This window comes from Hydractinia symbiolongicarpus, chromosome 3 (assembly GCF_029227915.1).
Source record: "Hydractinia symbiolongicarpus strain clone_291-10 chromosome 3, HSymV2.1, whole genome shotgun sequence".
Lineage (NCBI taxonomy): Eukaryota > Metazoa > Cnidaria > Hydrozoa > Anthoathecata > Hydractiniidae > Hydractinia > Hydractinia symbiolongicarpus.
This window is the reverse complement of record NC_079877.1, coordinates 24,744,643-24,812,061: the sequence shown is the minus strand read 5'-3', so window position 1 is coordinate 24,812,061 and position 67,419 is coordinate 24,744,643. Positions and strand designations below refer to the sequence as shown.

The 67,419-nt window shown below is 33.8% G+C and overlaps 8 protein-coding genes across 8 annotated transcripts; 6 read left to right on the top strand and 2 right to left on the bottom strand.

Moving 5' to 3' along the window:
• Positions 1 to 8,498: 8,498 nt before the first annotated feature.
• LOC130636982 (neogenin-like) lies at positions 8,499 to 10,793 on the top strand. Its single transcript, XM_057446836.1, has 6 exons — positions 8,499 to 8,502; positions 8,682 to 8,981; positions 9,210 to 9,527; positions 9,622 to 10,206; positions 10,304 to 10,609; positions 10,741 to 10,793. Exons 1-6 carry the CDS (start codon positions 8,499 to 8,501, stop codon positions 10,791 to 10,793), a joined length of 1,566 nt encoding a protein of 521 aa, XP_057302819.1.
• Positions 10,525 to 12,481, top strand: LOC130636981 (hemolin-like). Its single transcript, XM_057446835.1, has 3 exons — positions 10,525 to 11,117; positions 11,530 to 11,814; positions 12,441 to 12,481. Exons 1-3 carry the CDS (start codon positions 11,036 to 11,038, stop codon positions 12,479 to 12,481), a joined length of 408 nt encoding a protein of 135 aa, XP_057302818.1. The 5' UTR covers positions 10,525 to 11,035.
• LOC130636414 (uncharacterized) lies at positions 11,891 to 14,065 on the top strand. Its single transcript, XM_057446129.1, has 2 exons — positions 11,891 to 12,900; positions 13,516 to 14,065. The coding sequence occupies exons 1-2, from the start codon at positions 12,552 to 12,554 to the stop codon at positions 13,944 to 13,946; spliced, it is 780 nt and encodes a 259-aa protein (XP_057302112.1). The 5' UTR covers positions 11,891 to 12,551; the 3' UTR covers positions 13,947 to 14,065.
• On the top strand, positions 14,014 to 15,914 carry LOC130636413 (neural cell adhesion molecule L1-like). The gene is made up of 3 exons (XM_057446128.1): positions 14,014 to 14,498; positions 14,838 to 15,149; positions 15,495 to 15,914. The coding sequence occupies exons 1-3, from the start codon at positions 14,126 to 14,128 to the stop codon at positions 15,785 to 15,787; spliced, it is 978 nt and encodes a 325-aa protein (XP_057302111.1). The 5' UTR covers positions 14,014 to 14,125; the 3' UTR covers positions 15,788 to 15,914.
• On the top strand, positions 15,844 to 18,988 carry LOC130636412 (uncharacterized). The gene is made up of 5 exons (XM_057446127.1): positions 15,844 to 16,239; positions 16,553 to 16,828; positions 17,007 to 17,309; positions 17,708 to 18,004; positions 18,260 to 18,988. The coding sequence occupies exons 1-5, from the start codon at positions 15,921 to 15,923 to the stop codon at positions 18,613 to 18,615; spliced, it is 1,551 nt and encodes a 516-aa protein (XP_057302110.1). The 5' UTR covers positions 15,844 to 15,920; the 3' UTR covers positions 18,616 to 18,988.
• Positions 18,989 to 20,693: 1,705 nt separating this feature from the next.
• LOC130636411 (uncharacterized) lies at positions 20,694 to 31,135 on the top strand. Its single transcript, XM_057446126.1, has 17 exons — positions 20,694 to 21,123; positions 21,396 to 21,713; positions 21,914 to 22,498; positions 22,582 to 22,887; positions 23,362 to 23,703; positions 25,623 to 25,943; positions 26,075 to 26,197; positions 26,445 to 26,744; positions 26,895 to 27,215; positions 27,347 to 27,469; positions 27,717 to 28,016; positions 28,167 to 28,487; positions 28,609 to 28,731; positions 28,979 to 29,278; positions 29,474 to 29,779; positions 30,050 to 30,352; positions 30,719 to 31,135. Exons 2-17 carry the CDS (start codon positions 21,683 to 21,685, stop codon positions 30,859 to 30,861), a joined length of 4,248 nt encoding a protein of 1,415 aa, XP_057302109.1. The 5' UTR covers positions 20,694 to 21,123; positions 21,396 to 21,682; the 3' UTR covers positions 30,862 to 31,135.
• Positions 31,136 to 36,257: 5,122 nt separating this feature from the next.
• LOC130636410 (uncharacterized) lies at positions 36,258 to 45,577 on the bottom strand. Its single transcript, XM_057446125.1, has 15 exons — positions 44,614 to 45,577; positions 44,024 to 44,332; positions 43,791 to 43,910; positions 43,202 to 43,504; positions 42,046 to 42,354; positions 41,670 to 41,795; positions 41,101 to 41,403; positions 40,677 to 40,994; positions 39,859 to 39,981; positions 39,461 to 39,751; positions 39,078 to 39,383; positions 38,330 to 38,452; positions 37,524 to 37,826; positions 37,107 to 37,391; positions 36,258 to 36,760 (listed from the first exon to the last, which is right to left on the bottom strand). Exons 1-15 carry the CDS (start codon positions 44,675 to 44,677, stop codon positions 36,531 to 36,533), a joined length of 3,513 nt encoding a protein of 1,170 aa, XP_057302108.1. The 5' UTR covers positions 44,678 to 45,577; the 3' UTR covers positions 36,258 to 36,530.
• A 4,696-nt stretch (positions 45,578 to 50,273) lies between these two features.
• LOC130636409 (hemicentin-1-like) lies at positions 50,274 to 66,511 on the bottom strand. The gene is made up of 22 exons (XM_057446124.1): positions 65,889 to 66,511; positions 65,240 to 65,545; positions 64,643 to 64,984; positions 63,909 to 64,193; positions 63,165 to 63,494; positions 62,653 to 62,922; positions 62,226 to 62,525; positions 61,768 to 62,082; positions 60,845 to 61,114; positions 60,076 to 60,378; positions 59,458 to 59,766; positions 58,918 to 59,187; positions 57,644 to 57,940; positions 57,050 to 57,358; positions 56,386 to 56,664; positions 56,008 to 56,286; positions 55,188 to 55,466; positions 53,293 to 53,595; positions 52,571 to 52,846; positions 51,770 to 52,072; positions 51,182 to 51,490; positions 50,274 to 50,668 (listed from the first exon to the last, which is right to left on the bottom strand). Exons 1-22 carry the CDS (start codon positions 66,448 to 66,450, stop codon positions 50,328 to 50,330), a joined length of 6,837 nt encoding a protein of 2,278 aa, XP_057302107.1. The 5' UTR covers positions 66,451 to 66,511; the 3' UTR covers positions 50,274 to 50,327.
• Positions 66,512 to 67,419: the final 908 nt, after the last annotated feature.

Here is a 67,419-nt window from a genome sequence, read left to right as displayed (position 1 = left end):
AGTAAATAAATATGGCATGGGGAATTTTAATGGTTTTAAGTTTATATAAAAGTTTAACTGCTGTTTCGCCATTAGTAATTAAAGCACGCCACGGTCGTTTGTTTCGGCAAGTTATGTAACAAAGTCATACTGTTGTGGATTTCAATGAGCAAACAAATCGAGTTCATGGCGTAAAATGAATCGTATAACTTATTAAAAGTGACGTCATCGTGTAAAAAATCTATGGTTGGAATATTACACAGCGTACCTTCATACGATTGATGTCGTAAGTAATATTTAAAGAGTTCCAATTTTGACTAGCTTGTCTTAAAATCCGCTCCTTCTTTACCATGCTGAGAAAAAAGTTAATTATAGTTTAGAAAAGGGTAACATCTATAGAAAATAAGAAGTCAAAAGTTTATTATAGTTTAAAAAGCGTAAAATCTATGGAGAATCAAAGGTGACGTTATCATATAATTTTAAACTTGAAAAGGGACTAAAACGGTGGATCATAAACTTTGGAAAAAAAAGTCATTCATTAAGAATAGTAATCCCGCGACAGAATGATATCGCAAAAACCAAATCCACCGCACAATCATTTTAGGAATTCTGACTGTGATTTCTCTTGATATTAAACAGTCTTTGCGACGTTACTGACTGTGATTTCTCCTGATATTAAACAGTCTTTGCGACGTTTATGACTGTGATTTCTCCTGATATTAAACAGTCTTTGCGACGTTTCTGACTGTGATTTCTCCTGATATTAAACAGTCTTTGCGACGTTTCTGACTGTGATTTCTCCTGATATTAAACAGTCTTTGCGACGTTTCTGACTGTGATTTCTCCTGATATTAAACAGTCTTTGCGACGTTTCTGACTGTGATTTCTCCTGATATTAAACAGTCTTTGCGACGTTACTGACTCTGATTTCTCCTGATATTAAACAGTCTTTGCGACGTTACTGACTCTGATTTCTCCTGATATTAAACAGTCTTTGCGATGTATTGACTGTCTTATATAAGTTGGCACAAGTGCGAAACTTCGTGTCATGAGTTTATAGCTAATAATTGCATTACGAAGAAACTTCTAGCGTTTTTTACTTATTTCTCAAGACTTACCAAAGAAAGCATTGAAGTCCTTAGTCGAACATAAAAAACTCTTAGTCTTATGAAAAGTTTTTTATTCGTAAGATGGTACTTCCAAATTTAGTGATTTGTAGTTAGAAGTTTTTTTTTTTTGATTTTATTGATCTGTGAGTTGAGTATCTGTACCAAAATAAATCTGTACCAAATGGGTTTTACAAATTACAAAATGAAGGTTCTGTTTTTTAATGAGTTGTCAAAAACTGCTGAGGGCTGCAAAAATGTATCATACCTACATAGCAATGCACAATATATCTTAAGACTCAAAAGCTTAACGTCTTTGAAAAGAAGCAAGTTACTCACAAAAGATGCAACTTGCTCAGAAGAGGAAAATAAAACAATTATATCTTCAGCGTCTATAATATAAAGGTTTGAAGTCCGTGAGGCAATTATTAAGCCACTTATTTTCAAAATAGCATATAGACACATGTAGGAGCAAGAGGACTTCGCACTACATGATCAGATTAAGGATATAAACTGTAAAAAAAGTTTAACTTGTCAAGAACAAACGTCAACAAACGCACTCCAGTAGGAGTTAACTTTCATTCTATAAATTCTGGCTTTTAACCACCCTGGAATAAATTATAGAAGACATACTGATATGCAGTAAAGACCAGTATTTGCATAACCATATGTTAGAATAAACGGACACTTCCCACATGATTTCAATATCAGACTATCCACCGAAGTCATAAGTGATCAAGAATAGCCATGTAGTGTTTCCTTCACCAGGGGAGATTACCGGGATCTTACCATAATGTAGAAACCAAGAAATTGCAAAACGGTTTGATGAATAAAAACTTTAAATCAAATAAGTAAAAACCTAAGATACATGTAGTGCTTTTAGAGGCTGTGTTCTTACTTCACCACGTGGATGTTTTTAAAAAAGACAGATATTGTAGGAACTTCAGTAAAAATGTAATAACGTTAGAGAGAAAGACAGAGGCATTGGCTATAAGCTGAACTGAAAATTCAGTTATTTAATAAAAGCAAAACAAGTAAAGAATCAAACTATTTGTTCAATATAGGGTAATTCTAGACTTTACTGCAGTTCATTAAATTCAGACTACAATACACCTTTATTTGGCATAATCGTAACGCAATTGGTAGATTGACATGAGTAGATTGGCAAAGAATTTCTATAATTATTTGGAATTCTGTAGATATTCTATATACAGATAAGGTAACTCAGGAGATTTAAGCTCGTGTGAATAGGGAAAGAATAGGTTGTGAATGTATGTCATTCCCAGTGATACATTTAAATTAAGGATGGCATTATCTCAAGAAATCGTTAAATTAAAAAAAAAGGATTTACTCAAACCTGTTGCTAAAAAAACTTGTTACGCCTAAATATTACGATGACTGGTTCTGTCGAACTACGCTTATGGTTTTGGTGTGTCTGTTGGATAAGAAAAAGTCTTGCCATCCTCCCTAAGAGAGGAAATTTGCAGCGACTTTCCATTTTGATACACCAGTTTCCCTACCTCTGAAGTGTTAAGAGACTAACAATAGCTCTATGCTAACTAAAGAGTTCATCATAGTTTATCAACTGATTTTACTATGGGAGAAACCACTCTTAATTGCTGCTATAAACCTACAGTTGTTAATCAAGTACACATAAATATACAAGATATAGATTACTCTAGGTGGCCCTGTAGTAGCAGATGCAACTCTAAATGCAAGCAAGTCCCGTTTTTTCTAAGTTAGTTATTATTCTACGTTTCCACTGCTATTAATGTATAGATCTTTCTTTGTGTCAATACTTCTAGATGGTAGTATATTAACAAGAAAAGCTGTATTCGCACTATTTCCGAAGAAAGTCTCGTGTTTTCACCGGTAATGTAGCAATAGTTACTAGTATGTGATACGATGATACCTAACGATATATTTTTGATCATTTCCATTAATAAGTCGGTTAACGTTTTATTCTTGATATTTACATTTTTCATGGTAAACACATGTGCATTTGTAGAAACACTAAGGTAATGTCTGCAAACCTTATAACAGATATTTTTATGCAACCCTAATCGCTTTATTCATCGCTTTATTTTTTGAATTCAAAGTTTCACAGATTTATCGTCTGTTGAAATACGTCAATAAAGTCGACACATACGACGTTTGGTGTATGGTAACGATGAGGGGAGGGTTGGAGGGAGATGGTTATAAGGTATATGTGCTATATCAATTCTCCCTATAGGTGCTGGTCCAGAGTATGGTCATTTACTTTAAATGTACAGTGTTACGAATGGAAGGATTTGATGTATTGTATTTTTATGCGTATTCATTAGTTGTATCGTGACGTTTTACCGTATTTTTTTACTAGCCAATAAAATGAGAAGAACATCACACTAAGCTGTATCACTTTGTAATAATAATTAGAAATGCTAACCTATCCAGTTAGGCACAATTTTTGTATTTACTTCAGCCAATGATGAATTAAATAAAACATTATACATTAGTAGTCAAAAATCATCTTTTACGTTTTAATTTCAAAAATTAATTGCTGTGGATAAAATTTTTTTGACGCGAGAAAAGTTTGTTATGACGTCATTATTGTTCTGTGAACACTTGTATTTACCAGTGACGTTTAATAAAAAGGTTGTAAGATACCCCTCCCCCATCCCCCAACTTACAATTAGGGTTAACCCACATGGTAACCTGAAGGTAATCTTTATATCGCATTTGATGCACTTATTATGAGTATTCTACTGTAAGTCATCATCATAACCTTTCGCCAGAATAAAAGGTCAAAAATGTTGAAAAAGGCAATTATAAATTCTAAACAACAAAATACAACTTATACATTTTACAACATTTTGCGCTCCTTTGTGTTGACCTGCACTTTTTGGAATCACTTTTAACAATATTAACGTTATTTCCTAATGTCGTCTTTAATAGGTTTTATGGCAAACATATCGAGAAGTGAATAAAAATTCAGTATGGTTATTTTAATAAATTTTAATAAATTGTTGATGCGAAAAAATAACGTTACAAAGTTCAGTGATTTGGGGAGAAAATAGCTACCAGCAGCCAAAGAATACGGTGGCCTAGGTTTTTTTTATCTTTAAGCCAAATAAGTTCATATGTTACTTGAGATATGCCTCCAGTCAAACAATAGATGCATCACAGCGTTACAGTCTTAATAGCTCGTTCGTTGTTCTAATAACGACTTGTAATGATTATTTTAGGGAAAATCCGATCTTAATAAACTCCTAAGGGCATTCGATACAGTTTTTTTTGGCGTAGGTAAATGATTATCGTCGGAAGACATAAATTGTATTTGAGTTCAAGAGGCATATAATTAATGGATTTTTTTCTGCAGTCTCATGAAATCATAGGTTGATTAGGATAACCTGGAAGTTATTAAAATACTCGATGACTTCCGCTAAATCTAGCATAATTGTTATATTTCTTCCCTTTGGATTATTACTAATGATTACTGTCTAATAATTGAAGTTCTGGCAGTGGTTTATATTCAAGAAATGTGCTAAAAATGAATGCTAAGCTATCAATATTATTGCAGGCTATAGTAAATATTTTATGTTGTTGGCACTGGAGTTTTTTAAAGTTAGGTGGTGTGTAGTCAAGTGATTGAAAAGTCCGCTTCGTGATCATAGAAACTGTGGGATTCATGGACAGCACAGAAAAGTTTAGCAAGTGCCGTTACATCAGTTAGGAGTCAAACCAGGCCATTTCAGGGAATCTTCTAGGCAATGACGATGTGTATCTAATCATCATGGAGGTACCTAATTCTATGATATAATTTAGGCGGAGATGGTATAGTTGCAGCGCATTCGGTTTCAGGTTCGAGTCCGCGCACTTTAAATGTAGTGTTGGCAGCCCATTTGGTGCTATACACTGACTGCTAACCGGCCTGTGTGGTAGCCAAGCAAATTAGAGCATTGCTAGACATATCTCCGGTGGTAATGTAACAGAGTTACCGTTGGAGGGGAGAAAGAGCCAGCCATTAGGATGGAATCCATTAAAACGTGTCGTTACCTACTCACTAATTTATACATAGAGCTCATATAGATTTCCTATATGGAATGAATATTTAAAAATAATAATTCATTTTCAAAACATACACAGGAAGAGAATTTGAATATATTATTAAAATGTTAAAGAACATTGGGAGGTATAAGTCAGTAATAAGACTCAGGAAATTTGCCAGTAACGTAGATGTCAATTAAGGCCAGTGGTGGTCTGAATTTTGACACGTCATATAACTTTTTAACGCAAAGCTCTTTAAAAAATTACTTGCTTATTTATTCATTTATTATTATTTTATTTATTCATTTCTCTTTCAAAAAAACCGACAAAAACAAGGCGATTAAACGTAGTTGCTACCGACTTCTATTGCTTCTGGATATCCTGTTGGATAAAATTAGTGACATGAAGATGATCATTATTATAATGGATTTAATTTCACGTCAACAGTTTAATTAAAAAAATTAAAACCCAAACTCATTATTAACTCTTAAATTTTCCTCCGTGACATTATTTAAGCCTTCGTTGTTTGTTTTTTTTTAAGTGTTTTGGCGTCTTAAGTTAAGGAATTTTCTTTCGAGAATACTTCGAAAAAAATAAGGTAATTGGGAAAAAGGGGAATATGTTGTAATATTAATGGAGAAACAAATTCTTAGAATACAATTTTGCTTTTCTGATGTAGCATACTATCCAGAATATTAAGAAATTCTTTTACATCGTTTCTTGTACAAGATATAGCTTTCCCTTTGTGTGTATACATGACTTAACACTTTTCATCAGCCAATCGGAATTATTTAAGGTGTTTTCTCTTAAATTAATATATGGACTAATGAGTTGATTTGGTTTGCTAATAATAAGAAAATTTTGTGAAAATTATTTTCTTACATATGTTGTTGTAAACAACTAAGTGCTTTCTATTTTACGCTTACTTTATATAAGAATATACTCACAAGAATATTCAAGATAAAAGATTAGACAAAAAAATATCTTAATATTTAATTCATCTTGAGCTGTTGTTTTTTATTCTTTGTATCGTATGTTATAGTATATGGTATGTATCGTATAATTGATGTCAAATGTCTTTTTTCAGGTTCTTTTTAATTTTTTTTTACCCTCACAAAATCTGGTTGTTTGTCGGTTGAATTAGACTTCTTAGACAAGAATACCTTGGGCGTGATTTTTTTACCACTTTGCATTCTCAGATAAAAGTTAAGAATATCCTAAGAATAAACTCATCTTGAAATTTGGCTTACATCCTTTTATTGATGAAAATGCATTGCTTCAGATTTTATTTGAAGTTGTTTTACCACAAAATAAGTTGTCATTCTTGTAAGTTTAATTATGCTTCTGAAACAAAAGCACCTTAGAGGTGCTTTTTACACCGGTTTGTATTTTGATTAAAAGGTCTAAAATTTTAGGATTTTTAATCTAAATGTGCTAAGAATATGCTTAAAATATATCAAACGAAAGAAAATAATTGTAATAACAAAGGCGTATTATCGGCTAACAAACATACAACATTAACTATAAAATTAATGTTGGTAATCAACATAACGTAATAATAGATTCGATTTGGACTTTTTTTACCACCTCCCATGAACCACCCTACCAGATCTTCATGCTCGTCAGAGAAATTATCCCGTCCATTAAAGGGTGACACTTGATATCAATACGTTTTTAAGGACACGCTAACTTTTCATCATAATATGCTGACTGTTATCACTGTTATCATGCAGAAAATCATAGCAACAATGTAACAATGTCACTATCGCCCGCAAAAAGGCGAACCTGATTGGCTTAAAAAAAGTAATTAAGCATCGTCATAACTATTGTGTAAGTGCGTCAATTAAAAATATAATTTGTGAGGTTGTACATGACTAATGTAATAAAAAGCAATTGTTCTGTATAATAGAGTTATGTAACATGTTTCATTCTATGTTTTAAGTAATGACATAAGTCGTTGAGAGAGCTGTTTACCTCTGGAAGATAAATATTAAAAAAAAAAAAAAAAACGAAGACGTTGCTGTCAAATAACGATATTATTTTTTAATCTAATTTAGTGAATATATTACATGGTATAGTAAAGAGAAATATACAGAAAGATAGTGAATGAAATTGGAGTTATTTGCAACAGTAACAACAAGGTAGAAAATATTAATTTGTAAACTTTTAGTACGCATTGATGTCTAGTTTGCCATATTTCTTTCATTTATTTTTTATTTTCTTAAATTGAAAAGTAAATTGACCATATGCTTAAGAAGAAGCAGAATTGTACGTTGTATAGCTCGTAAGTCAAACACAAAAGATCACTGATGTTTGCTATGAAAACTAAAAAAATAATGTGCAAATTGGCAGTTTCATTTGTTTGTTTGTGTGTTTGTTTGTTTGTTTGTTTGTTTGTTTGTTTTTTCTTATTTCTTTTGTTCGTTTCCTTGTTTGTTTCCTTGTTTGTTCGTATGCTTTTTTTTACTTATCTTAAATCTCTTTATCAAATTCTAAATCTAACTTTTTGCGCGAAAGGAAAAAACATTAAATCGCTACCCTTGATTATGTAATTGCTTCAACCATGCCAAATTATATAAGACCTGGTTCTTATCACCTTGTTAATGCCATGTTGTTAATCATTCCATTTGTGCAAAGGTGTGGGTAATTAAACTGTGGTTTCTTTGATAACTGGTCAACTTCCGATAGAAACAATCTTCGCCATTGCGAAAATAAAAAAGATTTGTCGCGCATGGTTCCTCGTTGTAACTTAATTAATCCACGTTCGATACAAAGTTCAGAAGAATATTTTCTCGCTAACTGCAAAATTAAAACGCGAAGTAAAAGTTTTATTTATTTCCTTATCGGATAAAAGTGACGATTTTTTTTTGAAGTGATGAAAAATCATTGCCAATTGTAAATTAACCCATTTCTATGGAGAAGAAGATGGTACTTTACTATCTAAAAATAGGTTACAACCGAGATATTTTAAATGTGGCAATGAATTAGAAAAAGGTTTAAATAATAATCAAAATGGTTCACTATATTGTCCTAAATAAAATAAAAAAAAGAATGATACACTTTCAGGCACAGAAAGGAAACCTTTTCTCTACTGCCAGCTTGCATCGTTTTTTTGACTGAAATAGCCCATTACGGAACATTTTCACCTTACGGAACCAAAATATTTTGGCATGACCTCAAGCAGCCAAAAATCTCCACCTCCCGAAACAATTTTGCTCCGCTAACTTTTATTTCATTATTCTTTAATTTAGTTTTTAGAAGGTTTATATGTTGTTATAGCCTATCACGGACCTTTTTCTAAAAGTTATCGATTATTATTTTAGACGAAATAAAATGTTGGTGCTATCAGCATGGTTGCTATTGGTTTTCGTGGACTTGACAAATACTATGGGTGAGTGCATGAAGAAATAATTGATAATTAATAACCTCCATGTTAATAAAATCTATTTTTTTAAAAGATCTTTTTGTGATTCAATTGCCATGGCATGAAAAGATTGACTTACTTTACTTTAACTTTACTTTTAAAGTGTAACCGCCGTTACTGTATATACCACATTAATGTATGTTTAGAAATTGCACCGATCATTACAAAGTACGGACCAGCTAGTCTGTTTTTGAAGAAAGGAAGTACAGGTTATCTAAATTGTACTCTATCACCTTTGACATCCACTGCTACAGTAAAATGGACAAAAGATCAGGTGGAAATAAATATAGCTAACGATCCTCGCTTTGCAACAAATAAATTCAATGATTTGATCATACTCAACGCTCAATCAGGTGCTCAAAGTTCGGAAGGAAATTATAGATGCTCAGCCACTAATTCTGTCAACACCACTACAAATGAATATGACTTGGTTGTAAAAGTGACAGGTAAGTCTTTCCTTTTAAATAATATGTTGTGCATGTTGCCATCCGTTTTTGCGTTAGACGGTTATTGCACGACGCGGATCGATGCCTTAGTTTTTTTGTGTGCTGCTTTGTAAGTCAGCCTGTGTTGTTGACTCTTGCCACATCTCATGTTTACTTAAATAAACAACTTTCAATGATAACAATTATTAAATTCACTAACTTAATAAGGTTTATTTCAAATTGTTTTAGTGCTGGAAAGGGAATTTCTATACGCGCCCAGAGATACATTCTTCTATGATATTGATGGAAAAAGATTGGCCTGGACAAACTGTCAACCACCAATCGCAGTTCCACTAGCAAAAGTAACTTTCATTAATGGATCGAGTGGCTTAGCTGTTACCAGTCAAACTGATGCAAGAGTTGAAATTAGAGAGATTTCCCGAGAAGGATCACCTTTTTACCAGTTGCTGATACAAGACGCTACAAAGTATGATGTGGGTACATGGCAATGTAGAGCAAAAAATAGGATTGGTACAAGGAGTGCAAACTTTAAAGTTACATTTTATGGTAAAAATTTGATCGATCTTTCCTTCGTTGTTTGTTTTAAAATGATTATTTGTATCGCTTTTATGCTTAACACGAACACAATATAATACCTTAGGACCTCCTGAGGGAGCAAAGGGCATGCGTGTCAAGGAACACAGATTGAATGGATTCATCATGACATGGGACTTCTTAAGAGTTGATATTGATTACTACGATATCACTATCACTAAAATAGCAACAAATAAAGTACAGACGTTCAAACTTGACGATGCCGAAAATTTTGATCGACAGATCTTAGAATATCAGTTTTACAACTTAGAACGAGGTACGGAATATGATGTTCAAATGAGAGCCACAAGCAAAGAAAAACAAGTTGGTGAATGGAGCGAAAAATTGAGAGTAAAAACAGTTACTGAAATTGCTCCTGTGGTAACAGAACAGCCTGGTGACGCTAATGTAGGTGAAGGACAGACATACAATATGAGCTGTGTTGTAGATGCAAGTCCTGCAGCTACTTTTAGATGGTTTAAAAACGGGATTGTTATTTCACCCACAGATAGCAGATACACGATAATTGATAATAAACTTATTATCTTAAATGCACTCCATGGCGCAGAAAATAGCGAAGCTAAATATAAATGCGAAGCTTCCAACAACCTTGGAAAAGCTACTAGTGAAGAAGCACAACTCACCGTACAATGTATATATGACTTTTTTTAAATTTTTTTATCTATGTCTTTACCGTCCTATCTTTATATTATTTACAGAATTATTCATTTGTAATATTTCTTCTTTAGGGATGGAGCAGAATTTTCAAATAGCTCCACGGAACAGATTATTCTATCGAGGAACGTCCTTTATAAGGATTTCTGCTAGAGCTCCTATTGGTTCATCTCTACACGTGACATGGAGACAAAATGGCGTCCCTATCAGACCTGAAACACATCCAAATTTTGCAGTTACTCAATACAGGGGCCCTGCAAATAACCTTCATTATGCATTAGATATAAGGAACCTGGATGAACGTGTTGATGGCAAATACACAGTTTCAGCTAGCAATCTTGGTGGCATTCGTTCTGTGGAATTTCATATGATTTTAGCCGGTAAGAAGAGTTTATTTAATTATTTATGTCAAAAAGTATGTTTGTACCAGATCAGGACATCTATTTGGTTGTGCTTGGGTATTTATTTTCGCCAATGTAGCCTTAAGCTATTACTTGCTTACTCTTTTTAGTTGCTTATAACTTATTTCGCGAGCAATTTTTTCAGGAAACCCGCCAGCAATAAATTCTCTGGAATTAAGAGGTCAAACTCATGGTCAAATAGTGCTACAATGGACACCTCCGATCTCTAGTGAAAAATTGCGAGCTTTTGGTGATGACTATAAATACCGAAAAGATGCAAAATCATTTGCAATATCCTACAAAGATACCACAACAAACGAAGAAAAAATAATTTCAACTATTGGAACATTTGTTGATACAGTTTTTCTTGTACGTAAAAATGAAATCAACGGTATTAAAACGGGAATGCTGTATGAATATAAAATCCGAATGATTGATTTTGGAGATCAAGTTGGTGAATGGTCAACTCCATTTGAACACACTATTCGTGAGTTTTTTTTATATCAAGTAGATAACCATTGCGTGTTTTATGCTTCTGTCTTTCTGTGTTTTGGGAATTGTTCTGTCATAAAAATTTCACACAGAATACAACAAAAGATAAAAAGTAAATTATGCACACGAGTTAAGTTATTGTTCTATCCAATATATTGCAAATGAGATGTGTCAAGTGAAGTACAAGTGAGAGGTTCTATCTTTGCTTTGAAATCAAGATAGTACATGGTATACACGCGTTAATTACTCATATACAAACAACAGTAATACATTCGTTGCAATTTTTTTTTAATTCTTAAGGACACAAGTTTTTTGGATTTTTTTCATCAAGACAGGGTATCAAAAACAAAAATATTATTTTCATTATTACATCGGTATTCTAACATGATACATATATTCATTTCCAGCCTCAACCTTACCTCCATTTGTATCGAAAGGACCACAGACAACCTACATCGTAAAGGAAAATAAAACGTTGTCAATACCATGTGAGGTTTCATCAACACCTGCTGCAACAATTGCTTGGTATAAAGACTCGGTTGCTATTTCAAATACTGACGCTCGATTTAAAATATCTACAAATAAAATTGAACTTGTGAACATTCAGTCTCACCATGATGGTGAATATTACTGCAAAGCTTCAAATACTTTTGGTGTTACCGAAAGTGACAAAGGCAAGGTTTTCGTACAATGTAAGTTAAGCTTAATGAGTTTTAATTAAAAAATGTCTTACAAAATATGTCAACAGTTTCATCTATACAACTTCAGTTGTATACGCATTGAATTCTTTCTGACCACAGAGAGTAAACTTGCCATTTTAAAACCGACAACATTTTTAAAGAGCAATACAAATTCCGAAAATTCTACTATTTTAATAAAAATTGAGCATATTAAGGGTCGACGTAAAAACGCTGCAAGCTGGGCACATAATGTTTCAACGGATATGTATACTAAGTATATATTAAGACTATTGGCAATCAATTCATGACTTCTAGCCCCCGTATTGAGAAAGAGAACATCGTCAGGACAAAAACGACAGAGCAGTGAAAATGAATTCTCTCTTAAGTGAACTCGAAAGCCATCTGTTAAAAAATGCCAGCCGTAAGAATGCTTTGTTTTCAGAAAGCTTGTAAAGTGAACAAAAGACCTATACTGGATATGACGTTATGTTAAATTTTTGTATAACAGAACTTGCTTTTTTGGTAATTGGTACTATATTTGCCAAAATTGGTGCTTAAAAAAACATAGAATTATAGATACAAATTCGCCAATGGAACAAATATAGAAGAAAATTTCTGAACAAAATTGCTACATTTAGCGGAAAATGCAGAATATTATTTATACTGTATCAGCAATTAAAATACTTATTTACTTAATTGCAGGTGTCATAATATTGTCCTGAAGATTTATTATCCTTCAGTAAAATATAATGCATGCTTTGTTCATGTTTACAGTTCTTGCCAATGATTTTATCCACTATGATCCAATAACACCCGTATACGACATTGATGGTAAACGTAATGTCCGAATACTATGCCGGCCACCAATGAGTGTCCCTCCAGCAAAAGTGCTCTGGTCAAATTCATCTGACAGCTTTTTAGAAGGAAACAGATTTATTCGTGATGATAACGTTATGCTGGATGGTGTCAAATATTTCGCACTGACAATTACGAGAGCAACAGATTTTATTGGTGACGAAATTGGATGTGCAGCATATAATGAGGCTTTTGGTTTCAATGATCATCACAAATTAGCACTGACCACGCTAACATTGTTTGGTAAGAGCTTTTTTATTTGTCATTTTTTTTTTATCGTAAAACGTAAGCATGCATTTCACAGTTTAGTTTATTTTTATGCTATATATGTATTTTATCTATATATGTGTTTTTTAAAAGACACTAAGCAGTTATTTTTTTAATAAAAATCCTGGATGAATTTTCTACTTTTGCGCAAAAAAATCGTAAGCAAATATACTTTTTTTTCACGAAAGAAAAGAAAAACGCATTTATATTTTTCGCAAATAATGGAAAAATCTATTAGGAAATTTTAGCTAATTGCGCAAAAAATTAAAACGATTATAAGGCGTTAATATTGCCTTTGCGCGGAAATTAATGCGCTGGGAATAAAATTTTAAAAAATCATTACGAATATGACATTAAACCTTTAGTGTGACATCACCTTTTAGTGTTTTTATTGAGACTTCCTTTTGTATTTAAACATATTGATAAAATCATAGCATGTGCAATATAAATTTGCTTAAGAAAATGTTAATGTCAAAATAAATGAAAAGTTGATAAAATCTGTGGAAGGTTAGATTTTGATGGTGTTCTTTCAGATGTCGTTTTCATTAAGAGATTGACGAACTAACTCCATTCATTTTATTAACTTAACAGGAAAGCCAACATGGACAAAACCAATAGAGTACAAATGGAATCCTGGACCAATTCTTTCTTTGAGTTGGATAAAGGAACGAGCTGACATTGTATCATTTATTGCTACTATCAAACACAATACATCTCCTTTTGGTATTGTTAAAGTGATTCCAACATCAAATACGTCTATTGAGATATCGAGTCTAGAAGATAAACCATATCGCGTTGAAGTTATTGCTGTTGATGGTTCCGGAAGGAGAAGTGATCCTGCTTTGTTGGACGTTAATGGTAAGCATATGTTTTTTGTTTGTTTATTTAATGTGTATTTACTACGACTGTTGTCCCAGCGTAAATGCAGTTATTTTCGCACAATAAATATATACAGACAAGTAAAACAAAATTCATCCAATGATGAAATAATGGAAAAGTTAAGACATATTTTAATTATTTGATAAATATAAAGCTAATGATGTGTTGGTATGGTTATTAGCGATATACAAAGGCAAGGCAAAGGTCAAAAAGGGGGAAATGATGCTACATATTATATTTACTTTAAATGCATTTTTTATTTCTTGCAAATGTCTTTACGTGTAAGGTTGGATAAAAAGATAATTTGGTAAGGTAAGATCAGATGGAGTTGCTTTTAATATTTTGTAATAATTCGATCATTTGCGCATGGTATATATATATTTTTTTATTAGCTTTTGGAGGATCTTTTGTTCAAGTAACAGTTGATTTATTACCGACTATTGGTCCATTCCCAGAGGAAGCAAACGCAACATTAAAATGTGACTTTAGTGGGAAACCGAAACCTACGATTACTTGGTTAAAAGATGGAATCAACATCACAATTAAAAATGGTAGTTATGAAGTATCAAATGATAATCGAGAAATGAAACTGATTAACATCAATAGAAACATACATTCAGGAAAATATAGATGTCTAGGAAGTAACTTTCATTCTCAAAATGTGAGGAGCACCTTATCGACAGTCTCAGTTAAATGTACGTATGTACGTTAACACAGAAGTCACGACGCTTATGTGTTTTTTTTACAACTGATATCTCATGTTCTACTTGCTTTGTTAGCTAGCTTTTTTTATGCGTGTCGCCAATAAACCAACGCATAATACACACAAATATTTTTTTGTAAATGTAAACAAATATATTTTGTAACTTTAGCGTTTTATCATAACGCATTTTTGCATTATTAAGTACTCTTTTTAAGGATTGATTTGGCTCTATAAGGCATGCTAATTCAAATATAATCACAATCACAATAAGACAATAAGACGGCAATGTGCAACGAAAAAAAATTTCACAATTAAAATTGGATTGTTATAGGGTTCAACGACATATTCAAATATGCAGATACTGAAAAGTTTTTCTACAATAAAGATGGTTACAGATCAGTAAAATTCACATGTTCCCCTCCAAACTCAAACCCTGTGATATCGGAAACTGAAAGAAACGTACATTGGTTAAAAGGATCTGACAGTGTACGAATAAATGGCAAAAAGTCAACGGTAAAAGAGAATGGAATCATTAAAGATTCGATCGAATTCGATGCTCAGTTGGCAGATGTTGGAATAATTGCATGTGCTTACGCTCACCCCGCTGGCGTGCGCATTCATAACATGACTCTTAGCTTATTAGGTAAGTACATTTTTTATTTCTGAATAATTATCAATAAACACAAACCGTATTTTTTACTTGGAATATTGAATAACCCTATTTGCACCTTTATATAAAAGGGAAATAGAGTTATAGAGGCAGGAGTTTGACAAAAAAACTTGATCATAATGACTTCTTTTCGTTTTAATTTTATGTTAAGTTCGTAGGAGTAATATCTGACAAGAGACATTTAAACGTTTTAAAGATGACTTTTAAAATAACTTTGACATCACAAAGACATTGAAAGAAAATATAATTTTGAAATTGATTACTTCTGTATGGTTATCTCTCTTTACCCTTTAACTTAAACTATTTTTGTTTTAACAGACGGTCCACTCCCACCACGAGCACTTACACTCTCAATTGATCGATTCAATCGAGTGACTTTGACATGGAACGAACCTGAAGAAGCCATTGATGAATACCGTATTAATTATGGCATTAAAGGTACGCCAGGAAAACATGTCACTGTCCAACGTGACAAAAAGTCATACATGATTTCCGATTTTGAAGAGCAAAAGATTTACAAAATTTCATTGTGGTCTGCTAAAGAAGGCAAGCTAAGTTTACCATTGACCGATGAAGTTTTGACAGTGAAAAAACCTGGTGAGGATTTGTAATTTCTTCTTGCATTTTGCAGTTGCAAGCATGTCAAACGTATATGCAAACGCGCATGAGAGATGTGTTGTATGTATCCTTCATATTAATCTATCCAAAAATTAACACGATTAAATAAAATATAGGAAAGACTGTATGCAAGTTGGATTTCTTTCGTGTTTTTTAGACATTCCTGATAAGGTGACAAATGTTTTGGTTTCTAATGTCAAAATGAGAAATGCAACAATAACATGGAATCTTCCATCCAAAATAGAAGGGAACAATAAAATCGAATACATGCTTAAAGTATGTAAAGAAACAGCATGTAAGACATATGGATGGATGTCCGAAAGAATGGTTGCTGTCAAAGAATTGGAACCAGCAACCATTTATGCTTTTGAAATTACTGCACGAGGAGATGAGTTAGTGGCAGGGCCTAAATTTGAAAGCACATTTCAAACTGCTAGCAAGAATGGTGAGCTGGTTTACTTATTTTTTGTACAAAATATAATTATTTTAATATAATATGAGACTTCTATGCAATGATCATTTCTTTACTTTTGTTTGCACAGCTTTATTTGCAAAATTTTTGGAAAGGGAAATATAAATGTTTATGAATAGGGAAAATTATGTTTTGTCTAGAACATATTCATGTAGCTATATTTTTAAAAATGAATTACTTTTGGATTCCTTGAGAATAAGGACAAAAAATGTTTGTAGGCCATTGATGAAACCACTTGCAAAGAAAGAAACTTGATTTAAGACATTTCGTTTTGTTTCTTGTATAGATTTACTCAAATTGTCGAATGTTAGGGTGTCATCAAAGTACTGGAATGCAGTCAAATTGGATTGGGATCAATCACAGAACACTGACAAAATTGACAAAATTATTCTTCAAAGTAACGCAACAGGAACATCAAAAGTGGAATTGGGTCCATCAGAGACTGAATACCAATTTTCTAACTTAAATAAAGGAACCACGTATCTGTTTATTGTTTATGCTGTTGGAAAAAATGGGGAAAGAGGATTGTCTAGTGAGATTGTCGCGAGCACTCTCGCTTTAGGTAAGCCTATGTGTTCGAATAAATGTTCAGGATAATTTCGTACTTCCTTCCTTACTAGCTTTCTTTTTTCTTTCATGTATTTCCCCTAGTACTTTTTTACAAATTTATCAAAACATGGATAAGATTTGAACTTCAATGGTAAAGTGAAATTTGCAATTGATTTTAATTTTAATATTAGGAAAAGCGGGAAAAGCCACGCAAGTAAAAGTCAAACAGAAAAAAGGATTAGAAAATAGCGCTGTAGTAATAAAGTGGAAACTACCTCACGATGATGAACTGAGAAAAAACTTACCTGATGCCCTAACCTACAGAGTGTTGTATTGTTATGACAATACGAATTGCAAAAGCGACACAACTAATGCCAGAGAAATTGAACTCTTAAATTTAATGTCTGAAACCTCTTACAACTATACACTGACAACAATTGGTGACGATGGTACTCATGGAGAAAGTATTCAAGGACGTTTCAAGACCCACTCAAGTAGGTTTAAACTGTTTTAAAATAGTCGACCGCTATTACAACTGTTTTAAATAGTATTAATATTATTATAAATATTCGATAAATATTTAATATTTAATTCTTATCTTTAAACTCTTTAAACTTGTAAATTTGTATAGGCTTTGTTACCTGTATAACATGAATCCAATAAGTCTCTGGTTCCATGCTTAAAAGTAATCTGATTTATTTCTTAACCATTCCTACCTTGCCTAACATGGTCTAGTAATCAAAATTTGAGGAACACTAAAAATAATGATATATTATGTTAGCGTAATAGACATTAAGTAAGAGATATTAGTTTTTTGTTTAAACACTTTGAAAAATAGACATGCTTTTTTCTGTTATACTAGCTCTTAGGTGTTTACCTTTTGATCTTGTAGATAAACCATCGGAGCCACAGTCCATTGTAAAGAAAAGGACTTCTAGTACAAGCATTATCCTTAGCTGGTCCTACCCAGATGTGATTGCAGGAACAAAAGAGAAGGAAATGAAATTTTTGGTTAAATACTGCGAACAAGGAGAGCCGACAAAATGTAAAAATGAAACGGTTAATCAGGTTAGTCATACTTTGACAGGAATCGAAGCGTCCAAGGGGTATTTTGTATCTGTCACTCCAATTAGCAAAAATGGTGAACTTGGTGAAGCAACTAGATTTGATGTGGCTCCTGTTGCAGAAGGTTAGTTCAGCTCCAATTGTAATAATTACATGCCTGTTTAAAAAAAAATAACTCCAGACCTATTAAGGAAGTACTACTACTAGGCTACAAAATTATGTGTATAACCCTGTATAAACACGCAGTAACTGGAAAATCTATTTTTTCATTATGATGTGACGCTGTACAGGATAAGATTTGCGTTACTGAGCTTTTGCTGTTGTTTTTTTTATTTTTATTTTTTTATTTTTTTTATATTTTATATTTTATTTCTTTTAGGAAACGAAGATGGAGATAGTGGTTTATCCGGAGGCGTCATTGCTGGCATAATAATCGCCATAATTGTTGTTATAATCTTGCTGGTTGTTACCTATAACGTGTGGCAAAAGCGATCTAAAAACACTCCTAAAGCCACACAACAAAACGCAAAAAAAATGTCAACTGACCGTGAATATGAAATGCAACAATATCGCCAGAAGCAGCTGCAGTATCAACAGCAAATGTATTTACAACAACAACAACAACAACAACAATATCGAAGGCAACAACAACAACAGCAACAACTATATCGATACGCGCCAAACAAACAATACAGACGAAATGATTATCCAATCGAAATGGATGGAAGATATTAAACAATGGAAATGTTTGTTTTTTTCATTAGTTTTTAAGGCATCAATATTTCTTGCGTTGTGCTCTTTTAACTGCGTTATTTATATTTAAATTTCCTATTGCAGACTAAAAAATCTATTTTGTATATAAATTATTTCGTCGACATATTCTTTATTATAAAATATAAGTTTACATGTCTGTTTTAATTTAGTTGCAGCCTTGTCAATGGAGTTTCAGTTACATAAAAACCTATATAAGGAGAAACCTAAGGAGATAGTTAAATAGTGTTGCTGGAAGAGGTTAAAGAATAGGGGCAACAGTGACGAAAATGTTAATGGCGGCAACAACAAGTTTGACGACGGCGAATATAGTTTCTAAAACAGTGCAAAATATTCTACCCCACACAAACCGCTGTTTTCTGAAAAACTTAAACTAAACACTGGTCACATTTCATACCACGTGTTATGTAACAAGATATTGACTGAAATTACTTTTTAATAACAACAACGTGCTGTGGTTAACCTTACGAGTAATTTACCCACTTTATAAAACATTTTAATATTAACTACAGCATCGTTTGAAAATATGCTAACAATCTGAAAAATGCTGTATAATTAATATGCGTACGCCATTATTAATTTTTGGTATGATCAAAAGTATTAAAATTTCCATAGCCACGCTGTTTTTTCCAAATATTTGTTTTACTGTTTCATTTACTGAAAATACATGTACCTATATTTCTCTTCACGATATAAAATAAACAATTTTTGTATATATAAACAAAAAATTGTCTGTTTTACGTCCCCTGTAAAGAGAACATGTCCCAACAGATTCTATAACTCAATCTTATCATGTGTTTGAAAATATCCATTGTTATCTGCAAATATTTGACATTGACAAAGAATGTTTTTGTTTTTTTTTTGTTTTAATTTGTAGGTATAGTCTCAATTTAGAACACGTGTTTTTTTTGTTAAACTTGTTGTTTTCGATGTAGAAAATATAACTTTCAAAACTCAATGGCAAAATTCAAACGCAATGTCTTTGTAACGACTTTCAGAACCGGTGATCAATGTTATAGAGCCCTTTGCAACATGGCGTTAACAAACAAATTTTGCTCTTATTTACATCTGACCTCAATCTGCAAGGGTATCTGTTACAGTAAGACCCCTTAAAAGGTTACTGATAATGTGTGTACCTGCAAGTACCTGTTATTATATTTAGGCAATTCTTTTACCTTGGGGTGTGGCTTCTTTATTTTTACTTATATGAAGACTATTAAACTCACTAAACTTAATTTTCTTTGCATTCTTAAGTCCTCTTGTAACCTAAATGCGAGAAGTTGCTAAAGATTACTAATAAGATGAATTGTTTGGAATGGAATTATGCAACATTTTTTCTTTATATAAAAGCATCTTGATTGCGTACAACGTCCGTGAATGTCAAACCTGCTCATGTGTTGTGTCTTTTAACTGCAACATTCTTTTTTTCACTTTAGTCGATAAAAAAACAATAAATAGTTAAAAACACAAGAAGATCATACTTAAAATTGGAATCTTTGGAACAGTAAAAACAAGGTAAAAAGTAGCTCAAACTCGTTCATTTCTTTTATAGTTTTGTGATATAATCTATGTTATGAAAACAGAACATGTTAAAAGTTAAAATGTCAAAACGTAATAGACAAACAAAATAAGCCAGCAGTTCGTGCCGCTATGTACTTATTTCATTGGTTGAACAATTATTTAATACCTGGCTTGTTACTGGCATGGTGCTAGATGATTTTTTTCTGCACTGATGCATTGAAAGGAGAAATGTCTACGTGTTTGTTTTATATTGCATATTTATTTTATCTTTAATTGACTTCATAATTATGACATTTTTGATAATTTATTCAGGAAGAGGAATGTTGGTGCTATTCTCGTGCTGGCTTTTGCTTTTTGTGGACTTCACATATTCCATGGGTCAGTAGATAATTTATAATTTCTGCTCCAAATGCAATACAATGTTGAAATCGAGTCTATTTATTCTGATAATATTAGTAGCTACCTAACTCTCATGTAATTTCACAAGTGCAAAAACTTTAGCAAATGTTAATAGAGTTTGAGAACATAACTTTCAAAAATTGGATATTTTGGAAACTGTTTGCATGCATTAACTTTTGCAAATTAGCAAAAGTTACTATTTGGTTGCGTCAAGAAGTGTAATTTATTAATGTGAGATTGATGTTTATTTAGAAGTTGCACCGATCATTACAAAGTACGGACCAGCTAGCCTGTTTTTGAAGAAAGGAAACACAGGTTATCTAAATTGTACTCTATCACCTTTGACATCCACTGCTACAGTAAAATGGACAAAAGATCAGGTGGAAATAAATATAGCTAACGATCCTCGCTTTGCAACAAATAAATTCAATGATTTGATCATACTCAACGCTCAATCAGGTGCTCAAAATTCGGAAGGGAAATATAGATGCTCAGCCACTAATTCTGTCAACACCACTACAAAGGAATATGACTTGGTTGTGAAAGTTCAATGTAAGTTAACTACACTACACTTATACTCTCTCCGTCGATCAGGTTGCGTCCTCATTTCTTCATATTTACTTATATTTAGTAAAAGCAATGTTCTTAATTGTTTTAAAGGAAAATAAAATTGTTTACCATTTTTTGGAACAATTACTCTATGGCATAAACGTTTGTGACTTTTTATTACGTTCATAGTTTTCACATGTTAATGATTTGACTTAATGATTAGCAGGTAGTCGTAAAGAAGCTTGTTTGTTAATGTTTTACTTTATTTATTCTAGTTTTGGAAAGAGAGTTTATTTATCCACCAAGAGATACTTTTTTCTATGACATCGACGGATACAGATTAGCGTGGACAAATTGCCAACCACCGAGATCTTCGCCTTTAGCGACTGTAACTTTTCTCAATGGATCAAGTCTTTTGCCTGTTAGCACTCAAACTGACCCAAGAGTTGAAATTAGACAGATTGCTAGGCTGGGATCAATTTTTTACCAATTGCTGATACAGAACGCTACAAAGTATGATGTGGGTAAATGGCGATGTACAGCAAGAAATAGGGTTGGTTCAATGACTGAGTACTTTCAAGTGTCTCTTTATGGTAAGTAAGCGCTATTTTTTAAATTACTTTCTAGTTTCACTGCGTTTTTGTTGTTTTATGCTTTTTTGTGTGTCTTTAAATAAATACCGTTGTTTTGTTTCATCCTGCTTTCATTACATGTTTACCTTTTTATTTTTGTTTATTTGTGAGTAATGTGTCATTTCAATACACAAAAATTATTCACTGTCATAACATTTTAGGACCTCCAGAAGGAGCACAGGGCATGCGTGTCAAAGAACACAGATTAAATGGATTTATCATGGCATGGGATTTCTTAAGAAATGATCTTCTTCATTATGACATCAATATCACTAAAGTATCAACAAATGAAGTACATACATTCCTACTTACAGATGCGGAAAGTTTTAATCGGCAGATCTTAGAATATCAGTTTTTCAACTTAGAACGAGGAACAGAATACGATGTTCAGATGAGAGCCACTAGTAACAAAGGTCAAATTGGGGAATGGAGCCAAAAGTTGAGAGTTAAAACAGCAACGGAAATTGCTCCTCTGATAACGAAGCAACTCAGTGATGTTAGTGTAGGTGAAGGACAGACATACAATATGAGCTGTGTTGTAGATGCAAATCCTGCAGCTACTTTTAGATGGTTTAAAAACGGGATTGTTATTTCGCCCACAGATAACAGATACGCAATGTCTGATAATAGGCTTATCATCTTAAATGCACTTCATGGTGCAGAAAATAGCGAAGCTAAATATAAATGCGAAGCTTCAAACAGCCTTGGGAAAACTACAAGTAAAGAAGCACAACTCACCGTACAATGTATATAAAATATTTTTTTAGATTTACTTGCAGTTCATATTTAACTTTAGCTATGTCTGCATTGTTTTATTGTTTTTTGCCAGGGATGGAAGAAAACTTTCAACTAGCTCCTTCAAATAGAATAATCTACAATGGGCAATTGTTCGTGAGGATTTCTGCAAGGGCTCCAATTGGTTCATCTCTACATGTGACATGGAGACATAATGGCGTCCCTATCAGACCTGCAACACATCCAAATTTTGCAGTGACTCAATACAGAGGGCCTGCAAATAACCTTCATTATGCGTTAGATATAAGAAATTTAAATCAGCTTGCTGAGGGCGAATATACAGTTACAGCTAGTAATCTTGGTGCCATTCGTACTGTGGAATTTCAGTTGATACTAGCCGGTATGTGCAAGCTGTTACTTGTTTTTTTTCTGTTTTTTCATTGTTATACACTGTGAGGTAACTTAATAAGCCAAAAAAGCTGAATTAAAACTTTAGCCGAACCTTATAGGTAAAAAGAAAGGCGGCAAAAAGTGACTAAATTTTGGCTAGTTGACTAATATTTTCTGCCGACCTTTTTATAACCGACCAAACTTTTGCCAACATTTTTTTCCGACCTAACTTTTTTTCTGACCGTCTTTTTGCCGTTTTTCTTCCTTTTTGCTCATTTTTATCAGTTTTATGCAATTTTTCTTTATTAGTGACTAAATTCAAAAATTTAATCGGCTAAAAGTGAATAAATTCAATTACATTTTTTCCGACTATTTTTTTTTTGCCGACTTTTTTTTTACCGCTAAGATATAGGCAACACAATTGTCTTTTCTTTATCCTGATATCTTAAAAGTGTTATTTTATTTTTTTGGTAATTTGTTTTAGGAAATCCACCAGCTATACATACTTTGGCAGTAAGCGAGCAATCAGACGATGAGGTAGTGCTGCAATGGGAACCTCCAATCTCCAGTGATAAACTACAGGCTTTCGGCGACGACTTTAAATATAGAAAAGATGTAAAAACGTTCCAAATTTCATACAAAGATACCACAACGAACAAAGAAAAAATAATTTCAACCGTTGGAACATTTGTTGATGCAGTTTTTCTTGCACGTAAACATGAAATCAATGGTATTAAAACGGGAGTGTTGTATGAATATAAAATCCGAATGATTGATTTTGGAGATCAAGTTGGTGCATGGTCAACTCCAGTCAAACATATACTTCGTAAGTTGTGTTTTTTTTTTTTTCAAAGAACTAGCAAATGTGTTTTTTTGTTTTGTTTTTGTTTTACAGCTTTCGAAATGCGTTTTGTGTAGCCATGATACATAAATTTCATGTTTAGGACAAAATGGCAACAAAAACACACAACTTCTTGCTTATAAAATTAATTCCTTGTCTTCTGACAACCAACCCAAATTAGTGTTGGATTGGAAAGATAAGGGATATTAATAGGGTTAAGTAAAAGTGGCTTTATGGCCTGTGGCAAATCCACTTATAGGCAATAATCAATAAAAAATCCCTAAACATAAAAAATTTTAATTTTCAGTTAAAAAAAAACACTTTTTTGTTGCGATGAAAGTTAATCTCCCCGTGTGTTGCCCGTTACTCGTTCGTACTCACAAAGCTGTTTTATTTTATCACGTGACTTGTTTTTCTAGCTATGACATGAGTTAGTTATTTTATCAGCATGTATAAAATCGTACAGAATAGTTATGTGGCCTATGAAAATATCAACTTAAGCATTACAGTACAAAAGAAAGTAGATTTTATTATGAATTGAATTCTTAATTTCCATTAAGAATTTAAACAAACCAGAAACAAAATATGCACTTACAGAAATTTCCTATTATTGTCCTTCTCATCATATCATTCGGTTCGCAATTCGTTTTGAAAAGGCACGAGTGTTTATAGCATTTAAAACGAAATACACATAATAATATTAATTAACAACTTGCAAAAAAAGAAAAAAAAAAGGTTTTGCAGAAATATACAAACAATAAAAAATTCATGTTTAACAAAAGCGGGAATGGCTTTTTAAGTGATATAGACAACAATTGAATCTTGGTGGCATAAAACTCATTGATCGGTTTCGACAGCAACATGTTCCCATAACGTAAGAAGAAACATAACAAACGAACAATAAAAAGTCATCGTAAATTTAGTTCATGTCAGTAGTTTCCTTGGCAAATTAAGTTTTATAAAATATAAAGATTTTTAGAGAAAATTTTTTATAAGCAGATATACCATCCGCAATGCGTTTAGGTTACAGATGGTGTCTTTGTTAAGGGCTCTTTTCATTTGACGGAATTTTCCGCCACAACGCAAAACGCTCACGAGCGTCCTTGTTTGCATGTACGCACATGAAATAAACTCTAATCTTGTCAAAGTGCCGCACACTGACAAAAATGCTTCTTTATGAAAAATACAGTCAAGTGGAAACAAGCATTTATAATCACAATGGGAAAAAGAAGTTCAACGCTTTTGTTTTAACAAAACTTTTGCGTTTCAGTAGTGATGCCTACCGCGTTTATTTGGTTACTTCTGTTGCTTTTTGTTTACGCGATCATTATCAGTGAACTCTTTCTTGTTCTTATAAGCACAGATACGTTCACTCACCAAAGATAATATCCTTGATTGCTCATTTTTGCGAGACAGACAGCTGTGCTTGTTGGCTTTTGTGAATTAGGTGTCGGGCAGCTATAAGACATTTTATAAATTTAAATTCACGTAGGAAAGATTATAACATAACATTCCTACCCTAGAGGTAAGCTTAATACAAAAGGCTATGTGTCTACAAATTCTGTACGAAATTATTGCAGCCTCGTACCACCCACGAAGAATGACGTCGATTTCCTAAAATTCAGTATACATAATCTCCTTTTCTTAACAGAAATATGCAATTTAGTATCACGGCAGCTGAAATAGGACTTTTCTTAAAATTAACTTAAGCAGACTTTGCTTTAAAAACTTAAATTTTCCGCCAAGGACTTTGCTTTTTTAGTTGTCCTTCTAAAAGCACTTTTATTTAACATGCATCACTATAGGTAAAAACTTGCCAAAACTAATGTTCATAACCTTTCTTTAATACAGAAGAAAAGTTTTTTCATAAGCACGTCTTCCTTTTAAATGCAATTCTCTTTCAGACGTAGCTGCGGGTTTACCTGGAATACCTGGCGAAATCACTCGTTCACCGGTGCTATACGCAGAAAGCACAACTGTAACATTCTCTTGGACACCACCAACACTACTCAATCACAACGACGTCAGCAAGTTGTCGTATTCTTTCAAATACTGCTTATTTGGAACGCAGAATTGCAAGGAAAGCCAACGGCTGATGATGACGAGCATCACACTGTCAGAATTTGTGCCCCGAATGTTCTATGATTACGAGCTCACGGTTTACAATGAGGAGGGCTTGGCCGGGTCGGAAAAGAGAGACGGCTTCTTCCAAACTGCAAGTAGAGGTACGCATAAAAGCCACTTTAGCTTAACATAAATCTTCTGCTCTTGTTTGCCTGTTTTTAATACGACCATAAGTTTCATTGTAATTACTTTTTTTTACTTTTCTAATGCATTTTGTTGTTTCTCCTCACAGACACATGCAGACCGACGCATTTCACGTGTACAGCTTCTCCGCAATGCGTGTCTAACAACATGAAGTGCAACGGACTTTTAGACTGTTCAGACGGCAGTGACGAGAAAGCTGAAGCAGGATGTGGTAAGTCTCGAAGTATATTGCTGCTACGAATGAAGTTCTAGAAACAATTGTCAGAAAAATATTCAAACGACTTTGTCAGGGCAAAAGGGTCCTCTTGCTCAAGGTGGTTAGGCCCACCGTGTAAGGTTATATCAACGTTGACGGCTGTTTCTGTGACAACACCTATTCAACATATTTTTCTTAAGTTTTAAAAGAGTTTGGTGTTTTCGTTCTTTCCAAACATTTCAATTCTTCTCGTTGTTTCTAGTGCCTCCGCCAGCTATCCAGACGTTGAGAATTAACAAAACCGACGCCTACTCGATCACTGTTCAGTGGGAAGGCGTTGCACAACAACAACATCGAGTAGTAAGCTACGACGTCGAAAATTTGAACACCGGCGTCGTAATTAACGTTCCACATCCGTCATTGGTTGCTGTCCTGCCGCCTTTCAGTGTGCAGTTTGTGAACTTGACAGCGGACACCACGTACTCTTTCAGGGTTCGAGCAAATAATCCATCGGGAAGCAGTCCTTGGTCACAAATAGTGTACGGAACTACCGCTAAGAAAGGTTAGTCTAGATTTATTAAAAAAACTTATTCAACATGCGCCAATTAAAGTAGGGACTTCGATAAAATCTAATTTCCATAACATTTTTTTAAAAAAGAAGTCATAGTTTTATCACAAGCGTGCCTTCCTTTTAAATGCAATTCTCTTTCAGACGTAGCTGCGGGTTTACCTGGAATACCTGGCGAAATCACTCGTTCACCGGTGCTATACGCAGAAAGCACAACTGTAACATTCTCTTGGACACCACCAACACTACTCAATCACAACGACGTCAGCAAGTTGTCGTATTCTTTCAAATACTGCTTATTTGGAACGCAGAATTGTAAGGAAAGCCAACGGCTGATGATGACGAGCATCACACTGTCAGAATTTGTGCCCCGAATGTTCTATGATTACGAGCTCACGGTTTACAATGAGGAGGGCTTGGCCGGGTCGGAAAAGAGAGACGGCTTCTTCCAAACTGCAAGTAGAGGTACGCATAAAAGCCACTTTAGCTTAACATAAATCTTCTGCTCTTGTTTGCCTGTTTTTAATACGACCATAAGTTTCATTGTAATTACTTTTTTTTACTTTTCTAATGCATTTTGTTGTTTCTCCTCACAGACACATGCAGACCGACGCATTTTACGTGTACAGCTTCTCCGCAATGCGTGTCTAACAACATGAAGTGCAACGGACTTTTAGACTGTTCAGACGGCAGTGACGAGAAAGCTGAAGCAGGATGTGGTAAGTCTCGAAGTATATTGCTGCTACGAATGAAGTTCTAGAAACAATCGTCAGAAAAATATTCAAACGACTTTGTCAGGGCAAAAGGGTCCTCTTGCTCAAGGTGGTTAGGCCCACCGTGTAAGGTTATATCAACGTTGACGGCTGTTTCTGTGACAACACCTATTCAACATATTTTTCTTAAGTTTTAAAAGAGTTAGGTGTTTTCGTTCTTTCCAAACATTTCAATTCTTCTCGTTGTTTCTAGTGCCTCCGCCAGCTATCCAGACGTTGAGAATTAACAAAACCGACGCCTACTCGATCACTGTTCAGTGGGAAGGCGTTGCGCAACAACAACATCGAGTAGTAAGCTACGACGTCGAAAATTTGAACACCAGCGTGGTAATTAACGTTCCACATCCGTCATTGGTTGCTGTTCTGCCGCCTTTCAGTGTGCAGTTTGTGAACTTGACAGCGGACACCACGTACTCTTTCAGGGTTCGAGTAAATAATCCATCGGGAAGCAGTCCTTGGTCACAAATGGTGTACGGAACTACCGCTAAGAAAGGTTAGTCTAGATTTATTAAAAAAACTTATTCAACATGCGCCAATTAAAGTAGGGACTTCGATAAAATCTAATTTCCATAACATTTTTTTAAAAAAGAAGTCATAGTTTTATCACAAGCGTGCCTTCCTTTTAAATGCAATTCTCTTTCAGACGTAGCTGCGGGTTTACCTGGAATACCTGGCGAAATCACTCGTTCACCGGTGCTGTACGCAGAAAGCACAACTGTAACATTCTCTTGGACACCACCAACACTACTCAATCACAACGACGTCAGCAAGTTGTCGTATTCTTTCAAATACTGCTTATTTGGAACGCAGAATTGCAAGGAAAGCCAACGGCTGATGATGACGAGCATCACACTGTCAGAATTTGCGCCCCGAATGTTCTATGATTACGAGCTCACGGTTTACAATGAGGAGGGCTTGGCCGGGTCGGAAAAGAGAGACGGCTTCTTCCAAACTGCAAGTAGAGGTACGCATAAAAGCCACTTTAGCTTAACATAAATCTTCTGCTCTTGTTTGCTACGACCATAAGTTTCATTGTAATTACTTTTTTTTACTTTTCTATTGCATTTTGTTGTTTCTCCTCACAGACACATGCAGACCGACGCATTTTACGTGTACAGCTTCTCCGCAATGCGTGTCTAACAACATGAAGTGCAACGGACTTTTAGACTGTTCAGACGGCAGTGACGAGAAAGCTGAAGCAGGATGTGGTAAGTCTCGAAGTATATTGCTGCTACGAATGAAGTTCTAGAAACAATCGTCAGAAAAATATTCAAACGACTTTGTCAGGGCAAAAGGGTCCTCTTGCTCAAGGTGGTTAGGCCCACCGTGTAAGGTTATATCAACGTTGACGGCTGTTTCTGTGACAACACCTATTCAACATATTTTTCTTAAGTTTTAAAAGAGTTTGGTGTTTTCGTTCTTTCCAAACATTTCAATTCTTCTCGTTGTTTCTAGTGCCTCCGCCAGCTATCCAGACGTTGAGAATTAACAAAACCGACGCCTACTCGATCACTGTTCAGTGGGAAGGCGTTGCGCAACAACAACATCGAGTAGTAAGCTACGACGTCGAAAATTTGAACACCAGCGTGGTAATTAACGTTCCACATCCGTCATTGGTTGCTGTCCTGCCGCCTTTCAGTGTGCAGTTTGTGAACTTGACAGCGGACACCACGTACTCTTTCAGGGTTCGAGTAAATAATCCATCGGGAAGCAGTCCTTGGTCACAAATTGTGTACGGAAGAACTAATACGAGAGGTTGGTAGTTTTTCTTTGTTTTTGATCGTGGACAATTAGAGTTGTTTTACTCAGCGAATTTTTTGTTCTTTAGTTTCATGTGCTGTTGAGTACCAAGAGTGAAAATGAAATTAAAAATAATATATCAACAATAATAATTGTGTTGGGAAGATACTAATTATTCATGTCCTATATGATAAAGTTATTTTTTTCTAGATGCACCTTCTGCACCGAGAAACTTAAGAGTGAAAGCCGTACCTGGATGGGAAACAACAAATGTTTCCTTTACTTGGCAGCAACCAAAGAAGCTAGGTGTTAGTTCCCTTGACCAAATTTCTTACCAATTACATATATGCACAGCTACGTCTCAATGCAGAACCTTCTCGAGCATTCGTAGTTTTGCTTACCAAATTGGAAGTCTGAATAAAAACAGTACATATTCCTATACTTTGACATCAATTGGGGTGAATGGTTTAGTTGGTGGAAGCCTATTTGGTATGTTTAACACAAGCGCCGTCATAAGTAAGTATCTTCTTATTTCTTCTTATTATTGTTGTCAGATCATTTGTCTCACACACCGAATAAACATCGACCTAACAGTTTAAGGACCCATTGTTGCTGGATATTAATTGCACATAGATTCATTAATGTATCATTTAAATAATTTTTAGCTAATTTTTTTAGTCTTTCATTTAACAAAGGGGTCATTAAAAAACTTTGTAGAGTTGTATCACTGATGTCACAATGTTTCAACCAATTCTTTTGTAATTATCTTACTTGTGGAATATTTAGAACGTCCGTCTCCACCAGTCGACGTTAAAGCGACATCGCATAATAGTGGCACCGCAATTGACATTAAGTGGAAGCACTCGAAACAGACTGTAGGAATTCCTACAAAGAATATGAAATATAAAGTAACCCATTGTTTAGCAAGTGTACCGAACAATTGCAGCTCAGTAATTGTGAATGGAACAAGTCATGTGATTACTGGTCTAAGTCCAGGAAACGCTTACGACATTAGAGTTGCTGCATTAGGTGCACAAGCAGTAGAGTCGATCAACTATAAAGAAACAGTTACGCTAGTGCAACGTCAAGGTTAGTAAAGTTTAACATTTCGCATATTGTCAGTTCAAGAAAACGTTTTGAGTTAACTTAACGTGCCAGAAAATTTTACAGAACTGGTATGACGGATAAATCCGTGGAAAATTCCGCGGGTTCATGCGTCCGTTTTATACCACATTGCGTGTTTCTCCCTACTTGCGGTACCATCTTGTGTGACAAAAGGATGTATACGGATATAGATAAATGTCTCAAGTATAGTTTTTAAGTGCACTTCGAATGTTTTATGAATTATCATTTTCCTTAAATTTCTTTTTTATTGAACGATTTTTAATGCAAATTTAAAGAAACTAGATGCAAAAATTTACGACTGAATAATTTATTAACTTACATATTTTACAGATGAAGATGACGACGATGAGTTAACAGATGCAGTCGTAGCAACTATCGTCATCGCTTCAGTTGGTGCTGTTATATTGATCACCTCCATTATTATTTATGTTGCCAAAACAGCCAAATCCGGTACAGCTGGTATAAGTAGCTAGATGGACATATTCGAACTCTTAATGTCAGCATCAAGTAGCTAGACGGACATTTTCGAATTCTCGATATCAGTATCATTCACATTTAGGACAATTTGACAGAGATTCACTTATGCTGAATATGTAGTTTAGAGATGTGTTTTTTTTTTTTAATAATTTAGTTTGAATTTACCTTATATAGAAGAAAACTAAATGAGGTCTTACTAAAAAATTTAAAAATCGATATACATATTATTATTTCAGTACCTAATTAATTTATACGCTGTGGGAACTTTTTTCGAGGGAAAAAGCATTGTTAAACACTTTATTAAAGGGTTCAGTTAATTCAGAAGGGTTCTAAATCCCTTATTAGGTAACCTCTATATCTGGTCCTGAATTAACATTACAATTTTATAAATGCGTAAGAAATTATTTTGTGGCAACGTAATAATTCTACTATTTATTTTAATTCAACTTATAAAAGTATATAACAATATATTCGTTTATATATATTCGTTTTCCAACTATGAAGGGAATTTTTATTTTTTTAGAGTTATTTTTTGACTAAATGCTTTTTGCATGTTTTTATATTGATGTATAAAACTAGTATTTATTTGGTAGACATGTTGTGCATTTTAGATGTATTGTAGCTTTTCACGTCTTCACCTAAACGCGTTTATGGAAAGCATCATATCTATGAGCAGTGCCATCACCACGGATTAATAAAAGAAAGCGTTTTAACATGCATTGCCGTGTACACTTAGAATCAGCAAAAGTGAATATTAAATATAAATTTTATTAATTTTATATTTAATAAACTTAATTTATTTATTTTCTGCTTGTCAATTTGTCAAAAGTTTTTATTATAAAGTATTGCAATCTATTAACTAAGCATCGTGTTGCGAAATTATTGTAAAATTTCGTTATTTTTCAGACAGTTTGTCTGCAATTTCTGAAGATGAAACTGTCCGTTGAAAAATAACTAAGTTTAAATGCTCAATGATGTTTTAAAATATGTTTATGTATACTTTTCGTCGTTTATTTTGTGGTAATTGTACAATTATATTAACTGCGCATCAGTAATGAACGTACGCCCTTATGTCTCGTCACATTTTTGTACGGAAATAACAATTTTTTATTAACGTTTTTACGCTGATGGCCCTGGGAAACAGTAATGGAAATATTTTCACGAATAAAGTTTTCCTTTTTATCGTTGTCTTTTTTAATGGCTTTAATCGCTATTTTTAGTTAACCTAGCGAAACTGTCATTTATTAGCGAAAGCACGCCTATTCAAATTAGGTGGTGGCAATGCCTGACCCTGGCAGAGTTAACCCTTTTAATATGCGCCTTTAAAATGTGCGACCAAGCGGTATCATTTTTTATTGATTTTCTTCACGATTTTTTTAATAAAAAACGAACATAAAATTATTGATGAGACTTGTTAATGAGACTTGTCTCATTGAACTAATACACCTTACACCTTTGCTAAAGTTTATATTACAGTAAAGATGTAGCATAAATTAGTCCGCAAACAAAAATCTCACATCTTAAAATTTATTGTTCTTCTCTTCGTAAGTTAGTTTTTGTTGATTTTATTTAACAGACGCAAAAAATTAAAGCTTTTTTTTACGAAATAGACAACACAATGTCAATTGCACGTCCGTCCACGTTTTTAAAACTAAGAAACTGCATTGCGGTAGCAATAAAAGCCCACGACTTTTGTATTAAGAAATTTTAAATTATGCAAAGCTTTTTGTAAAAACATGCAAAAGACAAATATAGCGAAATATTTTTCTGGCGCATAAACAGACAAAATACGGCTATCGATAAAGAGCACGGAGGCCTGGCGTCGAAACCCTGGGCACCAGTGATCGTTGAATATCAGGTTAAGCGCTTAAGTGCAAGTAGACTAGGTTGTACATCCGGGTGGACCGCTGTAGGAAAGGTATACAGTATTTCGCAAAACCAGGGAAACGCACACAGCGTTGCGTTTCGGGAGTAATATATTTTTAAAAAAATACTTTCTCGCAATTATAGCTAAAACAGAAAAATAGCTTACAGCCTGCTGTGATCTTGTCAGCCGTTTCTTAATTTGCATTTGCAAAGTAAGTTTCTGTATAAATTTAAAATTTAATCGTATTTCTGGGATGAGACTATAGCACAGATAAACCAGTGTGTTGGGTACTTATATCAGGGCGCTCTATAGGCGCAATAATATTTTTTTAAAGTAATTATTGCAGCGTTGGTTTAAATAAAAACTCAGGAAACAGTCCGTTATTATCCCTTCAAGCTAAAACTATCACTTAGCAATTTTATTTCATCGAATAGTTTTTCGTAGAAAATGTCAATTTTAGTAAAAACACATTCTAAGGCCTGCCTTTACAAAATATTGAAACTTTTGTCTCATCAAATCAATAGACTTTAGATTTTTGCTAAAGTTTATATTACAGTGAAAGGTGTGAGTAGCTATCTTAACATAAAAAAAACATGTAAAAAAACAAATACAAAGCTATTAGAAAAGAAGCACATCCAGCTTTGGTAGTCTTATAAGAAATTAAATGGTAAGATTAAATAAAATTCACCAAGGAATATTATTGAATTTATATTGAGCAAGTGTTAAGTTCTCTTTTTTTCATTATAATTCGTTTTAATAATCTTAATCGGAAGGCAAGAATAACATAATCAACAAACAAATAATCGACTTACAAAAACTTCCTAAAAGTTACTGTTCTTCTCATCATAAGTTTGTTTTTGTTAATTTCTTTTAAAAGGCGCGAATACTTAAACCATTTTTAATGAAACAGACAACGCAGTATGTGTTGTATGTAACTTTGTCCGTGCACAAATTTATAACAAAGAAACTGCATCGAGGGAACAATGAAAGTTAATTACCCATAACGTATTTATAAAAAAACATTTTAAATTAAACTTTTGTAGAACCACGCAAAGGATAATAACAATAAATTTTAAAATGGCGCGCCATTTCCTGACGACGACTTTTATTGCGTACAAACAGACAGACGGAATACGGCTAGACTAGTCGGGGAACCCAGACTCGAAACACCGGTTTAATCTACAAGTAACTGTGTGACCCAGCGTTGAACACTCTGTGATGCGCTTAATAAGAGCCGTAAACTGTGCCACACAATCAGGTTGAACGCTTTAGTACAGGTACGCAGTATGTTGCAAATCGAGTAAGGCGAACACAACATAATAGTGTTTGGGTGCAAAAATACATTTTTAAAATACAACTTTACAGCAACTTTAGCAAAGTTTAAAAACCGTTGCTACCCCGTCATAGCAAAAACAATTAGTCAATATTATTTTATTTTGCAAAATATGTTTTAGTAAGGGGTAACCAATTAATCGTGACACCAGACTGAGCGCTAAGTACAGGTAAATCGTGCCTCGTGCCACACATGCGTATAGGTGTAATAGCCTTTTCACAAAAAAACTTATTAAAACTTCAATTTAAATAAAAAACACAAAAACAACCTGTTGTTAACACCGGGTTGAACGTTTATTACAAGTAAATAATGCCACACATTAGTAATGGCGTAATACCATTTTTCAAAAAAAACTTGATCACAACGGTTTGAATAAAAGCACAGGAAACAGCCCATCGTTACTCTGTCTAGCTAAAAAAAAAATTACTTTGCGGATTAGGTTTTCATGACAATAATAAAATGTGTAGTTACCTAACTATATTTAGCATCATAAAAATTATTAAAAAAGAAATTTGTTGTAGCTAACTAAAAACTGCATTTGGCTACTTTCACTTTTGAGCCAAATGTATCTCAAGAGCTAGCTAGATAGCCACCACCCAAACAAAAAAGTAAATATTGATATACCAAACTGAATAAAAACTCAAAAGAATGGGAATAAACCATCACTTTCCAAACTAAAATGATCTCCGCAGCATGTTTCCGTTGTTTATCCGGTTCTGGCGTGAAACCGAAACTATTCCGAAATTTAGCTGCGACCAAACAAGAAACGGAGGTTCTTAAAAAAAACCGTGTCGCACATGCGCTTAGGCCTAATACTCTTAAAAAAAAGTGTATTGCAACTTTGGTTTACATAACAACGATATACTATGTTGTTAGCATTGTGCTAAGCTCTCACTATACCGTGTTGTATATCCACATAGGCTTCATACCCTTTTTAAAAAAACAGGAAACAATCTATCGTTAACAACAGGCTGAGCGGTTAGTACAAGTAAACGGTGCTACACATGTATATAGGCGTAATACCTTTTTCCAAAAAACACTTTATAGCAACTTCGGTTTAAATAAAGAAACAGGAAACACCTCGTCGTTACACCGTCAAGCTAAAAAATTACTCAGCAATTTTATTTTCCAGAATAAGTTTTCATGGCAGTAATAAAAGGTAAAAGCTACCTAACTTCATTTGCATAGGAATGTGATTAAAAATTTTGTGGTAGCTATAGCCAAATTATGTTTAGCTAGCTACTTTAATTTTATTGCCAATGTTGGTTTAAGAGTTAGCTAGATAGCCACAACCCCAAAATGAAAATAACTAATATTATATCACACTGAATAAAAACTCTAGAAGGATAGAAATATATAAAGATAGCATTATAGCTTGCTGGCTTTAGCAGAATGCTGCTGAAAATTTATGTTCGTAGCCATAAATCTTAATAAGATTGTTTAAGATTTAAACATGGCCAGAAAACGTGATGATATGTTCATCTCAACATGTAAAACATACATAAAATAACTACTCCTATAGATACAAAGTATATGGAAGAGAAAAATGTCAAATGGACCTACAAAACAAACCTGGCCTGACACCATCAATTCCAAACCAATATGGCCTTCGTAGCATGTTCCTGTTTTCTTCAGGTTCTGCCGTGATTGCTGTATGTAACCAAAACAAAGCTCGTAAATATCGGGTTTTGCGGTTATTTACAGATATAAAGTTGCCGCGCAAATCTTTTGAATATAGAATACTGCTATTATTAAAAAGATTACCGTCGTTTTGAAATACACGACCCATGGTCTCGTTGCAGTCACTTTGTCATCTACTCGCTAAAGAGCTTCCCGATACTTTTAGTTAACTTCACATATATTCGCAACACCTACGCACTGCCATATTCCCCCCACGGTGAGTTAAACAATGAGCAGTCCTTTCAATTGGCTACGCAAAACAACAAAAATGCTTTTAATACTTGCCTATATCATGAGTTTTTGGAGTAATGGGCACAAAGTGTACCAGATGAAATGACTGTCAAGGCAGATTGTTTACTAGTAAGTATTTTTTCGCTGAAGGCTACATTTTGCTCAAAAGCCCTTTATTAAACATTAGCCTGGTTTGCCCAGTTAGAGTGTACCTTACAAAATAAAAGTGCCTATTGCTTTTTAACAATTACAGCAAACAACAGAGTTGTATTTAGCAGGATTGTTTGAGATATGTTGGACATTCATTAACTGATTTATTTAACATGTTTATATTACAAAATTTTCATATCAAAGATCTGTATAAAAGCCATTGGTAGAAGATGTTTTAATAAATACAATTTTACACGTGGTTTGGACAACGACTGTGTTTGCAGCTAGCTGTTTTAATCAGTGTAGCTTTAAACAATTATAATTTTATTCGTGAACCTCGTACTTTGAGACACTGACCAGTCGGAAAACAGCAGATACTACTGTATGATTTTTATCTCCCGTTATCATTTTTGTTCCATTTCGTACGCGGAATTTTCAAAACCATTCGACATTCCATTTTCAATGCTACTGCTGTTACTGATTCTTTCTCCCGATTTAGAGATGCTACTTCCGCCACTAGATTTTTTGCGATAGAAATAAGCGCCAATTAACATGGCAATTACAATTATCAGCACTGCAGCCATGACAATGCCAGCTTTTTCGCCATTGGTAAGACCAGTTATTTCTTTTTCACCTAGGAAAAAGTTTTACGTTTTTTCCTTAAAACAGACAAAATATTTAAAACTTTTACACTCTTCAAATACAATTATGCGATCAAAGATGGAGGTGCCTTATTACGCATTGTTTGTAGGCGTTGATTTTAAAAAACCTGACCACACACACGATTTACTATTACAATCATTATATTATTTTTCCCTTGTATGGCAAATTTAATAATGGTAGATATTTTCGCTTAATTTCGCGAATGCTAGATTTAACTAACTGTTAAAAATCATTAGCCCGGTGCACGGTCATTCATCTGTCATCACACACAACTACCATTTGTTACTTAAAAAGAACAAAGAGTAAAATGTATTCACCTGCTACTGTTTGTTGTACAGCATCTGACCATGGACCAACACCTTTAGCATTTTTGGCTCGCATTCTTATTCTATATGTTGTTCCTGATTTTAAACCATTCAGTATAATAGTACTTTGAGGAGCCCTAGAGTTGACTTTGTGTGTTTGCACGGTAACTTCGTCATCTTCATCTGTAACCTCGATCTCATATTCCTCAGCGATTACGTTAGGCTTGAATTTTAACTCAATCGATGAGCTACTTGCGGGGTCAGCTTTTGGCGGGTTTGGTTTAGCCGTTGGTGACACTAAAAGTTAAATCGAACAGTACATGGATATATTACTGCTGTGGTTTAATTTTAAACACGAATATTTAAGAGAGCTTTGACGTAGTTGAGTACCAACTTTGAGCAAGAATAAAAGTTTGGATTTCATCTTACCTAATATTGTTGTGGCATTCATCCATTCTGACCAAGGTCCATTTCCAGCTAGATTTACTGCACGAACTCTTATGTAGTACGTTGTTCCACTGATTAAGTTTTCAAATATTGTGTTTCTTTCATGAAGTGCAACCAAATCTTCCATAACGGTATTTACTGTTGTTGTATTAATAATCTTATCGTGAAGCTGAATTTCATAGTGCGTAGCCCGATCTCTTTTAAGGACCTGTTTGAATCCGAAAGTTATACTGTCCTTTGTTACAGATGCTATCTGAAGTTCTCCTGGAATTGATCCAGGTACAGCTGTAAAGGTAAAAGATATGTGAAATTGTATGCTGAATTGTTCCGAGGGTACAATCGTGGACAAAATATTTGTAAACATGGGCATTATTTTCGCCGCTCCACAAATGTGACGGAAGGGTCAATACACCAATTGTTACATTTGTAAGTAGGCCAGATGGAAAATTTTTTAATTGTTTTGCATTTTCTAGCATGCTGCATTACGGTATTATCTACGCAGTTATCTTCAAAAGACTGAAACTGATAAAAACTATCATACTGACGTCATAGATCTACTTTGGACATTAAAAAGTTAAAGGATTCGTACATGTAATATAAGAACAGTCTACATAATTCTTTGTAGGGTGGAAATTTGAAATTTACGGTTTTGTTGAGGCCAATCAGAGTATAATTTGGAAAAGGGTTCTAGAATTTTGTATAAAGTTACTATTGCTTAGCGACAGCAGCTTCTCTTTCTTCTTCCACCTAAGTTCTCGTGTTATTTTTATTAGAAAATATTGACTTACCACAACCAGCGTCTTTTGTTTCGTCACTTCTATCTCCACAAGTTGCTATTCCATCACAAGTACGGTTTTGAAGAATGCATTGATTTGAAGTAACACACGTATAGAACTCTGGCATGCATGAATCTAAAAGTAAATAAAACTTGTTTCCAAACTAATTCTATCTGGTAATGGTTTCTTTTGATCTACCTAAAAGGTATTACTGCAGTAGATAGGTTTGTGATTTAATGCAATCGCGGTACTGTCACCTTGACTTTAGTGGTACAATGCAAAAGATAACATTTTTCTGATTATTTTTATCATCACATGAAGTCAGTCAAACATTGAGTAATAGTTGCATTAGCTCGTAAAGCTTCCAACTTTCTCCCTGCTCGTTGTCTGATAGTGCGATGTAACAATTGGAAGTTATCCCTTTTATTTTTAGGGATATAAAGTCAGGGTTCAAATGTTTCCTTTTTCCACTTATAAAGTATGTTTTCATTTGGACTTCATAAATAAAATACCTTGGTTTTTTCAGAACTAGGTTTTTCAATGTTCTCACATGCTATCATAGGTGGGATCTGTAGAATCAAACAGATATTTCACTAAAAACCTATTTCTTTAATGTGATGAGCAGTAATTTATTGGATATGACGTGCGGGCTACATATCCTCAGTGTTATTCCAACCATTAAAATTGGGCATAATGAAAAGTTAATTCTACTCCAGGATACTTTAACAGAATCCCTGTACAGTAATGTATTAATACCGACCTTTCTTTTGCATTCTAAGAAACTTGTATTCTGTCTCTCCATATATATCGTCCACGTTTTTCACGTGAACACGATATTGGTATAGCGGTTTGTCCAACCCTGTAATTTCCATTTGTGTTTCAGATGTCAAAGAAGTGTTTTTGCAAGTAGTAGCCATGTTAAGCACGCAATATTCCACCATATAAGTTAATTCAGATGCCTTATTGCCATTCAATTCTATTGGAGGTTGCCAATTGATTATCACCGTTCTTGTTTCTTCATATTTCTTGAATGTATGCCCTACGTTCGCAGCCTGTCCAGTTGAAGCTAGACAGAAGAAGAGTTGTGTTCTGATAAAACTGCACTGCACCTTATAGCATGGAATAAAAACTCGGTATACTTACGTCCTGATGTGATCGCTGTTACATTTATCCATACCGATGGACCGCTTGGGTTAACAGATGCTGCTCTGAACGTATATCGTGTTCCTTTGTTTAGCCCGCTGAATGTAATCACTTTTGGTGGACTAAATGCTTGTAGACCTTGAGATACTTCTTTAACTTCATTTGTTTTGAAATTTTGGACTCTGTATGACCTTACACGATGTTCTGGTTGCAACACTGGATTAAATTGCAAAGTAACGGTCGACGAAGTGGTGTTTTTAACGAAAAGATTCTCCACGGGAGGCGGCAAAGCTAATAGTTTATAGAAAAATCAGGACATAAAAATTACTTCAAATGTAATTCAGAGTAAAAGTTTAAATAACCAGAGAATTAACTTGTAAAAATCATAACAAACATACCGCATAATGCACCAACAGATTCATCACTTCCATCATTACAATCAAGGATTCCATTACATAACCTATCCCTTAAAACGCATTGATTTGAACCAACACACATAAAATTGTCAGCACGACATCGGTCTAAAGATGGATAACTAGACTAATAAACATAAATATGGCTACTCTTCACAGGACAATGTTAAAATCATAATTATTAAAAATAGTTACTTTATTTTAAAGCAGCATTTAGTGCTGAAATTATGTGTGTTTGTAAAATATAACATCATTTGCGAAATCAAATGCACTCGAAATAGATTAGTTTAGAGAAATGAGTAGTGTGCGTTAATTTTGACCTAAAATGGAATTTTTGTGATAAGATTATAATATCAACGTCATTTTTGGAATGACTTTATGAAAAATGTTGTCATAAGAAGCAATTGTTCGGTCCAATTTGGGCCAAAAATGTATTTAAGTAACAAAAAACAACCTTTTGATTCCATCATTATGTTTGCCTTGTTAACTATTCCAGATTTTGTCAAAAACAAAGCAATTTTGGGTGTTTAAATTAGGTTACAAAAAATCTACGCATGATATCACTGCCAGAAATAATATAGCCCACCCACCCACCTACACGAAAATTAAGTTTTTGAAAACAAACAAGCCAAACAATTGAAAGTAAAAAAATATATATATTATCATGCCCGCAGGTGTCTGTTACAAATGTCACTTTTCCTCGGGGCTTAATGTAAGAATTTCCGGTAGCACGTCATATACAAAATAAACACAAATGATCTTCTTGTTTACCTTCAAGAATAATATCATAGAAGGAAGCTTACCTCTCGCCCGCGTGTGATAACTTTTTTTCATCACAAGGTTCGGATCATTTTCATCGTTTTCATTAAAAACATATACCAAATAATCATAAGCAGTCAATATTCTCAAGCCAGTTACCTCTACAAAGGTTTTGTCACTCTTCACGGTAAATACTGTACATTGAATACCTTCTGGGCAAATGTTTACTTGGTATGTTATTGCGTCTACAGAATTGTTTTTTAAATCTGTTGGTGGCAACCAAGATATATTTACAGCTGTGGTTTCGCTAAACTGAATTGGGAAAGCTGTTGCGTTTTCCACAGGGCCAATTAAACCAACATCTAAAAAAAATGTATCAGATACACATGACAAACATAGCATAGCCAGCAAAGGTAAAAAGATTTGCCCGTAGACAAAAAGAGTTATGCTGTATAAACGCCTACATACCAGCTTTGGCAGTGTCAATTGCTAAGAGATCTGACCAAGGTCCTAAGCCGGCCAGGTTCTTTGCTCGCACTTTGAAATGATACGTTCTCTTTGATTGAAGATTACGAAACGTAGTTGTTAAATTTGTTATAGCTGGAGAAAATCTAGGAGCTGGGATTTCCATTAGAACAGATGTGTTCAGGTTCTGTACAACATAAACTGTAATTCTATCGGAAGGAGCTTTAATAACATTAAATGTAACTTTGACGGATTTTGAAGATAGTGTTTTCCCTTCAACAAATGTTGGAGTATTTAGAGGAGGAGCTGAAAAAAGAAAATATAAGTTTAGTATCGACATTCTTTTGCATTCTTTATTAGCAGACGTTGACTAAAATTGTCCTTCAATTTTATTCTTTTTGGAAAAATTGTAAACATGATTCTACAAAAAATATTAATATTAATATATAAAAATATATAATACAACGTTTAAAAGTTTATCTTCATATATTTATAAAGGATCTTTTACTATTTCTATACCGACATTACCGAAAGTGTAAACGTTGTGGATAATTTAAATTTTTGGGACTTACCGCATTGTGCAGCAGTAGTTTCATCCGAACCATCTCGACAGTTTACAAGACCATCGCATCTTTGCCCCCGTGGCACACATTGTGTTACGCCGCTACTACAAGCAAATTCGTTGCTTCGACATGTATCTTAAAATACAGTGAAAATAAGAGTAATTGTGTAGGCTGTTAGTTTGTCTTTAGACCATTAAAAATTTCAAAATCATTAGCCATTGTAACTCTAGACTAAGGTTGATTGGTATGGGAATATTTCAATTCAAAATAAAGCAAAAACCAACAGGGTGTGCTAAATCTTTTGTGATTATATATTCACATAAGTTCGACAGGGTTGTCTATCTTAGCAAGGTATAAATATTTCGGAGAACAAAACTTCACATACCTCGCTTATCTGTTCTGAAAAAACCATCAGCACTAACTCCAGCTTTCATTTGTGAGTCAAAAACATGGACATAGTAGTTGTAAAAGAAGTCTGGTCTCAAGTTTGAAACTTCGGCTGAAGTATTGGATGTTGCTGTTAAATTTCTGCATGTGGTTTCCATGTTGAGTTCGCAATACTCAACAACATATTTAAACATAGATGAGTCTTCATTGTTATCATTTACCGGTGGCAACCAGGATATTATCACAGCAGTTCTTTCATTATAAGGTTTACCTTCCACATTCAAGCTACCGACTTTTCCAATTTGTTCTATAAATCAAATTTTTAAAAATCTCTTAATCAAAATTTCTGATTTTTCAGGCATTTTGTAATTATTAAATTATGTTTAAAATGTTTTCCAACTAGTTAGAAAGGGAATGTATAGGACAGTAGAAGTTTTATTTATTTTTGCTGGTTGCTCTTACTCTAATGCTAAGATTCCTGACTTCTAAACTTTTAAAAATATAGTTGTTTTTACTTATTCGAAAAAAACGTTTTTGTTCTTTAGTATTACATGGCGAAGTTTCAAATTTATTTTTTTGAAGCACCCTTGCAGCAACTGAGCGAAGTTTCACATTTAATATAGGTAATAAAGTCTGTTCTATTACAGACAAGCTCAGATGACCTCACTTTTCACAAATTAATCTTTTTAACTGGCTGTCTAAAAACCAACAAAGGAAAATTTGATTAACTCTCTGAGCTACACAATAACGTTATTGCAAACCTAAAATCTAACGAATACTTCGCTTTTATCACTCTACTTCTCCGTTAAAATTCATCAACAGCAATTTTGCCTTTCAGAAATTATCATTCACCCACACTCTCCCTCTCTTTCTTACCTCAATAACACCCAAAAACTTGATAGACACAAAGACACGTCGGTAAAAGTGGAAAAAGAAGAAAGTTTTTGAGTGCTGGTAGTGATTACGATTTCTTTAAAAGTATGCGGTAATTAGAATAACTAAAATTTTTATTAATACTTCTTTTTTGACATAATTAAAGTCTGTAAAACCAAACTGTTGATTTAAAACTTCAGTGACTTACTCGAATGATCAGCTTATGGTATACCAAATTGTTGTACCAAATTGCAACAGGTTTTTTCTGACAAAATGCTTACCTGCCCTCTCCGTTCTAACTGTTAAAATATCTGACCATGGTCCTAGACCGGCAGGATTTTTTGCCCGAACTCGGAAACTGTAAGCACGATTTGATAACAGATTATTAAACGTTTGAGATAGCTCAGTAGTTGCTGGTGAATTTTGTGGATGTGACACTTCATGCTGGCCGGAAGTGTTTGTGTTTTCAACAATGTAGGATGTGATTCTATCTGAAAGTACTCTGATCACATTCCATGTCACTTTTACTGATTTTGGAGATGTTGGTACGCCTTCTCTGAACGATGGTTTAGTTACCGGTGGAGCTTTAATGAAAACAAATTAAAACTAAATACACACATAAGTATAGTGGAGTAAAAGTACTAATAATACAGAAATGTTGTTTTTCACCTAAGTCCGACCAAACCTTGCCTTAGCGCATAAAAGTTTGCGTCCAAAATTATATTCATTACTTTTTTTAGTTTTTTTGACTAGTTCATGCATCGAATTACCACAAATTGATTTTAATTTTGTCCTTACTACAATTGACAAATGCTGTCTCATCTGCATCAATTTGTTTTTATGAAAATGCGTGTAGAACATAGTACCTACCACAACTTGCAAAAGTTGTCTCGTCTGTTCCATCTGCACAGTCTGAAAGACCATTACAATTTCTGTCACTTGGTATACATTGAAAGTTACTGCAAGTAAATTCTGTGTCCAAACATGTATCTAGACAAAGCAGATAATTCAAGTAACAAATTTCCTTATTCATTTAATTAAACCCTCTTACAAGAAGCAATCAACAAATAAACATTGGAGAAGGATTGTGAAAATATTATTACTTCTATTTAAAGTTCGAAATGGACCATCGGCAACTTCACCAGTCACATTGCTTTTGTCGAAAACAAAGATGTGGTAACTATAAGGTGTATTTCTTTTTAAACCAGTTAACTCAGCATTTGTGTTGCTACTCAAGCTTGTATTTCTGCAAGTATCAGGCAGATTAAGTTCACAGTATTGGACCCGGTATTTAAACGTAGAAGGATCCTCTCCATTGTTATCAACAGGTGCAAACCAGGAAAATATTCTAGCAGTGCTTTCTTGATGCAGCTTTGCTTCATTTCTAACGTTTCCAACTTTTCCAAGACGGGCTGAAAAAATATTCATTTGGTATGTTGAAACAGCATCAAGAATGATATGGATTAATGGGAGTTTCATTAGACTACATAATTTGTGAGAGAATGTACATAGTAAACAAGTCAACGAGAAAAGTAAAAGCAAAAGTTCACGAAGTATTTTACTCGAATTATTAAAGAAGCGAGCAAGACGAAGTGGTTAATTCTATTAATAGGGATCAGTAAATAATGTTTTAAAAACAATGCATATTAAAGTGGAGGGAAGGTGATGGAGGTTGTGATGTGAAAATAGATACCTTCTGCCATCCTGCAGATACCACATAACAACAACCCATAAACCATCCAACTGTGGTTTGCCATCTTTTATTCGTTTTGTTATTTTATCAGATTTGATTTTTTTAAACTGTAAAAATAATTTTTTTAAAAAAATCATTATGAACAGCAGTGTAACTCAAGAAAACCTCATTATGTTTTTTCATAGACAATACATCTGGTATACCAATTGATTTTACTTTGTCTATTTAATTATTAATCATATAGGTATTGTCTTCTTTGGCTTTTTTTATTGGAACGGAACCTGATATTATCGAAACAGCTGGGAACGTCCTTGGGACGGGATGGTCATTTGTGAAATAGGTTTCCTGTTTTCTTATTTTACGACTGGTTTCTATCATCTCTAAATTTGCTTAATCGCTTAGGATTCGTTTCCTTACTTATTTTGAGCAAAGTTCTATGTAGCCGTCAATATTTTGTGTGTGTTTGCTGTAAAGTAACTAGTATATCCTTCCGTTGTGAATTATAAAAGTAAATTAATAATGCAAAGAAAACTGTTATGGATTAATTACGATTTGCCTGGCTAATCATATAAGCAGCGAGGTTTCTCTATCCGTTAACATACTTTTATTCGACTAACAAATGAACGGGCAGCAAAGGTTATTTTCTTTGTTTCATACGAAAATAAAAAAAAATCCACTAACAAATTTTATGACTAAAACAAAATCGGAACCGAGTATTTTTAAAATACACACATAATTTCCTACATTACCTTGATCCATCGAAATCACAAAATGCCATAAACAAATAACGAAAAAAAATCCTTTAATTATGTTTACATTAAGTAAAAAACAAAGATACATATAAAAGCTCATGTTTTCATTTTTTTCTTTCTTGAAATAAAATTAAGGGTATTTCTTTCTTGTCCAGATTTTTCAAGATCGTTAGATGACATCATCTGTGAACAGCGTTTTAAATGACAAAGTAAATCCAAAACTCGACCATATTTACATCAATAAAAAATAACATCTAAGCCATTGCTGTATATATAATACTTTATATCATTATATCATTATATAATTTTATATTTTTATTTTATTATATTTCTTTCAAGAGAGAAAAAAATGATCTATTTTTCTTAAACGTATTTCTTCTTCGTCATGATTTTCTTGTACTGTAAAAAGCGTACATGACAACGTGTTGATCAATCAACAGTCCCACAATGCTTGTTATGATTTAATTGACTGAGTTGCATAACTCTTATTATAATTATAACTACTAAGTAATTACTGTTACAAAACACAGTGCAATTTTAATAACGAATGTCACATTACGTAATTATGTAAGGTTACTATGTTACAAAATCTTTGCTTGCTATATTCACTTAAATGACTCATACTGTACGCTGGTTGGATGCTGCATACATTTTTCCATTGGTTATTGAGTTGGGATTTAGAAGTCGGAACTGTTTTTATAGCGATAAATGAATGTTCGGCTATGTATTGGTGGTGCTTAATGCGGAAACTGAAATTATTTTGCCCTTTAAAGGGACGGTCCATTTTCAAAAAAAATAATCAGTTTTTCGAAATTTAAGCCGCGATTGGTAACTGAAGGAAAGACTTAGACGGATTAGGTGGAGTTTCGTTGGGTAGTTTAATTCTTCCTTGTTCTAAATCATCCGGAGCGCTTTTTATGACAACCCAGTCCCCAGACGTTATTGCAGCCCAACCGTGGAGCTGTTTTTGCCACATTTTAAATGGACATTTGCGAAACCCGTGTTTGAGAGAGTGCATCAGTGTATGTGTTTGTTTTTGTTGTTGTTGACATTGTTGTTTAAAATGACGATGTTTTTAATTGCTATGTTTAAAACAAATATCAATTAAAATTTTACTTTTACTTCGGATATTCTTAGATAATCCGTTTAATAAATTAGGACATCCGTTGGACATGACAAAGCATTGGCATTCCCAAAAACGTTTTCGTCAAGAGAAAATTGTTTTTGTTTCGTTTGGCATGTAACTTGTTATATTGCCTTAATTCAGTGTGAGTGTGTTGACCTTTCGCGTTAACACAGTTTAGCCAGTATTGCGCATCATTGAAACACCAAAAAGCTTTTTTGTTTTGGCAGTCCTTGTTTTTTTGTGGCCTTGTTATACAAGTTCCTAAAATTACTTGCTACTTTACGAGTATTTTTATTGTGCGAGCTTGCATTTCCTTTTCTGCAGTGGGGATTTGCAAGTTTTTAGAATTGCGAAAAAGAATTTCCTTCTTTATATGTTTATACGTTTTTTATCAAGAAGTACTCTAATGGAAGGTGGAATATTTTTTCGAACATTAGATTATCTAATTACGCTGGACCATTCCGTTGTAGTTACTCCACCTAAATTAACCACAACTAGGAAACATTAAAAAAGCGAAGTACAGTGGAATCCCTCTAAAGCGGACACCATTGGTGCAAAAAAAAGTGTCCGCTTTAGAGGGATGTCCGCTTTATAGGAAGTTGACCAAAAAATTAGTTTTAGACCTAATTTTGACCAAAAAAGCTTTTTTTGTAGTACTGGCGGGTATCATGGGGTGACTTGCAACACTAGGGTGGACGGCAACATCAATAGATTTAGCTTATCGAGCAAAGAACCCAAGTTGGCTGTGTAAAGTAAGTTTAGCAGCTCAAATTTGTCGGTGTTGCAACCAACCTTCAATCAATTAATTGGTGTTGAAAAGGCAGTTGAGTGGGCCGAGAAAAATATAAGGAAAGTGTTGGACTCGGTAAATAACAAAACTCAAAGATGTACTAAGTAAAATGGTTTAAATTTTAAGAAAAAGTGACATTTCATCTCGTTATTTTTCCATTGTCCGCTTTATAGGGAGTGTTTATAAGGGAAACTGTCATTTGGTGCAAAGATTTTTGTCCGCTTTATAGAGTGTCCGCTTTATAGAGTGTCCGCTTTATAATCGTCCGCTTTATAGAGATTTTTTTATGAGAGTTTGACCTAAATTCTGCCGGTGCAAAAATTTTTGTCCGCTTTAGAGGGCTGTCCGCTTTATAGGGTGTCCGCTTTAGGGGGATTCCACTGTATTTCTAAAGGTGAGGTTATGCTGTCTTGTGCAAAAACTTCACCAAGACTATATTCACTCCATAAAAAGGTTTTCAGAAATGTCTGATCCCTTCTTGTGATTGAGGATTTGTTTTTAAATGTTGCATTTATTCCATTCAGAATTTAAAAAAATGCAGCAGTATTGATTTTGCACCGGGAAAAGATTTTGCACCGGAAAAAGTACCGCAAACATTATCAACGACAGACTTCCATTGGTCAAAAAAATCAAATTAAATTTATCTGAAATTGTTAAAACTTGGCCTTAAAAGAGAATATAGTAGTAAATGATAAAATCCTGGTAATAAATCTTTACGTCCTAAATATTTATGAATCAGGGTAATTAACTAGTTTACTGTACGCCGCTTTTCTTTTCCTGCCTGTAGGTGCGCGCACATATTTGGAGTATTGTCTATTTTTATTTTAGCGTCTAATACATGATGGATGGAGACAAATTTGGTGTGTTTTGCTGGAAAGAGTTTAATTTCGACATTGTGTTATAGCTAGGATGATATCCTCCTAAGTGAGAGTGACCTTGATTCAAGTAACTGCTTTTTTATATGCAAAGCAATGTTTGTTGGCAAAGCTTGTGTCGTACTTGATTTTAATACTTTACGTTTTTCAGCTGCTTTATCTGGCTGCCACCCTTTTAATATTGCATGTAATTTCCTGCTAAGTTTACGGAAACACATCATTTGTAAGACTTTAGTTTTATATTTATAAAAAAAGTTTAGGCGGGCCTATATTATTGTCGGTGACCCACAACTTTTTGATTTTACTGGCGTGTCATAGTAGATGAAATATCCGTGTTTCGACGACATTGTCAAATAATAAATACAGGTGGAACACTAAAAGCATTTTTAGGATAAATGTTAGTATTTAACTTCTGAAGATTCTTCGAAAGATTGATTTGAAGTCAACAAAACATTCACGCTAAGGTTGCCTTCCTGTTAAGTAAACATGAAGCATTCGATACTTTTTCATCATAAAAATTGTATGAATTTTATCAGCCACAATGACCATTAATTATCAGACAGGTTACAAAGTTATATCATAAAGAGATTATGACGTCGGTTGCTGATAGCAAATTAAAATATTAAGGACGATAGCGACACGCCTAATTAGGAGACATTACGATATGAAAGGTTATTTGAAATATGCGAGACTATGAAAGACGGTTTAAAAAGTTAAACTTCGAGTGCAGTTTTGATGTTTTGATGTTGAAGTTAATGGCTTATTTTGTAGTGTGGGAATGAAATGTTTTAAATATTGAAAACGTGTCGTGGTTTATTTCAGAACCATTAAAAGTTTTAATTTGAGTTAAAGTTTAAATTTTTTTTTTAATGGAAAGAAATTTTTAAGTGCTTACAGATTAAGCACATGTTTCATCTTCCAACGAGGTAAACAGAGGTTCAAAGGTTCAATATGTTTATGTTTTAGCAGCCATTATTTATATGCTTATATGATAGTTCGTGATATAATGGTAGCTGTTAGGTAAATGGAAAATGCTAAGATATTCTTCCATTAAGAGCATGTTTTTAACGAGACAGCTGCAACAGACACTTCTATTTCCTGTTTTGACTTTTTCCTATCTTTATATCTATAAATCTTTAGCTAACTGATTTGAGCTTCAGGTAAACATGTTTTTGTGCATTATTATTACGGTTAAACCCTTCCTAATTTTTGGTTTCTCCGATAAGCCTCACCTCAAACAAAGAATAAACATAGCATAGTTAAATAAACTGTTGTAGCATGTTAGTTATTTGCAGTGCGATTTTAAAAATTGCACCTTTAATTGAATTTTTGGTGAGGATTTTAAATACTGCTTCATTTTCTGTCAAATGTTTTCAAAAAAGCTGCGTCACATCAAAGGAAATAAATTCGGGAAGTGCCTATTTAATGGCCATTTATTGAGATTGCCAAGTGTTTTACTTCGTCACATGCGTATAGCTTGTAAAAGGCGATTAAAATTCGTTATTTGTTGTGTAACAAAACAGTTCAAATAACTGCTGATGTCCTGGAAAAGGATCATGTTGAAATCAGCAATATTTTAGGGTCTTGGAGTAGGTACACCCTGAACTGTAACAAGCAAAGTTTTTACTGAGAGTTTCTAATATAAAAATGGCCTATATAAACAGTTATGTTACGATCTTCGAAATTAACCCCAAATACTTTGAAACACAAGTCCACTAAAACAAGCTTAAAGATCCATCCACCTTCAAAGAAAGTGTATTAAAAGTCAACAATCGATTATGGAGTAAATACACGAAAATTAGCAAAGTTAGTACAAATATATGGCATTTGGTATTTGTGCGTGGTTTCGCATGACCCGGTTTTGACGGACAAAGAGATAAGGGCTATTTTTATACAGAGTCGTTAACCCGGGAAAAATCCACGGGGTCACCAATCTGCTTAATTTTCACGCTATTTTGTGTCCCCGTAGCACGACTTTTTTCGGGAATACGGCTATTAGCAAAGAGACTAGATGTTAGTTTGCACGGGTCCGCTGGTCCTCAGATTTTCGCTCGTGGTACACATTTTCCCCATTGGTGTTTCGTGAGCTTTTGTTCACCTGAAAGAATAACATTAAATAAATAACGGCTATTATTATAGAGATTCACAATACTAATGATATTATAAACATTTCAATAAAAGTCGTATCCTCCTCCTTGCATCTCATGAGAAACTTCATAGCGTCGTATATTTCTTTTCTGTTGATATCTTTGCTTCTTCAAGTTACGTTCTTTTTGTTTGTATATGTCCTTTTGATGCTGATAATGTTTTCGTTCTTGAATTTTTAATTGCTTTTGTTGCTCTTCTTGTTCTCTTTGCTCTTTTTCAATCCGTTCTTGTAGTTTTATTTTCTTCTTTTCTTTTCTTGGTCCACGATAATAATACCAATAGGACAGAGTCACCAGTAAAATCAAAACAACGACACCAACGACAATGCCAGAAATTACTGCTGTTGATAATGTAGTTGCTTTTTCTAAAGCAAAAACATTGGTTATATTTGTAAATGCACTTTTAAAAGCATCAAAGTTTGTAATGTGCAAAGCTAATTACATATTGACACGATCCAAGAAATTTGTGGAAGTAAACAAAAGGCAGCGTGGGGTGGAAGATGTATATTGAGAATTAACAATTGAATGAACTAAACATGAGAGAGAAAATAAGAAGCATAGATATTTAACCTTTATGGCTGCTTATTCAGTTAAATGGCAAGTCGATGCAATTTTTTCTTCAGACTATATTCTGATATGCACTTTTTAAATTGATTACAGGCAAAAGTAAAGTGGCTGAATATTTGAAATAAGTAAAATTCTCTTTTCATGATGATAAATTAATATTAGGGGGTTGGAATAAACACAAAGAGTGAGGTAGAATATACAATTATTTAGTACGACAGAATTTCTGAGTCTTCACAGACAAAAGAAGACGCAGGAAAGATCGCAAAACTAGTCGTTTTTCATTCTGGTGCATTAAACTGACAAGTACTTACCTTCAGTTGTTACTGTAATGGTAAAAGCTTCTCCAATTGCACCAGTATAATGAATCGCACTCACTGAAACCTCATAGCTGGTTTTTTGTTCGAGATCAGTTAATTCTATACTAGTCCCTGTAATTCTTTTTCTTTTGCAGTTTATTAGAGATCTTTTCTCTGTTCTCTTACAGTATAAAACTAAAAATGTCATATCTGCTTGTACCGTGCCAGCCATAATTTTTGGGTGTACCCATCGTAGCGTTAATGCTGTGGACGGATCAGAAAAAGATTTCTCCCATTTCAAGGATTGTGGCACTGAGGGCACATCTAAAGAATATAAACAAAAAAATCATGTATAAGTATTTTAAAATATTAGTGTTATTGGGGTGATTTTCCTTTTCTTGTTGGTCGATTTTTATGTGTTTGTTACACTTCTCAAAACTTTATCTCCCTAAAGTCTAGAAAACCTAAGAAAAAATTTAATAAAAATATATTCCTAAAGAGCTAGCTTTTGTAAAACAGTTGAACATTTTATAGGAAGAGTTACTAGTACACTAAGCCAAGGCGACTTATCCCAAACATGTTCGTACAAAATCAACCTCTTACCTGGATGAGTTTGAAATGATCCTTTTATACTTTCACCTGGCAACATATCAGCACGTATGGTTGTCAGGTTATACGTGTAATTCGTTCCAGGAGTCAAGTCAAATAAGCGTACGCTTAAAGCTTTGATACTGGAAATATTATAACAGCGCATTTGATTGCAATAACGCACATGATATGATAATTCATTCGGTAGATTATTAGCCAATTCTTCGTCACGTGGTACAGCCCATGTGATGTCTACTTGTGTGTTTTCGAAGCGATCCACTTGCCTACTTTTTACATGTTGTGGTACACCAGGAATTCCTTCATAACAAAGTGCAGTAAGGCTAAATTACTTTCGATTAGGCCAACGGAGGGGGTTCCCTAATTCAAAAACTTCTGTTAATAAAATTACAACTTAGATTATATTTTTATCATTTTGGAATAAAAGGGCTAATGAAATTTTTAAAATTTGCGGTGAATGTAGTATGGTATGAGCATTGTGCTAAAAAAATAACAATATTTCTTTTTTAATTTTTGTCTATTTCGCGCCTCAATAAGTTCATTTCTAAATAAAATATTATTCAAAATATCTAAGTAATAACTAATTTTAATATTTTTAATAGTAAAAGAAAAAATTATTGGATAGCAGAATAAACTTCCTACTTTTTTAAAAAGGCTCAAGGCTCAATCTATCCGGCCAGGACATCTGCTGGAAAACCAGATCCAAAAAACAACAACAACAACAACAAAATTTTCTTCCCCATAACAGGCAAAATAAGAAAATTCAGAATGCTTAAAAATATATAATAACCTGTTTACCTAAGTTCAGCGTTTGAGCTGATACAGTTGTTGGCAATCCCTTCTCTCCATTCCCACTAACAGGATATATTGAGCAAACATAGATCGTTCCTTCGTGGAGATTTCCTACAGTGTATTGAGTTGCTGAGTGTTGCACTTGAAAGACTTGTGTTTTATTCACCACAAGAACATAATTTGAAACACTTTGTAATTGGAATGATGAAGGTTTGTCCCAAATGAGTGAAAGTGAGTCCCATTTCTGAATAGACATTCTAAATCCTTTGATTCGCGGAAGAGCTAAATAAAATAGTGACAATACATTATATTTAAAGAAATTGTAAAAACAAACTAGCTACACTAAACATATAACACTAGCCGTTAACCCGTGGAAAATCCACGGGTTCGCCCGTCCTTTTTATACCGCATTGCGTGCTTCTCGCTATTGCGCAGCTAAGCTACCATTTTGCGTGACAGGCAGACGTTAACAGGGTATTATAATATAGATAACTTAGATAGCAAAGTGAATTAGGGGAAAGGATGCAAGTTTACGTAAATAGATGAACGATACATGTAGAATGAAGTATAGTTGACTCAACAAAAACATTCTCCTTTTACATCATACATAAAATGTAGGTTCGGTCATTACATCACTCTCACGCACATCATCTCTCTGTCACTCTCTATTCCTTTCTAGTTACCAAAACTTTGTATACGCAGGTATATCAGATAATCCGTTCACTTACTGAGTTTTGTTTCAAACACACCAGCATAACCTTTCCCAGGACGGAAATCAGCTCTCATTGTTGTCAATGTGAAATTATAATTCGTTTTTGGTGTCAAACCGCGCAGACGAATTTCTTTTTCTGTTATATTACCCATATACTTACACGCTGTTTCATCACAAAACCTTAAATGGTATGATATTTCGTTTGGCGGGTTATTGGCTAGATTTTTATTGGCTGGAGTTAACCACGTGATGAATATCTGTGTGTTTTCATAACCAATCACGTTGGACGTTGTAACATTAAGAGGTGCTGAAGGTATACCTAAAGGTAACATTGAACATATTTGACATTAAAACAATAACATTATACCCTGTAAGAATTCTTTCTTTTAATACTTCAGTAGACTGCTGAATATAATTTCAGTATCGAAAATCTGATATAATTTGGTTTAGACCAAACTGGTTTGTGATTGAGAGGCATTACAAATAGTAGTAGTGTAAGCATATGGTGTCTCTCGTCCTTTTAATTTGTACACGCTTTGTAAGCATCTTATAAGCAACAGAGACTGCAAATCTTTTATAGGGCTAAGAAGCTTGTGACCCACAACCGGCATAAAGTGAATAAAGAAAGGAGAAGCAATCAGTTTAGTTTTCGAGACTTTTCTTGTGTCGTGTAGGTTTCATATAGTGACAAATGTGAGCAAAATTTGATTTTGATTGACACACCAGCCTAAGTAAGCAGCCAAGTAGACAGTCAACAAGCAAGTCAATAAGTAAGTCAACAAACAATTCAACAAGCAAGTCAACAAGCAAGTTAACAAGCAAGTCAACAAGCAAGTCAACAAGCAAGTCAACAAGCAAATTAACAAGCAAGTCAACAAGTAAGTCAACAAGCAAGTCAACAAGCAAGTCAACAAGCAAGTCAACAAGCAAGTTAATAAGCAAGTCAACAAGTAAGTCAACAAGCAAGTCAACAAGCAAGTCAATAAGTAAGTCAACAAACAATTCAACAAGCAAGTCAACAAGCAAGTTAACAAGCAAGTCAACAAGCAAGTCAACAAGCAAGTCAACAAGCAAATTAACAAGCTAGTCGACAAGCAAGTCAACAAGCAAGTCAACAAGCAAGTCAATAAGTAAGTCAACAAACAATTCAACAAGCAAGTCAACAAGCAAGTTAACAAGCAAGTCAACAAGCAAGTTAACAAGCAAGTTAACAAACAATTCAACAAGCAAGTCAACAAGCAAGTCAACAAGCAAGTTAACAAGCAAGTCAACAAGCAAGTCAACAAGCAAGTCAACAAGCAAGTCAACAAGCAAGTCAACAAGCAAGTCGACAAGCAAGTCAATAAGTAAGTCAACAAACAATTCAACAAGCAAGTCAACAAGCAAGTTAACAAGCAAGTCAACAAGCAAGTCAACAAGCAAGTCAACAAGCAAATTAACAAGCTAGTCGACAAGCAAGTCAACAAGCAAGTCAACAAGCAAGTCAATAAGTAAGTCAACAAACAATTCAACAAGCAAGTCAACAAGCAAGTTAACAAGCAAGTCAACAAGCAAGTTAACAAGCAAGTTAACAAACAATTCAACAAGCAAGTCAACAAGCAAGTCAACAAGCAAGTTAACAAGCAAGTCAACAAGCAAGTCAACAAGCAAGTCAACAAGCAAGTCAACAAGCAAGTCAACAAGCAAGTCAACAAGCTAGTCGACAAGCAAGTCAACAAGCAAGTTAACAAGCAAGTCAACAAGCAAGTTAACAAGTAGGCAACAGGCAAGTCTGTAAAATATGGAAATTTAAGCAATATTAAGCCTCACCCAAAAAATGTGTTTCTTAAAGAAGCGTGTAACTCAAAGCTAAAACTCAGCTCCCTTTAAATGACAGAAATAAATTCAATTCTTATGTTAGGTTAATCTTACCTAAATCCACGGTATGCAAAGATAATTCTGTTGGCTTGCCTTGTCGACCCTTTTCATTAACTCCATAAATACCAAACGTATATTTTTCGCCTTCGTGTAAATTCCTAACACTATACGCGTTTAATGTTCGATTAACATCGTGCATTATCGTAGCAGTCGAAGATTTAACTTTAAGCTTGTACATTGATATCTTCGTGTTGTCTGGTGGTGTCTCCCAGATAAATGAGACAGAATTCCAGGTAATAACAGTGTGAACAAAGTTAGGTATAGTGGATGGAACTAAAATTAAAAGAAAATTCATGTGATATAATGCACTGGTAATTCTCTCCCAATAATTTTACATGTTTTATGAACAATGACAGTCCCGTCAGCAGGAAGTCTAAAGTATATATAAGTTCACTTCCTAGTCAAAGTATCTAGAGTCCATTGGAGCTGTATTTAAGATTCTGATTTATCTCACACGACTGCTGTTAATTCTTCGACTTAAAAAGCCGCCTATTGGCTGAAAAACAGACGTGCATCTATTAGCCATAACTCGTGGTGATTAACTTTGACATATTTGAGATATTTGTCAAACTAGCGACAGCGATCGGCGAATAATCGGGTCATGTGATATAAACATATAAAACCTTAAACAGTCAATGCAAAAAGTTTAATAATTTTAATTATATAACCCTCTTAAAATTATTATAACCCTTCCAACCTAATTGCTGATTTTCATTTCCCAACCCTCTCGCTTTTCCCTCCTTATTAATTCCAACCAACTCGGTACTCTGGAGGAGAAAATAAAATAATTGTTAAAACAATAAGCTGCTATTACCAAAATCAGCTGTTGTTAATTTTAATTGCGATGTTTTTCCCTTTTTTCCATGTCTGTCAACAACATAGATCAAAAAAGTATAAAGCTCTTTCTCTTGTAAGTGTTTTACTGTATACGATATTGCTGTGCCAGCAAGACCGTAGTACTTGGTCGCAAACTTGGACTTAACCACCAACTGGTATTTGCGCAGTTGATACACATCTGAAGAAATATTCCATGTAAAGGAAATAGAATTCCATTGGATTGAAGAGGCTGTGAAATTTACCACCGAAGGTATATCTGAAAAGATAATAAACCTGTTAAAATGACGAACGGGAAGAACAGGCATAATAATTCTTCGCATTTTCAAGAAGAATAACTATATTGCATAAAACTCACCAGGTGATTTCACAGTTGTAAATTCTTCTGACAACGGCATACTTAACTTTCCTTGTTTTACCGAAAACAAAGACAGTTTGTATGCCTTGTCATCTTTCAAATCCTCGATAACATACTTCGTTTTATCAGCTGGAAAATCCAGTATCGTTATGTTTGTTCGATCCGGGCCGTAGACCAAATGGTAATTGTCAATTGTTTCGTTTAAAGCGGTCCAAATCAACGTAGCAACGTTATAAGAATCCAAGGTCGTTTTTAAAGGATAAGGAGGCAATGGGCCGTCTATGTAGAAGAAAAAAGAAATTCGATGGTAAAGAGTGAGAATCCACATTAAGGGAAATTCTTCTTTTACAATTTTCTTGTAAATAAATGTGCGCTACTTTAAGGGCAGGAAGTTTCGCGACTTTCGCTATCTTTTGGACTTTTCGCTTAAAAGTTTATGTTTTGGAACATTAAAAGATTTTTACTGCTATTTTTTCCTGTCAAATAAGAAGCCCAATATTCAATCTCTCGAAGTTTATCAAAGAGAATAAGTCGACTGTTGTATTTCGATCTGCGTATGAACATGCATCAAAGCTTTTTACGTGAGTATGGTTTTTTCTTCACGAAATTTTCTGCGCTATAGTGCCGTACTTGTAGAGAGTTTTTGTTATTTTGACCATCTTACCATGAATCTTTAAATTCATATTGTGTCTTCTCGAGCCGGCTTCGTGTACATAAATACAAGAAATTCGGCCTGCATCAGTTTCCGTAGCGCTAAATTCGATAACATCTCTCCTCAACGAATGGTGATATTGCACAGTTTGTCTTCCTTGTACTAACTCATCATTACGCCCTTTTAACCACAATATCCTCCCTACATTGTTGAAGTCGGGATAGGCATCAGGTGGTGAGCAGAAAAACCTGACTTTACGACAACAATCGTGATTCTCATATACCTGATCTGTTGCTACAGCTTTGAATTTAAAATCAATCCCTAAAAAAGAGTTTTGGTTTTTTTAAAGAATTAAGCATTTCAAGACTTTTTTCAAGCATACTTTACTATTTTGAGTTTTAAAAGTCCTTGAAAGTTCATTAATTCTTATTTATAAGGTTAAGCCGTAATTTTTTCGCCAATTTTTTTTATCTGCAGTACCTTCAACCTCACGCTGAGCTTCGCCTCTCTTTAAAAAACCCTCACAAACTAACAATTACAAAAAATTGATCAATTTCTGTAATCACATTTGAGCGAAATTTATTAAAAGACTGAAATATTTCTTACATGTAACTTCAACGCTCGATATTTTTGTGGATATATTTCTTGACAAAACGTTACTAGCAACACACCGATATTTGCCAGCGTGTATGTTACGACTAATATTAATCAATTTCATTTGTCGATTGTCTTGTGATACTTCATAACTTCCATTATTTATTGTGATGTTGATTCCATCTTTTAACCAAGTAATTGAGGGCTTTGGATTTCCACTAAAATCACACATCAAGGTTGCGTCGCTTTTTTCTTTAAATCTGCCACTTTTTATTGGTAAATCAATGGCAACTTTTACTTCAGAGACAGCTGAAAGTAATAAAATGGGAAGTAATATTAGACTAAAAATTAATAATTGTTTGGTACATAAGACGAGATTGTTCATTGACATTTAAATGCAACTCGACTGCTAATAACAAAGTTTTGATCGAATGCTGATCGAATGCTGAATCGAGACAGTAAAAGGATTAGTGTTATTGATATTTACGCACCCAAGTTGTAATTTTTTAATTACACGATTTTTTTAAAATGCAACTTACAATTTTGGTTAGATCTCAAGTTACCTAGTTTTTAGAAGTTGCTTAATGGTTGCTTAACTTTGTCCAACTATTTTTCCTAATTTATGTGAGAAGTGAAAAGAAGAAACGAAGCCATATATGTGCTAAAAAAAGTTCTTCAAATAAATTCAAGTGGCTTTTCCATCAAAGAAGTTTTTTTTCTTTCCTTTTTTTTGGAGATTTACTTCTTTTGTTTTAAAATCCTGTGTTCTTCCATTTTCAAATCCAGTTTAGTTGCTTAAAAACGAGTTACTTATAAAAACAATCGTGTACACGTTCTTCTATTGTAACAAAACGCCTTGTTCAGTCTAATTTCTAGCGAATCGCGAAAGTTTTTTACATGCTAACCATTTTTTTAACCATTATAACCATTTTTTAACCATTTTAAGTCAAAAAAGAATTTTTGTAAAGCTTCAATCGAGCATAGATTGATGTTGCCTAAAACAATAGCGTGTAGAATACGATGAACTTTTTTCTTTATACTGTCAAAATATTTGGAATTAATCTGTTCTGCTGGGCAATGATGAATCGGTTGTGGGTTATTTTTAACTATCCACTATAACTTAGCGTTTGGCAGAAGCAAATAACAAAGAAATTTAGGTTAGCAAACCAACTATATATAGCTGCAAGACTTCCTGGGTGTGAAAATAAAATTGCTGGAGTGGATGCCTTATCAGGAAATACTGAGACATTCTACCTAGATCCTACTAAATTCATTTTAGAACATACCTTCTATTACAACCACTGCTGGTGCACTACTTTGCAATGCGACATCCATAGCAACTATTTCCACTCGGTATGATTGATTCATCGGTAATTCAAATATTTCAACAGAAGACGAAGTAACGGCAACAACTTTGATGATGTTATATGGTAAAACATTTTCTTTAAAAGTGACAACATATGACACTATATCAGAACGTTCTTTATCCCATGTACCATAAATCTTTGGACCATCTTTCCAATAGAACTTTACACCATTTTTCCATTCTGGTTTTCCTAAAACAACAAAAAATGCAACGATCATGCTTCGTAAAATTTATTTGTATGTTATTGTGACATCAATTAAATAATTAATCTTGTAATATTAATTTTCTTTTTATTCTTTATTACTCTTTGTTATTAATTTTTTGTTGTTCTTTTTTATTTTTATTTCCCTATTTTTATTTCTAACATGTCCTCTGCCATACAAAAGAAGTCAACAAATGCTGGTTAACAAGAAGACTAAAATAATCCAACAAAAACAATTATGGAACTCGCTTTACTTACCAATTTGCTTCAGCATTTTACTGTATCTTCTCACGCCTGCTTCATGTACATAAATACAAGATATAGGACCAACATCGTTAACAGTTGCATCAAACTCGATAAAATCAAGTATAACACTTCCTTCTTGCGTGCTACCAGTCACGCCACTTAGCACTCTTTCCTTGCTTTGCCATATTATGTATTGTTTGGGTGTCCTATTAATTGGTGGATAAGCATCCGGAGGTGAGCAAGCAAATTTTACTCTTCTAAAACCATCTTTGTCGTAAAATGTTTTGTCAGTATCATTATATTTGAAATTGTGATTGAACCCTAGACAAATAAAAACGATCACAATAACTTATTTGTATTTTAAAGTCATTGTTATTGTTTTAGGACGGCTTTTCTTAGCCCTATTTTTTACGCAGAAATACTATCACCAAAATGATTAATATTTTATTCCTTTTAATTTACAATTTCTTTCTCAGTGGTAATTATGTTCTTCTTTATCCTAATGTTTTTATCCAGGAAAATTACTGTACACGTTTTTACATACATAAACTCACAGGAAATCAAAACGTTTTATTTTAAATCAATAAAATAAAAGAAAGGTTGGATAAAGTGTTTAAAAAAAAGACTTACAGGCCACTTCCATACTTGATATCGTTGATCCGACATTTTGGAAATTTTTGTTACTAGCAACACACTGATACTTTCCAGGATGTATGTTCCGATTAATGTTAATTAATTTCATTTGTCGATTATCATTTGATACTTCATAACTTCTATTTTTTATTGTGATGTTGATTCCATCTTTAAACCAAGTAATTACGGGCCTTGGGCTTCCACTGAAATCACATGTTAGGATTTCACTTGTTTCTTCTTTGAGTCTCTTGGGTTTTATTTCCAAGTCTTTTGTAACTTTCACTTCAATATTGTTCCATGCTGGCAAATAAACATATTTTAAATAATTTAAATGGGAACACAAAAGTAGGTTACGGCTGTTCACTTTTATTTTGTATCGAAGCATGCCTCATCAGAAAAATTGTCAGAAAAAACATTTTGTAAGAAGGATTGTTTATCAACTTTTAGGAAATTTGTGACACCTCCCGCCAACGAACAACTTTCCCCAACAAAAAAATTGTCTATATTTATTAGCAATTAATTTTAAACGCAAATTTAGGTCTTTAGGATAGAAATACAGGCAGAAAATGAGAGTACGATATAATCGTCTTTTCGTGAACAATAACATAACTCCACCTCCTTAATATTTGACCTAGGAGAAGAATCTGATATATTTTTAAAGTTTATATTTTAACCTTTTCGTCGGACAAAAGTAAATGCTTTATGAATCAGAATTTTCGTCCACTACTTAGTGGAAACTGTAGAAACATTGTTGAACTAAATATACCCTGAATTGTGGTTATTGATGGTAAACTCTTCTGTTGAGAAACATCGATTGCAATGACTTCTATGCGGTATGAAATATCTTGCTGCAATCCAGCGATCTCAATTTTTGTGTCCGTGGTTGCAACAACTTTTTGTATTGTAAATGGAGATTTGCTAATTTTCACACTTATTACATATGATATGATATCTGCTCTTTCCTTTGTCCAGTTACCAGCTAGTTTTGCTCCCAGTGTCCAATAAAAAGACGCTTTCTTCGACCATGAAGGCTTGTCTAAAAACATGAACATAATAGCGTAATAAATACAAGTAGAATAGCAATAAAAGGATTTTTTTACTAATTTTGTAATTGGATAAAATTTTTACAAGAAAGGGACGTTTCGACCAAGAAAGATTTTGCTAAACATAAACAAAACAGAGGTGGAAAAACACAAAGTAAAAAATCACGTTATTGATTAATAAGTATAAGGTAAGTAAAAAATTATAAAAAGTAGCTGGGAGACACACCGTCCGCGTCGGTATAGGCTTACACACACACTTGACTGCGCCTTTGGAGTTACAGGACATATTGTCATTTTTACAAAATAGGTTTTGAAAAATGTATAGCTATCAACTTTCAAATACTATCCACGCAACAAAACCCTCTTTGTTGATAGGTGACCCGCTACATGATTACTTTCGCTGTTAAGCTGAAAAGATTATCAAATTATCAATATAGTTTAGGAAAATAACAATAAAGTGTATTAGCTTTAGCCTGTTATGTAGTACTAATACTAAGGTGTAAGGTTATAGGTTAGCTAGGTAGTTAGGCAGCTAGGCAGCTAGGCAGCTAGGTAGCTAGCTAACCCATAATCTTACGCCTTAGTATAAGTGCTACATATCAACTTAAAGCTAATACACGTTATCGTAAGGAATATTTTCTTTTACCAGTAACAGTCAGCATCATAGTTTGCTGTCTCAGATCAGCTTCATGAAAGTAAACACATGAAATCTCGCCAACATCATCCAAAGTAGCATTAAATGTTATGACATCAATGAGGAGATTATTTTTCCTTTCAACGCTTTGAATACCAGTAACGTTCGACATATTTCTCTTTTTCATCCATCTTACATAACCAGGTCTACTTCGTATGAGAGGAGGATGCGCGTCTGGAGGTGAACACTTGAATTGGACTTGACGATATTCATCTTTGTTGTAGAATGTTTGATTTGTGCCAATAAAGTTGAATATACGATCAATCCCTGAAGTTTAAAAATTGTAAATTTTTCGGTTTCTAACAAACTTGATTTAGAGAACACTACAAAAATAAATGCATAAAAGGTATGAAAACTATGATGTAATGTTGTGTAGTGGTACGTAAAAGTAGATTTGGACGCACGCTTACAAGAAACTTCAAGCTTTGATATTGAGGTTGTAACGTTGTTATATTTATTACTGCCAAGACACTGATAATTTCCAGTGTGTATTAAACGCTGAATATTGATCAATTTTATCTGTCGGTTATCATTTGATACTTCATAACTTCCATTTATTATTGTGATGTTGATTCCATCTTTTAACCAAGTAATAAACGGTTTTGGGTCACCATGAAAATCACAAGTTAGCGTTTTGTTTGTTCCTTCTCTATGTAGACTACCATTTAACTTTAAATCTTTGGAAATTTTCACCATTACTAATTTAAATTCTAAATCAAAACATAAAAATGTTTATTGTAGACACAATATAAACTAAATGTATTATTTGTTCATACTATATATGTTGTAAATAATAAAAACACCTTTGGAGATTGACAAATCTATATCGTTAGTTACCTTTAACGTTTGCAACAGCGGGCTCACTACGTTGACCAGCAATATTAATTGCAATAACTTCTATCCGATATGGAATGGAATATGACAAATTTTTGATGTCAATTGATGTATCATTACTTGAAAGCACATTGACTACTTTAAACGAGGAAGTGTCTTCCTTCACTAGCATAGTGTACGATGCAATATCATCACGTTCTTTGTGCCAGGAAACAGAAAGTGTTCCACCAACTTTCCAAAAAACTGTGATCTTTTTCTTCCATGAGGGCTTGCCTATAAGAAAAGTGAAATTTCACATGTTTTTCAGATTCTCGTAATACGATATTGAGGAGCCATTAGAAACAAGAACTGGTATCTCAACCTAAGATGAAACCAAATGCGAATGATGCAAAAAAAGTAATTTTAGCGAATTTGTTTGGGTTTTATATTTCGCAAAATCTTTCGGCATTTATGGTGCTTAATACAATCCTTATTGTTGGATTACGTTTAGGATATTTAATTTAGATACTACTTACCTAACAGTATTATAGTACTAACAGCCACTTTATATCTATTACCACCAAAACCAAATACTGGATTGTATGCAGCACAACCAATGCAATTACCAATGAAATCAGTTGCTCTTAAAATCTTCAAAGAGTAGTAATTGACTCCATTCATGATGTAATTGTCATCCCTAACAATTCTGTCGCTGTATTTTAACAATGTTTTTGTATCGTTTGTCCAAAGAACTTTCGCAGGAGGATTGCTTAATGGTGGACGACATAGAATGCGCGCATCACGATAGCCATTTACGTCATAAACAGCTGAATTGTTTTTAAAGTATTGGAAATTGTTGTTGAAATCTGGAAATGTATAAAGAGTTGTCTTTAATGGAAATGTTGTTTTACTATTTATAATTGGGATCTATGTATATATTTGTAAAGTAAAAGTAACATACAAAAACATATAAAAATATCACATCACTATATATCGTATTTTCAATTTACACAAAAAAGGTTGAAATTTAAATCAGTTTGTTCAAAGAAACAAGTCATACGGATGACGTTATTGCAGTGAATAACCACTGGTAAGCTGCAGAAAATAAAACACGACCATTAAGTATTAATACATAACCTTCTAAACCATTTTTGATCTCAAGACAATAAGTATATGGAGGATTTAAATGAACTAGTCGTGTGAAATATAAAAATGCATAAAATTTTGTTTTTAAGTCAACAAAATGATATAAATAACTGTAAAAAGAAAATCCGACTTACAGTAGACCACAACAGTTGCTTTTTCACTTCTTACTACGCCATACTTGTTTTCTGCTTCGCAGTAAAATACACCGGAATAGTTAGCTTGAATAGATGTAACTATTAAATTATGTTCATCCATTTGAAACCTTTGATCTGTATTGGCAAGTACCTGGCCATCTTTGTACCAAGTGACACTAGCAGTGGGTGTTGCAGATACTTCACATGGAATAGAAATGTTTTGGTTTGCAATGATATTGTAAGTTGGTTTGGGACCTTCCATGATATACGGAGGCAGTGTTGAAGCTAAAAGGAGAATATTTACAACAAATTGGAAAAATTAACAATGTTTTTATTTTTTAAGTAGATTTATGTTAATTATGTATAGTTTTATTTATTAGACAATAGGGAAAAATGAAAAGTAAATATAAAAAAGGTTTATAATTATAAATAAAACTAATGGAAACCTAATGATATGCCTTTTTTTACATGGTCTTCCGCAAATCGTAATTTAGGCTTTTTACAATCACAACAATTATTTTAGAAAGAGCCTACATTGCTCTACAAATAAAACGTAAATTTCTTTTGTAGTGTCAAATAAATTCTCGCAGAAAAGTGTAACGCTAGTGTTAAAAATTTTCGACACCATATGCTACATTTAATCAAAATTAGTCCTATGAATTAAAAATGTTTCATTCATAGGCATTGACACCGGAAAACAAACAAGATACTAATCCAATGATTCTAATACTCACGAATGCTATGTTCAAACCAGGATGACCATGTACTAATTTGATTTCCATGATCAATGCTCCTAATTTTGTATCGATAAACCACGCCTGTTTTTAATCTTGATATGACATGCATTTTACTAAAGTACATATTATCAGTATATTCTCCAACAGTACTGACACTATGTTCTGTCCCGGTTGATGTGTCGACATATGCTAACTCAAATCGTGTTATATCAGTTCTAAATCTAAACCTGTTACCAAGCTGTTGTATGTTTCCACGAGCCATTGGTGGGTCCCATTGTAGTACTATCTGTCCATGGTTTTGGGACTTCATTTTTAAAGTGGTTATAGCCAATGGTGCATCTATGAAAGAAAAAAAGCATGGAATTTCTTGTTATAACATGTACTACCACAGAAAGTAAGTACTACCAAGTAAGCTGCTGGCAGGTATAGCTTGCTGGCCCCTAAGACAGTTCTAATTAGCACAAGTGAGACACATGTTTGTAGCTAACTAAAATAAGGGTTTGTATCAACTTAAAACCGGCCTTACAAAATATATAGAGTACACTCGTATCATATATAAATAAATAAATATTAATAATTATTTAATTAACATACTTGCAAGCACCAGTCTAAAATCCATTCTTCCCATGCCACCCAGGTTATTAGCAGTGGCAGTATATACGTCATCAATAGTCGCCCCCAGGTTACGGATATCCAGAGCATTATAAAATTTGCCAGTTGGATCAACGTAATACGTCTTCGAAAACTGTGGATGGGTTGATTTTCTGATGATTTTACCAGATTTGAACCAATGAATTGTAGAAGCAGAACCAACTGGAGGTCTGACTGATATTCTTAAGAACTTTTGATTTCGATAGAAGATTTTGTGTCCCGGTGCATGTAGAAAACTTTCTCCAATCCCTGTGAATAAAAAATATCTAAATTCATTGAACAGAAATCGCTGATAACCTAGCCAGACTTGCAAAAAGGCTTAGAAAGTAGACCGTATCCTAAGTCGGAAGTCGACAGCTTTCACATATTGTTGTGATATTTCACGACAAATAGACGACAAACGACAAATTTTAAAAAAACCACTTCCTTATAAGTCATGTTTTCTAAATATGATGCAAAAAAGAAGTCAATAGCGCTACCGAAATGAGATTTCGATTATAGCATCAACCTTATATTTCAAAAAGAGATCTGGGATCAAGACTGCCCTTTTTTAACTTCATTGTTTACCCGCCAAACTTGAGAAATGACTTACATTCAACTTTAAGCTCTCCCTCATTACTAGTTGATTTCCCAAGATAATTTTGTGCTTCGCATTTATATTTAGCTTCGCTATTCTCTCTACCATGGAGCGCATCTTTGACGACTAAAATATGACCGGCTAAAATGTATCTGTTATCTGTGCTTGGAATCACCACCCCGTTTCTAAACCATCTAAAAGTAGCTGCAGGACTTGCATCTACAACACAGCTCATATTGTATGTCTGTCCTTCACCTACATGAACGGTGGCTGGATGCTCCACCATTATAGGAGGCATTGTAGAAACCGTTGTTACACTCAGTTTGGTGCTCCATCTACCAACCTGTCCTTGTTTGTCTGTTGCTCTTATTTGAACTTCGTATTTCGTCCCTCTTTCCAGGTTAGAAAATTGAAATTTCAATGTCTGCTGCGTGTATGAAGGATTCTCCATAAGCTTAAACCTTTGTACTTCGCTTGTTAATATATTTGTTATTGTAATATCGTAAAAAAGAAGATCGTTCCGTAGGTAATCCCATTTCATGATAAAACCATTTAGTCTGTGTTCTGCAACATGCATATTTTTAGCTCTTTTTGGTGGTCCTAAATGAACAGAATAACTGTATTTTAAAAACCGTTAACAAAGTTTTAACAAATATTAAACTTTATACTATAGAACTGTTCTGCTAAATACACCATATCATGTCTGAAATTTTTTTTCATTAGCGCTGCAGGAAACGCTGGTGGATAGGTATAAACAGAGTTTAGAAAATAAAGCCCCTGAACCGTTATTACGGAGTGGCCTACTATGAAATTCATTAAAGAGGTAAAATGACCTGGGAACGAGGTTGAGAATGCAGCTCTGTGGAAATTATTTTCGTTCCCATAAAACTTACTACTTCGACTACTTCTCTGTCGAAGGGTAGTATTTTGTATCTTGAGAAATTAATAATTCACAATTATCTACTTTTTGTATGTTGACAAAAGTTGCTTTTGTTGTGTTGTGTTATGTGGTTGGGAAGTTGTCGAAAGAACGTGCTTGAAGGAGCTTCACTCACTTCCATAATTAGAAAAGCTGGGACTTAACTTTTAAACATTAAAGAATAAGTTGCCTATAATAGAATTATAGAGTTCATAGAGAAATAAAAATGCCTACCGTACAATGATATGCGAAAGTGTGCATACTTCGTACCCAGTCTATGGCTAGCTTTACACATCCAACGTCCGACATCATATTGCGTCGCGTTGTGTATTAATAATTGAGAAAATGTTCCTTTTCTTGAAAATGTCCTGATCTCAATTCTAGGATCTGTGGTTGCACTTACGGGTAGCAAACTTGAGCCGTTAAGCCACAGTGGAACAATACCCGGAGCTGCATTTGGTGGTTGGCAGTTTGCCCACGCTAGCCTTTTACCATCAATATTGTAGAAGAAAGTGTCACGTGGAGTGTGAACAAAGTTAACATCAATAACTAAAAATAAATCGATATTTGCATACTTTATTCTTTTGTGTTAATATAGACTTTACGGAACAAGAAGAGGCTATCTGC

Excerpts from the sequence above, each read along its gene's own strand:
- LOC130636414 (XM_057446129.1), top strand. The coding sequence starts at position 12,552 with ATGCATGCTTTGTTCATGTTTACAGTTCTTGCCAATGATTTTATCCAC. Across the intron at positions 12,901-13,515 it reads GACCACGCTAACATTGTTTG|GAAAGCCAACATGGACAAAA; the intron begins GTAAGAGCTTTT and ends TTAACTTAACAG.
- LOC130636410 (XM_057446125.1), bottom strand. The coding sequence starts at position 44,677 with ATGGCAAACCACAGTTGGATGGTTTATGGGTTGTTGTTATGTGGTATC. Across the intron at positions 41,796-42,045 it reads TTTCAGAACAGATAAGCGAG|ATACATGTCGAAGCAACGAA; the intron begins GTATGTGAAGTT and ends CTGTATTTTAAG. Across the intron at positions 39,982-40,676 it reads TTATCACACGCGGGCGAGAG|ACCGATGTCGTGCTGACAAT; the intron begins GTAAGCTTCCTT and ends ATCCATCTTTAG.
- LOC130636982 (XM_057446836.1), top strand. Across the intron at positions 8,982-9,209 it reads CTTGGTTGTAAAAGTGACAG|TGCTGGAAAGGGAATTTCTA; the intron begins GTAAGTCTTTCC and ends AAATTGTTTTAG. Across the intron at positions 10,207-10,303 it reads AGCACAACTCACCGTACAAT|GGATGGAGCAGAATTTTCAA; the intron begins GTATATATGACT and ends TTTCTTCTTTAG.
- LOC130636411 (XM_057446126.1), top strand. The coding sequence starts at position 21,683 with ATGACTGAGTACTTTCAAGTGTCTCTTTATG. Across the intron at positions 26,745-26,894 it reads CGGAACTACCGCTAAGAAAG|ACGTAGCTGCGGGTTTACCT; the intron begins GTTAGTCTAGAT and ends ATTCTCTTTCAG. Across the intron at positions 30,353-30,718 it reads TACGCTAGTGCAACGTCAAG|ATGAAGATGACGACGATGAG; the intron begins GTTAGTAAAGTT and ends CATATTTTACAG.
- LOC130636412 (XM_057446127.1), top strand. The coding sequence starts at position 15,921 with ATGCAAGTTGGATTTCTTTCGTGTTTTTTAGACATTCCTGATAAGGTG. Across the intron at positions 16,240-16,552 it reads TCAAACTGCTAGCAAGAATG|ATTTACTCAAATTGTCGAAT; the intron begins GTGAGCTGGTTT and ends TTTCTTGTATAG. Across the intron at positions 16,829-17,006 it reads CGCGAGCACTCTCGCTTTAG|GAAAAGCGGGAAAAGCCACG; the intron begins GTAAGCCTATGT and ends TTTTAATATTAG.
- LOC130636413 (XM_057446128.1), top strand. The coding sequence starts at position 14,126 with ATGGAGTTGCTTTTAATATTTTGTAATAATTCGATCATTTGCGCATGG. Across the intron at positions 14,499-14,837 it reads ATCGACAGTCTCAGTTAAAT|GGTTCAACGACATATTCAAA; the intron begins GTACGTATGTAC and ends GGATTGTTATAG. Across the intron at positions 15,150-15,494 it reads CATGACTCTTAGCTTATTAG|ACGGTCCACTCCCACCACGA; the intron begins GTAAGTACATTT and ends TTGTTTTAACAG.
- LOC130636409 (XM_057446124.1), bottom strand. The coding sequence starts at position 66,450 with ATGCATGTTGCAGAACACAGACTAAATGGTTTTATCATGAAATGGGAT. Across the intron at positions 65,546-65,888 it reads GGGAGAGCTTAAAGTTGAAT|GGATTGGAGAAAGTTTTCTA; the intron begins GTAAGTCATTTC and ends TTTTATTCACAG. Across the intron at positions 59,767-60,075 it reads ATCAAGTATGGAAGTGGCCT|GGTTCAATCACAATTTCAAA; the intron begins GTAAGTCTTTTT and ends TTATTTGTCTAG.
- LOC130636981 (XM_057446835.1), top strand. The coding sequence starts at position 11,036 with ATGCTGTATGAATATAAAATCCGAATGATTGATTTTGGAGATCAAGTT. Across the intron at positions 11,118-11,529 it reads TCCATTTGAACACACTATTC|CCTCAACCTTACCTCCATTT; the intron begins GTGAGTTTTTTT and ends ATTCATTTCCAG. Across the intron at positions 11,815-12,440 it reads AGGCAAGGTTTTCGTACAAT|CGGAAAATGCAGAATATTAT; the intron begins GTAAGTTAAGCT and ends TGCTACATTTAG.